Raw genomic sequence first — 72089 nt, 5'->3', positions numbered from 1 at the left:
TCAAAAGCATCAATTTTTCGGCACTCAGCTTTCTTCACAGTCCAACTCTCACATCCATACATGACCACTGGAAAAACCATAGCCTTGACCACACAGACCTTTGTTGGCAAAGTAATGTCTCTGCTTTTTTTTTTTTTTTTTTTGTCTCTGCTTTTTAATATGCTATTTAGGCTAGTCATAACTTTCCTTCCAAGGAGTAAGCGTCTTTTAATTTCATGGCTGCAATCACCATCTGCAATGATTTTGGAGCCCCATAAAATAAAGTCTGACACTGTTACCACTGTCTTCCCATCTATTTCCCATGAAGTGATGGGACCAGATGCCATAATCTTAATTTTCTGAATGTTAAGCTTTAAGCCAACTTTTTCACTCTCCTTTTTCACTTTCATCAAGAGGCTTTTTAGTTCCTCTTCACTTTCTGCCATAAGGGTGGTATCATCTGCATATCTGAGGTTATTGATATTTCTCCCAGCAATCTTGATTCCAGCTTGTGCTTCTTCTAGCCCAGCGTTTCTCATGATGTACTCTGCATAAAGTTAATAAGTAGGGTGACAATATAAAGCCTTGACTCCTTTTCCTATTTGGAACCAGTCTGTTGTTCCATGTCCAGTTCTAATTTGCTTCCTGAGCTACATACAGATTTTTTCAAGAGGCAGGTCAGGTGGTCTGATATTCCCATCTCTTGAAGAATTTTCCACAATTTGTGGTGAGCCACACAGTCAAAGGCTTAGGTGTAATCAATAAAGCAGTAATAGATGTTTTTCTGGAACTGTCTTGCTTTTTTGACGATCCAGCGGATGTGGCAGTTTGATCTCTGGTTGCTCTGCTTTTTCTAAAGCCAGCTTGAACATCTGGAAGTTCATGGTTCACGTATTGTTGAAGATTGGCTTGGAGAATTTTGAGCATTACTTTACTAGTGTGTGAGATGAGTGCAATTGTGTGGTAGTTTACGCTTTCTTTGTCCTTGCTTTTCTTTGGAACACATAGGTATTAGGAAGCATTACTATGAACAAAGCTAGTGGAAACGGTGGAATTCCAGCTGAGGTATTTCTAATTCTAAAACATGATGCTGTGAAAGTACTGCACTCAATATGCCAGCAAATTTAGAAAATTAATCAGAACTGGAGAAGACCGGCTTTCATTCCAATCCCAAAGAAGGACAGCACCAATGAATGTTCAAACTATTTCTTTATTATTGCCCTCATTCACATGTTAGAAAGGTTATGCTCAAAATCCTTCAAGCTAGGCCTGAACCGGGAGCTTTCAAATGTACAAGCTGGATTTAGAGAAGGCAGAGGAACAAGAGGTTGAATTGCCAACATTCATTGTATCATGGAGAAAGCAAGGGGACTCCAGAAAAATATCTAATTCTGCTTTGTTGACTATGCTGAAGTCTTTGACTGTGTGGATCACAACAAACTGTGGAAAATTCTTAAAGAGATTGGAGTACCTGACTATCTTCCCTGTTTTCTGAGAAACAGGTATGTGGGTCAAGAAGCTATAGTTCCATCAGACATGGAACTATGGACTGGTTCCAAACTGGGAAAGGAGTATGACAAGTCTGTCCATTGTCACCTGCTTATTTAAGTTATATGCAGAATATGTAATGGGAAATGTCACACTGGGTGAATCACAACCTGGAAACAAGATTGCTGGGAGATATATCAATAAGAGTAGCATCATCAGATATGCAATTGAGACCACTTTAATGGAAGAAAGTGAAGAGGAACCAAAGAGTCTCTTGATAAATGTGAAAGAGGAGAGTGAAAAAATAAATAAAATAAAAATGTTGGCTTAAAATTCAACATTAAAAAAAACAAAAACAAAAAAACTAAGATAATGCCATCCAGTCTCATCACTTCATGGCAAATAAAACTGGAAAATGTGGAAACAGTGACAGATTTTATTTTCTTGGACTCCAAAATCACTGCAGTAGTTGACTGCAGCCAGGAAATTAAAATACACTTGTTCCTTGGAATTGAAACTGTGACAAACATAGCATATTAAAAAGCAGAGACACCACTTTGCTGACAAAGGTCCATGCATTAAAGATATGATTTTTTTCAATAGTCAGGTATGAGTGTGAGAGTTGGACCATAAAGAAGGCTGAGCACTGAAAAATTGATGCTTTCGAATTGTGGTGCTGGAGAAGACTCTTGAGAGTGCCTTGGACTGCAAGGAGATCAAACTCATCCATCCAAAATGAAATCAATCCTGAATATTCATTGGAAGGATTGTTGCCGATGCTGAAGCTCCAATACTTTGGCTATGTGATGTGAAAAACTGACTTATTGGAAAAGACCCTGATGCTGGGAAAGATCGAAGGCTAAAGAAGGGCATGACAGAGGACGAGATTGTTAGAAAGCATAACTGACTCAATGAACATAAATTTGAGCAAACTCCAGGATGTAGGGGAGGACAGCAGAGCCTTACCTAGCTGCAGTCTATAGGACTGCAAAGAGTCAGACAAGAATTATCAACTGAAAAATAGTAACAGTTATTTTGTGCATTGACACAGGAAATAATAGGGAGTTATGGGTTCAAAGTTCAGGATACTTGTACATTCAGTTGTAGTAGAATCTGAATTGTGATTGATAATGTGTTAATACATTTATTTTCTTTTCCATCTGAGTCTACAGATTACTAAAGTGTGTTGGAGTTTTGCACAGAAAAAGATGCATAGATTACTAGTTTAGAGAAAGTCTGCAGAGGTTATGGCCATATTGTGACTTTGCCAAGAAGCTAACTAAAGATTTATTTATCTTTTTAAATAATTTTAAAGTGAGATTTGTCACATAGTTCTGAATTTTATACTGTCTTATACAAGACAGGCATGTTTTGTTGCTCAATGGATCCTTTGGTATTGATAACATGCTGAGGGTGAGATTTAACCAGGTTAGAGTAAATGCAAAGAGGATGCCATATGGTAGGGAGACATAGACATTAATATAATTACTATAAGAAAAATTATGCACATGTTAATAACTTATCCCATAATCAAAGGCAAAGCAGTGAAATTAATTCATTCAGTTTTATATTTTATTTTATTTTCACCATATATATACATATAATGTGCCATATATATAGTACAATATTATTATATATTAAGTAAAATCTTGCTAAACAATATTCCATGATCTTTGCCCAGGATAAGTGACCCCGTTTCAATACTTTTCTTGGTTATAAATTTGTTAATTGAATGGCGTAATAAATCCTAAAATGTATTGAGGCTTTTCTCTGTGAAAGGTACTGTGTAAACATCTGACATATATTGTTCCATTTTGTTCTTAGAATATTTTTTATAACAACTTTAGAATTCTTAGCAGTAAACTAGACTCTTAAGTAATTTTTCCCAGCCAACTGCTTAACCAGTGGTGGGCCTAGCAGGCTAGATTTTTCTCTGTGTCTAAATGCTTATTGTATTGCACTACCTCTAAGAGTCATCTTTCCACTTCAGTAGAACAGCTGACTGGATTAATATTTTCATGTATCACTTATCTACTCCTCAATGAAAGAAAGTATTTTGACATAGCAAAATTTAATTTAGTCACAATAATTTCCTCTGTTGTTCAGTCACTGAGTTGTGTCTGACTCTGCAGCCGCAAAACTGCCGCACACCAGGCTTCCCTGTTCTCCACTATCTCCCAGAGTTTGCTCAAACAGGCAGGAAACTGTACTTAATACTGTTTCTATTAATCAGCCAAGTAACAGTAAGTACTATCTGCAACTCTTAAGTCTGTAGATTTCCAACTTACAAATTTTTAATATACATGATGTGACATCTCACAGGTATTAAGTCATGTTTTGGAATAATGAAGTTCATCCTTCTTTGGGATTCTGGGAATGCAACATCAATTGAGTTGACTCCTTTTCTCTAGGTACAGAACTGAGTTCATCTTCAAATCAGCAAAGTCAACTAAATTTCCAAGATTTTGGCCACAGTGGACTTGGACATTGGGGATCAATTACAGGAGAGAGAGAAATGTCTAAAGACTTGATGATGTAACAATCTGCATATAAAATGTTACAACTTATCTTTCTGTCTTCCAACAGTAGGACCTGAGGGAACTAGGTATAAAATGTGTTAGTCTCCATTCACTGAAACAGGTAATAGGAAAGTAAGTTGCTTTAACTAACCAATACCTATGCAAATGGAAAAATATTTCGCTAGACAGAGTTAAGTTGTTTTCTAATTCCTAAGTTAAGTTTTCTAATTCCAGTGAGTCTTGGACAAAGGGAAACTAAAAATGGCCATAGTTTTATGCTAAAGAAAATGATATACAGTAGGAGCAATGAGGAATATATATCACAATGTGCTCCCAGAAGTTCCTTTCTCATGAATTTTAGCAAATAAAGCAGAGATTCTTATGTCAGTCAGAGTTTTGATTTGATGTAGACACTTTTGACCAATGACATGAACTTGTAGCCTAGCCCAAGAAGCTATGTCAGTAAAATTTGGTACTTAAATATTTTAAATAATTCAATGTACTGATAGCAAGAAATTGTGCCATTATAAGGCTATATTCTCTCTCAAAATACACAAGAACTTCAGACAAGGTGAGTCATAGTATTTTTATAGAATTGAGTTGATTTGGGTTACTAGGGAGTAACTTTGAAGATATGGTTTTCCTGTCTTGGGAAAATATTTTGTTCTGCACAGAGAATAACGGCTTCAAAGCAAATTGGAAAAGTAAAGTGTGAACATAAAATATAAAAATGTAAAAAGAAGTAATATGTACTGGATAGAATTATATTATGTGTGCTCTGGAGTGATGTGTTACCTTAACTAAGACACTTTATTTCTGTCTATGTGATATTTCTCAATGATTAAGATATAGAATGGACAAAGAAGAATGACATTGACTGAGGACCTCTGTGCTTGCTGAATACAAAGTCTGTTTAGGTCCATTTTCAGAGTTGTCCTATAAAGTTGTGGGAATTGAGTTAGCTGAGGCTCAGGCAATTTGTTTGTTGGCCTTGGGCTGACTGTCTACAAGACTTTTTTTAAGGGTCCCTGATATGTAACTTTTGCAAAAATAAATTCAGGACCCTGACATTGACACATTTACATATAACAGATTCTGTAAGTTGAGATTTTTTTTTCCTTTTAACTCTATGAATGTCATAAATATGATTCTTAGAATGACCAAAAGAAGCGTTCACTGTAGGCCCAATTGTAGTCTCGGGGACAATATTCTGCAAGCCATAATATTACCAAAGGTGTTCTTTCATGTAACTTTGGTGCATTAAGTAAAGTCCATACCCAATAAAGAAATTTGTTGGGTATCAACAAAAAGAGACCCTGAGTTCTAGCTTCTGTGATCCATGTCCTGAAAGCTTCAAGTTCCAGATTTATAGGATATTGAAATTAACTGTTGGTTTCTATTGTCTAGCAAAATGTCAGATTTTAGTTTAGAAAGAAAAACAGGTGTTGCAGCTATCATCAAAATATCTTTATGATACTCTGAGCTCTAATACATACAGCATAGAATCAACATGCTTATGTGTCTCTCTACAAAATTACTGGCCCATACAATACATTAAAAGAGCTAGCTCTGTTTGTATAGCACTTGCTATTGGAAACACAGCTCCTAGGAGGGCTGGTTGGTATTTTTCCTCCCCTGAATTTAGACATAGATTAAATGAAGAAATGAGGAAAGTACCCTATGAGATTCTGTTCTCTTAATTTCCAACCACATATAATAAAGACTGATTTTTGAACTGAACTGGCTACCTTTTATGAACATCATACTAATTTACTTTTCAGGCAATGGTTTCATTCAATTCATCAGGCAGATAAAATGTTGAAAGCCACTATGCAATAGTCACTATGTAAGGGTGCAGAGAAAGGATGGCTCATCAGGTAATGCCCTATCCCTTAATCGGTGAACAACTGTCTTGATTTTCCCAGAGCTTCAGTTCAGTTGCTCAGTCGTGTTCGACTCATAGGGCTTGTGTTTTAAAATAAGGACAATCTCTAGCATAAAATGACAAACTCAAAAGTCAGATGATAAAGCCAGATATAAGCAAATGATAAAATACACAAAACTTTTCTTGTATCAGCACCTTGGTAAAGGTCCAAATAAGTTAGAAAAATAATTGCTAGGCATTCTGCAATCACAGCTATGATTTATACTAGGTTTATACCTGGGGATGTGCACTTATTGTTGAATTCAAGATCAAATATTAACATTAAATGTGCACTGACTCCAAACCCTGGAATAATTCTGATGCTACTACCTAAATGAAGCAGGTTACTTTCTGGGGCTCTTTTGACTTCTTCTTAACTAGTATTCTATTCACACATGCACTCCTCCTTGCACTGTTTACTTACCCAGAGCATCTTGTATGAATTCTAGAAACATACCTAAAATCATGCCATTCTCACTGGCTTGTTTGCCTCACTCAGAACAAAATGCAAGCTCCTATCATAGTATAGTAGTTCCTATACAAATGCCCTAATGTTCTACACAACAAAAACCCTGATACATTGGTATTGTTCTGCGAAGCAAAATAGATATTCCATTTTACCTGTTGTTCACTCTGAGCTGAAAATTCTTTAACCAGACTTTCTTTAATATTGCCTACTGGTAGGTTGTTTTTTTCAGCTCTGTCATACATGTGTTTATTTCTTTACCCTAGTTTATTTTTATTTTTAGTACTAACCATTATATAAAAACAGATAGCAACATTGAGTTTGTTGCTTTATTGTTTTTTCACTTATTAAGGTTTAACTTTTGGTTGTAGAATTGTGTTTTAATTACCAAAGCAGTTCAGTGCCTAGCAGAACTGTTGCAAAATAAAAAGTAACTGAATATTGTTTGAAGGAATGAGTATACTTTAATGATGGTGACTATCCTTTGTTCTTACCTGTTAGGTCATTAGTTTTTATTTCTAGAAATATATAAAAAGCAAAAGATATCTAAGATTGCCTCTCAGTTCAGTTCAATTCAGTTGCTCAGTTGTGTCTTACTCTTTGCGACCCCATGGACTGCAGCACGCCAGACTTCCCTGTGCATCACTAACTCCTGGAGCTTGATCAAACTCACGTCCATTGTGTCGGTGATGCCATCCAACCATCTCATCCTCTGTCATCCCCTTCTCCTCCTGCCTTCAATCTTTCCCAGCATCAAGGTCCTTTACAATGAGTCAACTCTTCACATCAGGTGGCCAAAATATTGGAGTTTCAGCTTAAGCATCAGTCCTTCCAATGAATATTCAGGACCAATTTCCTTGAAGATTGACTGGTTTGATATCCTTGCAGGCCAAGGGACTCTCAACAGTCTTCTCCAACATCACTGTTCAAAAGCATTAATTCTTTGAAGTTCAGCTTTCTTTATAGTCCAACTCTCACATCCATACATGACTACTGGAAAAACCACAGCTCTGACTAGATGGATTTTTGTCTACAAAGTAATGTCTCTGCTTTTTAATATGATGTCTAGGTTGGTTATAGCTTTTCTTCCAAGGAGCAAGCTTCTTTTAATTTCATAGCTGTAATCACCACCTGCAGTGATTTTGGAGCCCAAAATAATAAAGTCTCTCACTGTTTCCATTGTTTCCCCATCTATTTGCCATGAAATGATGGGACCAGATGCCATGATCTTAGTTTCTGATGTTGAGTTTTAGGTCAGATTTTTCACTCTCCTCTTTCATTCTCATCAAGAGACCCTTTAGTTCTCCACCTTCTGCCATAAGGGTGGTGTCATCTGTATATCTGAGGTTATTGATATTTCTCCCGGCAATCTTGACTCCAGCTTGTGCTTCATCCAGTTTGGCATTTTGCATGATGTACTCTGTATTTAAGTTAAATAAGCAGGGTGACAAGATACAGCCTTGATGTACTCCTTTACCAGTTTGGAACCAGTCCTTTGTTCCATGTCTGGTTCTAACTGTTGCTTCTTGCCCTGCATACAGATTTCTCAGGAAGCAGGTAAGGTGGTCTGGTATTCCTATCTCCTGAAGAATTTCCCACAGTTTGTTGTGATCTACACAGTCAAAGGATTTGATGTAATCTTTAAAGCAGAAGTAGATGTTCTTCTGGAATTCTCTTGCTTTTATGATGATTCAATGAATATTGGCAATTTGATTTCTGTTTTTTTTTTCTTTCCTTTTCTAAATCCAGCCTGAGCTTCTGACATTTCATGGTTCACCTACTGTTGAAGCCTGGCCTGGAGAATTTTGAGCATTACTTTGATAGTGTGTGAGATGAGTGTAATTGTGTGGTAGTTTGAACATTCTTTGTCATTGCCCTTCTTTGGGATTAAAATGAAAATTGACCTGTCCCAGTCCTATGGCCACTGCTGAGTTTTCCAAATTTGCTGGCATATTGAGTGCAGTGCTTTCACAGCATCATCTTTAAGCATATGAAATAACTCAACTATAATTTCATCACATCCACTCTGTTTGTAGTGATGCTTCCTGTTATACTTGACTTCACATTCTAGGATGTCTGGTTCTGGGTGAGTGATCCCACCATAATGCTTATCTGGGTCATGAAGATCTTTTTTGTATTGTTCTTCTGTGTATTCTTACCTCCTCTTCTTAATATCTTCTGCTTCTGTTAGGTCCACACTTTTCTGTCCTTTATTGTGCCCATTTTTGCATAAAATGTTCCCTAGATATCTCTAATTTTCTTGAAGAAATATCTAGTCTTTTCCTTTCTATTGTTTTCCTCTATTTCTTTACATTGATCACTGGGGATGGCTTTCTTATCTCTCCTTGCTGTTCTTGGGAACTCTGTATTCAAATGGATATATCTTTCCTTTCTCCTTTGCCTTTTGCTTCTCTTCTTTTCATAGCTATTTGTAAGGTCTCCTCAGACAACCATTTTGCCTTTTGCATTTCTTTTTCTTGAGGATGGTCTTAATCATTGCCTCCTGTACAATGTCATGAACCTCCATCCATAGTTCTTCAGGCACTCTCTCTATCAGATCTAATCCCTTATTTCCACTGTATAATGGTAAGGGATTTGATTTAGGTCATACCTAAATGGTCTAGTGGTTTTCCCTACTTTCTTCAATTTAAGTCTGAATTTGGCAATAAGGAGCTATTTGACAATAAGGATGTCCTCTAGCAACAGTGATATTGTGTACCTCTTTTGTGCCACTATGCATTTTTTTATCACTAGCATTTGCCAACTAAACAGATATAAACATTTTTTTCTCATTTCTCTATGGTAAGTTTTTTTTTTTTTTTTATTCTCTCACAATATTATTCATGCTGCCCAAAGTTACATGAACTAACAGTTGATTTTATGTTATGAAACAGGAATAATTGCAACAAATCATTAATTCTTGTTCCTTAACTGTTTAAAAAAGTAATAGCCCAATCAACATTATCTAAATCTTTGACATAACTTGGCATTAAGAGTCTTCTTCAGATAGAAGAACACAAAAGAAAGCATACAGTCTATCTGTCACTGAAGCTGAGTAAATGATGTATAAAACATACATTAAAAATATAAGAAGTATACTGCCTTCACAGTTATATGTGTTTGAGAAACTGAGGGAAGGAATGTACATACTGGCATAATTAACATGACACATAGAGAAAAAGAAACTATAAAATGTTGGAGGCCTCTGCCTGTCAGCCTCTGCTACTACAGGCATTCCCCACACATCCCAGTGGTGACTGCCACATCTCCCTCTCCCTGGCCTGAATGAACACATGAGTCCTAATCAGAACACGTCTTGTCTGGGTGGGGAACAGATGCCAGAGGGCCCTGTACAAGCAGAGGTAGGGCCTGAACTAAAGTTGAGCTCCAGGAGTTATGTGACCAAAGAAAAAGAAGGAAGTTCTCTGGTGCAGCTGCAGGCCAGGCCAAGGGCATGTGCTCAGTCATGTCTGACTCTTTGTGACCCTGTGGACTGTAGACCATCAAGCTTTTCTGTCCATGGGATTTTCCAGGTAAGAATACAGGAGTCGGTTGCCATTTCCTCCTTCAGGGAATCGTCCCAAAGCAGGGATCGAAATTGTGTCGCCTGTGTTACAAGGAGATTATTTACCCCTTGAGTCATTGGGGAAGCTCATAAAATGTTGTTCTTCAGTCTCTAAGTTGCGTCTGACTTGAATTACACATAAAAATTCCCAAGGAAAAGTGTAGACATAAAAAGTTGGAAACGTTTCCAGAAAGGAAAGTTTACTCATTTTTACCTCTTCTTGATTTTTAAAATTCTAAGTAATATATTACTTTTCTTGCTTTAAACACTTAAGTCTAAAGACGGTAAGCTACAAATCAAAAGCTGGTTTTTGCTCATACCCTCTTTCAAGTGAGACTTCCCAGGTGGCTGTTATGGTAAAAGTGTCTGCCTGCAATGTGGGAGACCCGGGTTCGATCCTGGGTCGGGAAGATCCCTTGAAGAAGGAAATGGTGACCCACTCCAGTACTCTTGCCTGGAGAATCCCATGGAGGGAGGAGCCTGGTAGGCTACAATCCATGGGGTCGCAAAGAGTCCGACATGACCGAGCAACTTCACTTTCTTTCAAGTGAGAGTTTTTCAATTGCTAGGACTCTACTGCCATCTGCTGCGTAGCAAATTAAGTAAAGAAAAATAGTAACTATCTTCTCCAGTTTCAGTAAGCCAAATCTTTTTCAAAGGAGCAATGATTACACTGTTGTGTTGAATAAGGCAGGGTACACAGAGCAACACATTTACCAATTAGGAAACTTGAAATATTTAAACAACTAGAAGTTTGAAGTAGCCACATAGGCTCAAAAACAGGGCTAACAGAAGACCTAGAATATCAATTACTTTGGTGAATATGTTGTAGCAACCTGACAGACACTGGGAAAGCAGGGATTTGTGTGATTTGTTAAATTGTGAGCGATGAGCCTGTCTGGGAGTTATGCAGAAATGAATGCTTTAGTTACCTTGCTTATCTTTGCTGGCTATGAAACTAGATTTTAAACTTAATGTCACTTAATAAGATGCTTACCAGAGAAAATTGGAAGTGAAACATTCAATTCAAATATTGAAATTGATTCAACACAATTTCAGTATTGAAGGAAAAACAATTCATTTAAGTAAACATTATTAAATGTTCCTTTTTATGCTCCTGTTTTTTTTCATTTCATGTTTTATGCTTTTTTTCTTTTTAGTCTTTGTTAGTCTTTCAAGAGAGTTAAAGCAATACATTTTCATGGAGAAATGGAATCAAACTTCCAATGATTTCATTTTGTTGGGGTTGTTCCTCCCAAACCAAACTGGTCGGCTTCTCCTACTTCTTATCATCCTCATATTCTTTCTAGCTTCGTTGGGTAACTCAGCCATGATTTACCTCATACGTTTGGATCCCCGGCTCCACACACCTATGTACTTTCTCCTCAGCCAGCTCTCCCTCATGGATCTAATGTACCTCTCCACTACGGTCCCCAAGATGGTGTTCAACTTTCTCTCTGGCCAGAAAGGCATCTCCTACCTGGGATGTGGAGTGCAATCTTTCTTCTTCCTGACCATGGCGTGTTCTGAAGGCTTACTTCTGGCCTCAATGGCCTACGATCGTTATGTAGCTATCTGCCACCCCCTGCACTATTGTATCCGCATGAGCAAAAGGATGTGTATGAAGATGATTATGGGATCTTGGATCTTGGGGTCTATCAACTCCCTGGCACACACAGTCTATGCCCTCCATATTCCTTACTGCCAGTCCAGGGCTATTGATCACTTCTTCTGTGATGTCCCAGCTATGTTGCCTCTGGCCTGTATGGACACCTGGGTCTATGAGTACATGGTTTTTGTGAGCACAAGCCTCTTTCTCCTCCTTCCTTTCCTAGGCATCACTGCTTCCTATGGCCGAGTTCTTTTTGCTGTCTACCATATGCGTTCAAAAGATGGAAGGAAGAAGGCCTTTACCACCTGTTCAACACATTTAACTGTAGTGACATTTTACTATGCACCTTTTGTCTACACTTATCTTCGGCCCAGGAATCTCCGCTCACCAGCAGAAGATAAAGTTTTGGCAGTCTTTTACACCATCCTCACCCCAATGCTCAATCCCATTATCTACAGTCTGAGGAATAAGGAAGTCCTGGGGGCCATGACAAGAGTTTTTGGGATATTCTCTTCTACAAAGTAATAATTATGGCTCCCCTCACCCTCCTTTATTCCCTCTTTCTATGGTGATTAGAATACCCTAGAACACTACCATCTGATAGAAATATATGAGCTATTCTGTAATCTAAAATTTTCACTTAAAGTATAGCTACTATGCCACATTTAAAAAGTGAAATTAATCTAAATAATGTATTTAGTTAATCCCAAAGTTATGATCAATACTGAGATTAAGAACATTGATATTAATGGTACATTATTATAAAATATTATGCTATATATTTGTCACATATATGTACATATATCACTTATAATAATACACTCATACTGACATTATTATTTCTACCTGCAATTGATACAAACTTATTGAAGCAATCTATTACTTTATTTTCATTCTAAGTCTTTACAGCCCTTATATTTATACTTCTAGGCCATTGCAATTTTTTACTAGACACATTTTAAGTGCCCATTAGCCATATAGGGCCAGTGGTTACTGTGTTGGAAAACACAGGCCTAGAACATGCAAATCAGCTATTTTCAAATGTTTTAAATGTAGTGTATAAACTTATATTTGTGATATATGAAATATGGATAGTGGGACATTAAGTAACAAGCAAAGCAAGCTTACTAGTGTGTTTATGAGGTTTTTTTTTAAAACCTGTTTCAATCCTTTATTTTGTTTGTAATTGACTTCTGGAGTCCATCATAATGTAATATCCTTTATGATACTATTTTGAGGGGGCTTATTTGGCTTAAATTTTTCAGATTTCAATAAATATATAGAGATTAAGTGACTTTTGTAGAATTGTGAGAATAATCAACAGTTTTATTCTACATTCAAATTAAGAAAAGTATGTACTTAAATGACCTTAAAGAAATTTGTATTTGACAAAGTCATTTACTTAATGGCAGGGAAACAAAGGACTGAGGAGCTACAGCATACAACATATAAAATGAAAACAATGTCTCAGATTTCAGTTATAACATGTAAAATATGAATGTGAGCTTACACACATTGAAATTTTATGCTAATATGTCATAATGTTGTGTTTGACAAAAGTTTTACTACTGGTGTTTTACTAAAACACTTAAGTTACTTCACGCCTCTCCATGACTGGGGTTATGCAGGAGTTAGTTTTAATGATTATAGGGGGAAAAAGGCTTAGAGGAGTCCCTCTGCCACAAATTGTCCATATACTGCCCAAGTTTAAGCTCCAAGGATTTTTTCCTGGTCTTTTTAAATTTCTTCTCAAGTGTTTTCATGACTCAAGTCCATTTCAATTAAAAAATATATCCTACAATTTCCCAATCAAGTTAGTTTCCTAAAATATATATATGAAAATGTCATTCCACAATCTTTGATTTACTATTGTATTCACAAAACTTTCTAATCCAAGTTCAAGCTCATGTGCTTTTACAATGCATATCAAGTCTACCTTTACCTGTGTCTAACATCCAGCCTACAGGCTTAGTGCCAGAATTCCTTTAGACCTCCAGTCTGCCCTTGTAGCCCTCTATTCCTCTGCACACCTGAAATTTAGCTTGGGTTATTTCCCACTTCTGGAAAGTTTTTCTTCACATTTTAAAAATATGTTTATTTATTTTTTACTGTACTGGGTCTCCATTGCTGTGAGGTGCTTTTTCTAGTTGCAGCAAGTGGGGGCTACTCTCTAATCTCATTGTGTTGGCTTCTTTTGTTAGAGAGCACAGGCTCTAGAATGCAAGGGCTTCAGTAGTTGTTATGCAAGGGCTTCAGCAGTTTTTGTGCATGGGCTTAGTTGCTCTGCAGCATGTGGTATCTTCCCAGACTAGGGATTGAACCGGTGTTCCCAGCATTGCAAGTCAGATTCTTAAACATTGGACCAGCAGAGAAGCCTTCAGATTTTTTTTGTTTTAAAAAACAAAAGACTGCCAATTTGAGTTATACTTTTATTAATATATAACACAACATTTTCTTCTCATCTTCTTTTCCAGTTAATGTCTTCCTCTCCCACACTTCCACTCCTATAGTGCTATGGAAGTACTTGTCAGTAGTAACTCCATTTTGTATATCAGGACTCTGTCTGTTAAAATATGGAACTGTACCAACCCTGATAAACTGGCAAATTAACATGTTACTTGCTAAGGAAGAGCCTTCTAAGAACTGTTGTTGAGAAAGATATTTCTGAGAACTGTGCAAAAATATGGTTTTCTTAATAATGAGTGAAATGTCTTTGTAAGCGAATAAATTGTAAAAGAAAAAATAATAACCTCCAGTTGTAGCTCTTGGCAAACAACTTGTGAAACCTATTTTACTTCATTTTTCCCTAAAGAAAAATAAATCTTTGACTCCAGAACTGAACCCTGTTTTGTTTACTGCTGAAATCTATAATTCCCCAATTTGTAATTCTAAGACCCCAAATAAATGCATTTGTTTTAGAGACTGTCTTTTTTTCTCTGATGGCAGTGTTTATTATACATATTTTACTGGATCTTATTCTTGTCTATGTCCATATTTGTCTCCTTTTAGGTTTAAGCTCACTGAATATAGTAATATTTAAGAAAATAATGCCAGTTAATATTTAGCAACTATTACTGCTTCTGCAACACTATGATTCTGTTATTTTCTCCACTTTGAGTGAGCACAGGGAGGTTTAGGGCAGCAATAACCCCTTCATCAGGTCATAGAGCTAGGAAGAGTAAGTCTTAATTTAGAAAATTTCTTTCTTTGAATCAGAGCTTAAACCCTTAGCCTCTACATTACCCTGCGTGAATAAGGGTCTTGTCATTTTGATATGGGTTTTGGTAATTTTTTTATTTACAAAAAGATACATATATTTGATCTTCATTTCCTCCATTCCTGGTACAGAGCCCCTAAAACACTTAGAGCTTCTTAAGGGACTAAAAATACAGTTGTCTTCTGTTGTGTAAATAAAGTTATGTAAAATAAAGCTTTATAGAGCTATGTAAATAATGTCCTTGCTAAATAAAGTTTGTTATGTAAATGAGGCAACTTTGAAAAAGGCCCTAAGTATCTGGTTGCAAGGGGAATAAAACTTGTAATTAAAGGGTTGAAACTTTCAGTCTTACTCCCTAAAGCCCCAGAATGAGGAGGTGGACAAGAATTGATTCACCAATGACCAATGATTTCATTAACCATACTGATGAAATGATGAGCTTTCATGATGGCTCAGATGGTACAAAATCTGCTTGCAATGCAGGAGACCTGAGTTTGATCCCTGGGTCTAGAATATCCTCTAGAGAAGAAAATGGCAACCTACTCCAATAATCTTGTCTGAAGAATTCCATGGATAGAGGAGCCTGGTGGGCTACAGTTCATGGGGTTGTAAAGAGTCGTGCATGACTGAGCAACTAATACACACACTGATGAAATAAATATTCACATTTTCAGGCAAGATAAGATAAATTAAAGACAGATTTTTTTTTTCTACACTTTGTCATTCTCTTGCACTCATCTCACATGCTAGCAAAGTAATGCTCAAAATACTCCAAGCCAGGCTTCAACAGTCCATGAACCATGAGCTTCCAGATGTTCAAGCTGGATTTAGAAAAAGCAGAGGAACCAGAGATCAAATTGCCAACATATGTTGGAGCATAGAAATTCCACAAAAATATCTACTTCTGCTTTATTGACTACACCAAAGCCTTTGATTGTGTGACAACAAACTGTGGAAAATTCTTAAAAAGATGGGAATACCAGACCACCTGACCTGCCTCCTGAGAAATCTGTATGCAGGTCAAGAAGCAACAGTTAGAACTGCACAAGGAATAGCAGACTGGTTCCAAATCAGGAAAGGAGTACATCAAGGCTATATATTGTCACCCTGTTTGTTTAACTTATATGCAGAGTACATCACGCAAAATGCCAGGCTGGATGAAGCCCAAGCTGGAATCAAGATTGCTGGGAGAAATATCAATAACCTCAGATATGCAGATGATACCACCCTTATGGCAGAAAGCAAAGAAGAACTAAAGAGCCTCCTGATGAAAATGAAAGAGGAGAGTGAAAAAGTTGGCTTTTTAAAACTCAGCGTTCAGAAAACTAAGATCATGGCATCCAGTCCCATCACTTTTGGCCAATAGATGGGGAAACAATGGAAATAGTGAGGAGCTTCATTTTTGGGGCTCCAAAATCACTGCAGATGGTGACTGCAGCCATGAAATTAAAAGATGCTTGCTCCTTGGAAGAAAAGTTATGACCAACCTAGACAGCATATTGAAAAGCAGAGACATTACTTTGTCAATAAAGGTCCATCTCGTCAAAGCTATGGTTTTTCCAGTAGTCATGTATGAATATGAGAGTTAGACTATAAAGAAAGCTGAGCACTCAAGAATTGATGCTTTTGAACCGTGGTGTTGGAGAAGACTCTTGAGAGTTCCTTAGACAACAAGGTGATCCAACCAGTCCATCCTCAAGGAAATCAGTCCTGAATATTCATTGGAAGGACTGATGCTGAGGCTCCAATATTTTGGCCACCTGATGTGAAAAACTGACTCATTGAAAAAGACCCTGATGCTGGGAAAGATTGAAGGTGGGAGGAGAAGGGGAAGACTGAGGATGAGATGGTTGGATGGCATCACTGACTTGATAGACATAAGTTTGCATAAACCCCGGGAGTTGATGATGGACAGGGAAGCCTGTGTGCTTCCACTGAGGTCAAAAGGTGTTGGACATGACTGAGCGACTGAACTTAACTGAATTTCCTATACTGTGCATAGTGCATCTGCATCATGAGTTAACCAGACCTCTCTAATGGCAGAAAAACCTGCTTAACCATAAAGATAAGATTTTCTCATTCTGGTGCCAGTCATGAAATTTCTTAATAACATTCCTTTCAATATCCTGTAAAGGGTCTTGATGATCTTCACTCACCTTGTGTATGGAGACATCTTTGTTGAACATGTATGTATAATGCCAGTATAGAATTTCACTTAAAGACAGTGATTGATGCAGAACAGACTAGTCAGACAACCTGGAGAGATGCTGAACCACACCCAACAAGTTTCTTAGCTTAAATATTTACTTATTGACCATATTAATGTTACTGTCTATATTATTTGCATTTCTATCTACTGGACATAAATATTGTTTCCTGCATTGGCAAATATGTCACTGAGCCTCAGAGAAAATTAATGATTAAGCAAGCTGAAACAATTAATCAAATGTACTGTTATATAATAGGCTTTCCCCTGTGGCTCAGCTGTAAAGACTCCAACTTCAATGCAGGAGACATAGGAAATGTGAGCTCAAACCCTGGGTTGGGAAGATCCCATGGAAGAGGGCATGGCAACATACTCCACTATTCTTATGAGTAAAATCCAGTGGACAGAGGAACCTGGTAAGTTATAGACCATGAGGTCGCAAAGAATTGGACATGACTGAGTGACTGAACTTAGTTATGTAATATCAGTGGCAGTAACTGTGTAACTCTAGGTCTGGGAAGAAGCAACAAGAGGGAACCGTTTTCTAGATCATAACAGCTAGTAAGTTCCAGGCAGTTTGAAGGCTTTTGGTTACTGTTAACAGGGCCTGGTCCAGTAATAGCACTTTGAGTGGTCTATCTGTGAAATTCTCCCCTCACCTAAGAATGAGCATTCCTAGTGCCATGGAAATATTTAGCACAAAATTCCTCCAAAACTTTGGTCAAAATGAGACTGAAGGGAAGTGAATTGTTAAAAAAAAAAAGGAAAAAGATGTTGTTCACCATTCAGATCTATAAGAATCATGACATTAGCCATTGCGGTTGCTGATCTACAGCATACCCTGGAAAGAATTTAGAGTAAAGATCAGAATGAGGCATTCTGTTCTCCAGGAAAACTGGCAGAACCTATCTTCACATAGTTAGGTATTTTCAAGAGTTGTTTTTTTATTTTTTTTAATGAACCTGGATCCTTGGGTCTTCCCATAATTAGGAAAGCACACCATTAACTAAGCTGTCTGCTCCTCATGACTAGCAGCAACCTTCTATCCAAATGAGTGTTTTTCACTTTTTTTTTTAATTGTAGTGACTTAAAAGGATGTGATTGGAGGAGGGGGTGGGAAGGAGGCTCAAGAGGGAGATGATATATATATATATACATGTGACTGATTCACTTTGCTGTACAGCAGAAATTAACATAGCATTGTAAAGCAATTATACCCCGATTATTAAAAATCAAGCAAACAAACAAACAAACAAAAAACAAAACACACATCTTGATAGAAGATTGCTTCTCCAAGGGATGTTCCTGACCCAGGAATCTAACTGGGGCCTCCAGAACTGCAGGCACATTCTTTCCCAGCTGAACTACTGGGGAAGCCAGACACAGTCCATAGGGTCACACAGAGTCAGACGTGACTGAAGCAACTTAGCAAGCACCTGCACACCTCAGAGATGCAAGAGTTCTATCTGGTGTACTGTGTGAGCTCCAACCAAAACCTTCTCCAATTTCTAAGAAAAAACAAAAAACAAGCAAGCAAAGAGGACAGAGGACTTTTAGAACACAAACTGGTAAAGGGACTCTTTGGCCTAAACTCTAATTAAAGATGGCCTCCATGGGAATTCCCTGGTGGTTCAGTGCTTAGGACACAGCACCCTCACTGGCCTGGCTTCAATCCCAGTTTGGGAACTGAGATCCCTCAAGCCACACAGCATGGGAGGGGATTAAAAAAAAAAAAAAAAAAGCAACATCCTTAAAATTGCTTGCCAAAAGCAAGTGCAGATTTTAAAGTCTTGTCCAAAAATAATAAAAGAATTTGGCCATCTGCAAGTAGACTTAATTGGTTTCAGGTGTTTTGTGTAAACTAGTGAGTGGTGTGTTATACCTGATTCATGACTTAAGATCTCTGTGTGTGTCAGTCTTTCTGTCTGTACATATGTCTATATATGTACATTATAGATATGACATTTATATACCTCCAAAGGCATTGTCCGGAGAAGGCAATGGCACCCCACTCCAATACTTTTGCCTGGAAAATATCATGGACACAGGAGCTTGGTAGGCTGCAATCCATGGGGTCGCCAAGAGTCTGATAAGACTGAGCAACTTCACTTTCACTTTTCACTTTCATGCATTGGAGAAGGAAATGGCAACCCACTCCAGTGTTCTTGCCTGGAGAATCCCAGGGATGGGGGAGCCAGGTGGTCTGCCATCTGTGGGGTCGCACAGAGTCAGACACGACTGAAGCGACTTAGCAGCAGTAGCAGCAGCAAAGGCATTGCCCAAGTTAATTTTTGAAAGAAGTGTATCTAGTTGACTTAAAAAAAATTAAGCACTTGTACAAATTCCCAAAAATATAATAGGAACTGACTCAAATGCTAAGTCCATGTGATCTTTAGTAAATAAAACCTACTTTAAGTCTATTGGTTTAATCAATATGAACATGTCCTTGGAGTTATCAACATTAAATTCAGTTCAGTTGCTCAGTCGCTCAGTCGTGTCCAACTCTTTATGACCACATGGACTGCAGTACGCCAGGCCTCCCTGTCCTTGAGCAACTCATGGAGTTTACTCAAACTCATGTCCATTTAGTCGGTGATGCCATCACTGAGTCAGCTCTTCACATCAGGTGGCCAGAGTATTGGAGTTTCAGCTTCAACATCAGTCCTTCCACTGAATACCCAGGACTGATTTCCTTTAGGGTGGACTGGTGAGATCTCCTTGCAGTCCAAGCGACTCTCAAGAGTCTTCTCCAACACCACAGTTCAAAAGCATCAATTTTTTGGTGCTCAGCTTTCTTCACAGTCCAACTCTCACATCCATACACGACCACTGGGAAAACCATAGCCTTGATTAGACAGACCTTTGTCTGCAAAGTAATGTCTCTGCTTTTTAATATGCTATCTAGGTTGGTCATAACTTTCCTTCCAAGGAGTAAGCATCTTTTTATTTCATGGCTGCAGTCACTATCTGCAGTGATTTTGGAGCCCCCCATAATAAAGTCTGACACTGTTTCTACTGTTTCTCCATCTATTTGCACTGAAGTGATGGGACCAGAAGCCATGATCTTAGTCTTCTGAATGTTGAGCTTTAAGCCACATTTTTCACTCTCCTCTTTCAATTTCATCAAGAGGCCCTTCAGTTCTTCACTTTCTGCCATAAGGGTGGTGTCATCTGCATATCTGAGGTTATTGATATTTCTCCCGGCAATCTTGATTCCAGCCTGAGCTTTGGCTACATCTCTTCATTCTTTCTGAAGTTATTTCTCCACTGATCTCCAGTAGCATATTGGGCACCTGCAGACCTGGGGAGTTCATCTTTCTGTGTCCTATCTTTTTGCCTTTTCATACTGTTCACGGGGTTCTTAAGGCAGGAATACTGAAGTGGTTTGCTGTTCCATTTTCCAGTGGACCACATTTTGCCAGAACTCTCCACCATGACCCATCCATCTTGGGTGGCCCTATACAGCATGGTTCACAGTTTCATTTAGTTAGACAAGGCTGTGGTCCATGTGATTAGATTGGTGAGTTTTCTGTGATTGTGGTTTTCATTCTGTCTGTCCTATGATGGAGAAGGATAAGAGACATATGAAACCTTCCTTGGAATAGACTGACTGAGGGGGAAACTGGGTCTTGTTCTGATGGGCGGGGCCATGCTCAGTAAATCTTTAACCCAACTTTCTCAGTTCTGAATGTTCATTGGAAGGACTGATGTTGAAGCTGAAGCTCAAATACTTGGCCACCTGATAGGAAGAGTTGACTCATTTGAAAAGACCCTGATGCTGGGAAAGATTGATGGCAGGAGGAGAAGCGGATGACAGAGGATGAGATAGTTGGATGGCATCACCAATTTAATAGACATGAGTTTGAGTAAACCCCAGAAGTTGGTGATGGACAGGGAGGCCTGGCGTGCTGCAGTCCATGGGGTTGTAAAGAGACTGACTGAGCAACTGAACTGAACTGAACTGGATCCAATTTTCTGTTGATATTTGGAGCTGTGTTCCCTCCCTTCTATTTACCTGGGGCTAAACTATGGTTGAGATAATGAAGATAATGGTGACCTCCCTCAAAAGACATTAAATATAATACTTAAATGAAAGTTACTAAAACTCAAATAACCTTGTACTCTCTCTTAAAAATTTTGGCAGCCAGAAAAATCACTTAGGATAATGGTTGAGGTTTTCCAATGTCCAGTGAAGAGTTATTGACTTTTGGGGGGAAGATAATCAAACATGGTTTTTAAGAACAAATAATAAAACATAAATAAGAGGTTTTAGTGTAATATTTAGCAGTAATAGTTTTATAGTATATCTAGTGTACTTAATTTCCCAATTATCTCTGGTTAAATTAAACTCTTAAATTTTAGTAAGTTAAGTTAAATATCAGTTAAGTTCCTTGAATATCTAGATTATTTCCTTAAAAGATAAAATAATGAAACATATATTGCTGAACATGGGCTTTCTTTTACAGAGAAACTTAAGCTATTTGGGACTATCAATAGATACTTTTGGTACCACACTGAGAAATTTTCTATAAAAAATCACATTTCTAGAAATTATAAAAAGTACAAGCTTGCCAATCTATAGAATGCTATTTTATATTAGCATTAGAAAGAGAAAATGAAAACAGTTTATATTTCATACATTTTAGTTTTCTCCAGAAATTAAAGTTTTCTTGGGGTTAAAAAAGTCCAAATATATGTGATTAAAGTTACTAGCTAGATAAGAGAAACATCTTCATATGCAAGGAAGGTAGGATGTGTGTTTTCAGTAAAAGAAGATTTATGGAAAAAGAGTCTGGAAAGAAATTTTATGTGTCCAGAAACAGATATGATTGAAATGAATTTAATTAAGTAGGTGACTTTTAATGTCAAAAATAAACTGGTATAAAACTGGAGATTTTTTCTCTCTGTTAAAAGACAAATTTTTTTTTTCCTGTTCACTTGGTCTTAATAATAAGAGATTATGAAAGGTTTTCCTTAACCCAATCTGCCTAGTAATTAATTTACCTAGAAAACAAACAAAACAAATGAAGATCTTCAGTCATAGGAATCCAAGGGACTGGTTGGACTGAAACAGGGGTCAAGGAAGGTGGTGGTGATGAGAACAACTGTAGGTTCAACAACAAGGGTGAAGCAGTTACTGCCTAGGAGACAGAAGGGACTTTGTCTGTTAGGAGCAATTATTTTTCAGTAAATTATTGCAAACTAAGAGTGCACAAATTATCATTCCAATAAAGCATATCAAGGAATTATCAGCATTCATCAAAGAGTAAAGAATATATGGTCTTAAAAACTATTGAAACATTGAAAAGCAAATATCCATAAACTTAGAAGTAGAAATGGTATTTAAACATTATTTAAAGATATAAAATTAATTATAGTGAAAAATCACTGATGGAAAATAACACTTTTTCCTGTAAGGTTTCAGAAAACAATTATTGACAAAAAATTTTTAATATCAACTTAATTTGTAATTAAAGCTATAGTGATAAAATGTGTGATTTGGCATTTGAAACACAAAGCCACTTCTAGTTTCTTATACAAAGTTCACAAATTACCATAGATTTGACAGAAATCAATAAAGAACCCTTGATTAATTTATATTTACGTTAAACTTAGATTTACATTAAATTGACTCGGAATTGATGGGTTGAAAATGCTTCTTGAGATTAATCTTTCTATAAAAAAAAATTCCTCTTGAGAGTTATCAAATCTTTCCATCCAAAAATATATATTTTGATTTAATTTATTAAATTTAGCTCAACGTTTTCACAAACTATTAACATTCCTAATAGCTCTGGTAACATGAGCAGAGTGATTCTTTTAAAACAACAAAAGAAAGAAAATAATAAAAATGTAATCACAAGTGACTGAAATCACTTTCAGTTATGTAGATAGATAATAAAGTTTCTAAATTACAAATTCAGATGAAAATTCAGGAAAAAGTGAACCCCCAAACCTTATAATCAATAAATATATCACATAAATAAATATCTATGTCATTAGATAAAAAATTCTGACACAAATATGTTGCTTACGATTTTTATTGTGTTTTATAACTAATGAAATAAATTTGAGGAAAAAACTATATTTGAGCAGCAATAATGCATCATTTTTTGCTGTTTGAAACAAGAGGCCACATATTTTCACTTTGTACTGTGCCATACAGATTATGTAAAATATGAACCTACCCTCTCCTGCCACATCTTAGAGGTAAAGAGCATTTTTGTACTGATCCTTGATAACAATTTACCCTGGAAGTTCACTTGAGCTGATGGAGTTTTATTTAATGTAGTGGGAAATCTGTTTAGGAAAGTAACCTAATCATAATATGAATGGCTAAATTTGATTCGTGAAAGTTAACTTTCTCCAACCTGGTTTGACAGAATTATGTGACATAGTGAGTGGAGAATAAAATCTCGTTTGAGAAACATTATCTAATATAAGAACAGTAGGAGCAACTTAGGAGGTAAACTGAGTATATTCCAAGTGTGGGGATGCTTGCAAGAAGGACCTTGCTATTTCCAAGTTCCACTAATTAGACTAAATCATTGAAAACATCAATCCTATAATTAACTTCAGTTTCCTCAATCTCTGTTGGTGTATCCTCGTCCTTATTGTTGATCCCCAGATATGCTGGATATTAAACTCACCACCCTAAAAGAAATAGAAACTTGTCATTTTCCACTTAGAGTGATGCAAAGACTTGAGAATCCCTGTTGAAATCTCAGCTAAATCTCAGAAACAAAGTTTCCTCATATTGAAGGAAAAAAATAACTGTTACTGGTAATTACAGGAATACCGTGAAAAGAACAAAAGGTCTTTTAATTTGATCAATACGTCCAGAAAACATGTTTTAAAAATTTAGGAAAATAAATGGTAAATAGAAGTATCTCTGTTGAATAATAACTTCAGTTAATTAAAATCATTTCCATTTTCATTACTTCATTACAAAGAAAAATTTTAATTGAAAACATACGAGGGAAGAAAACCATTTGAAACTGATGGGAAACAACAACATGGAGAATATAAAGATTAAGTCTTGATATTCTATATATGCAAGATAATTTTTTTGAAACATGATTGACTTTCTTCACCTCTATATTAATTTTACACTTGGCATTTAATTGAAAAATTCCCTTTTAAGTTATTGAATTCTGATGATAAATGGATTTATATCCAAGTACTAACATTCATGCCAAAACTTTGTCTATGTTTTTACAGAGCAGATTCTCTGAATTGCTCTTCTCAGCGCTCCCATAACCTCCTTGTTTTTCAGGCTATAGATAACAGGATTGAGCACTGGGGTTAGGATGGTGTAGAAGACAGCCAGAGCCTTGTCCTCTGTTGGAGATCTGAGATATCTTGGGCGTAGATAAGTGTAAACAAAGGGAGCATAGTAGAAAGTCACCACTGTGAGGTGGGTGCTGCAGGTTGAATAGGCCTTCTTCTTCCCTTCTGCTGAGTTCATGTGATGGACCGCAAAGAGGACACGGCCATAGGAACATACAATACCAATGAAAGGGCACAAAAGGAAGAGGATGGTACTCACAAACACCGTGTACTCATAGATCCAAGTGTCCATGCAAGCCAGAGTCAACATGGCTGGGACATCACAGAAGAAATGATTGATGGCCCTGGATCTGCAATAAGGGATATGGAGGGCATATGTGGTGTGGGCACAGGAATTGATAGATCCCATTACCCAAGATCCTATTATCATCAACACACACACTCGCCTGCTGATTTTGATGGGATAGTGAAGAGGAAAGCAAATGGCCACATACCGATCATAAGCCATAGAGGCCAAAAGCAATGCTTCTGCACCTGCTAAAGTCAAGAAAAAGAAGCTCTGTACCCCACATCCAATGAATGAGATTGATTTATTTCCAAACAGATAATTGTAAGCCATTTTGGGGACAATGGTTGAGATGTAATTTAGGTCAATTAAGGATAGTTGACTAAGTAAAAAATACATGGGTTTGTGAAGATGGACATCCAGAAAGATAAGAAGGATCATGGAAAGATTGCCAAATAAAGCCAATAGGAAAATGAGAACAATGAGAATAAAAAGAAACAGGCCAAATCTTGATGAGGGAAACAATCCCAATAAGACAAAATCAGTTGATGTTTGATTACGGTTTTCCATGAGTCATTCATATAATTTTTCCTAAGGGCAGACAGAAGAATAAGCTAAGTTTGAAACAAAAAGGTATTTTTAATTTATTATTTTAATAAAAACATATTATTTAACATTTTTTACCTCTTAAATTAAGAACTGAACTTATCAATTTTAGAAAAAAAATAGTCTTATTTTTGAGCCAAAGATTAAAATATAAAGATACAAACATTTTTGAACAAAATGTTTTCCAATAAATTTTTATTGTTAGAAAACCATTTAATTATGAGATCATTAGAATACACATGTTGTAGTGCCCTATCCATTCTCAAGTAACAACAATCTCAGATTCTATATTCAGAATATATTCATAGGAAATCAATGTAAATTCACACATTATATAATATTATTAGTGATAACTGTTTACTATTATCAAGATATGATTTCCCTTTCATAGTTCATTTCTAAGTCTTACCTCTAAAACCAGCAACATATCAAATATGCTGAGGAGCATATATATATATATATATATATATATATATATATATATATATTAGTTCTCTTCAAATAGAAGTGTCAAACCAAGGTTCTTAGAAGGCAAACATTATTTTGATCTATCTTTTGTAAAATCTAAAATGAACCTTATTGTCAGGTATAATTTACAAGGAGTCACTCTGTTCTGCCTTTGCAGTGAGTTCCTCAATGCTGTGATTAAAGTAAGCCTTTACCTGAATATGTACACATTGCACTCCTTGTATATTTGTTAAATCTATGCAAGCACTTTTAAAAAGCATGTGTAATATCTCTCTGCTTCCCTGATATTTATATGATAAGTATTTGTTAATATCTGTTACAGTCTGAATGAGGTTTTTTTTTTTTTCATAGAAATATAAAAACATATCCTAAAATTCTTTTGAAATCCTAAGGTATTTAATATAACAAAAAGCATCTCATAAAATAATTGGATAACTGCCGCTGCTACGTCGCTTCAGTCGTGTCTGACTCTGTGTGACCCCATAGACAGCAGCCCACCAGGCTCCTCTGTCCCGGGGATTCTCCAGGCAAGAATACTGGAGTGGGTTGCCATTTCCTTCTCCGATGCATGCATGCATGCTAAGTCGCTTCAGTCGTATCTGACTCTGTGCAACCCCATAGACAGCAGCCCACCAGGCTCCTCTGTTCACAGGATTTTCTAGGCAAGAGTACTGGGGTGGGTTACCATTTCCCTCTCCGATTTGAATAACTAGCTGTTTCTTATTTAAATTTTGCTATAAAACTATGATGATTTTAAGATAGTAGTACTGACATGAAGATAGACATAAACCAACAAAATAAAAGAGAACCATAAAAATGCATAAATTTGAGAAGAGATTTTTCATAAGTGTCTGAAAGCCATTCACTAGAGATCTTTTCACCAAAAGTTGCTTGGAAAACTGGATTTACTGGTCCAGTTGATAAAATTTGGGTGATTGCCTTAAATCATATATGAAAATTAACTAAAATCAAAGAACTAAATATAGAGCTAATGACAGAGAAACTTTAAAGACATTGAATTTAACTGTGCTTTCTTGGATATGAAAAGCATATGTGACCAAAAGCATATATATATTGATATATTGGACTTTATTAAAATTAAAAACTCCTGTTCATGGAAGACATTTGTCTGGAGAGTGAATAAGCAAGTCACAAAATGGAAAGTTATTTGCAAAATATATATCAGATGATGGATTTATATAGGGAATAGATAGAGAACTGCACAACTCAGTAACAACCAATAAACTAATTTAAAATAGGGAAAACTCTTGAATAAACATTTCTGCAAAGAAGATATTCAAATGGCCAATAAACACAAGAAAAGATGTTCCACATCACTAATTATTAGGAAAATTCAAATCAATACTATAATGAGATAGCACATCTCATAAAAGTGAGATGTGCTATCTTCTTTTTTATTTTTAAAATATTATCTTTTAAGAATCTTCTACTTTTTAAAAGGGAAAGTGTTGACAAACATGTGAGAAAAACTAGAACTGTGTAAATGTAATGCTGGTGGGAGTGCAAAATGGTATAACCATTTAGGAAAATGTTATGGCAATATCTAAAAAAGTAACAGAATCACCATATGATTCAACAGCTGCCCTTCTGAATATATGTCCAAAATAACTGAAAGCGGAGTCTCTAAGAGCTATGTTTATACCTATGTTCCTAGAAGCCTTCTTCACCATGACTGAAAAGTTGAAACAATACTAAAAAATTGGTTGATGGGTTAATAGATAATCAGAACATATATAATTCAATCTTAAAAAAGAAGAAAATTCTACTCCATGCTACAACATGGAAGAAGCTTGGAGATTCTATGCTAAATAAAGTACGTCAGGCATGAAAAACCAGATGCATGATTCCACATATATTAGTTATCCAGGGTAGTCAAATTCATAGAGATGAAAATGGAATGGTAGTTGTTAAGGACTGTGATGTGTGAGAAATGGAGAGTTAGCGTTTGATGAATACACAGTCTCAGTTGAACAATATAACAATATTCTGGGGTGATGTTGGTAATGACTGTACAAACTGTCAATATACTTAATGTCAACAATAATTACACTTAAAATGGGTAAAATGGTACCTTTTATAGCATATAAATTTGCCCCAATAAAGAAGCAAAAAATATAGCATAAATGTAACTGCAATTATTTCATATTTCTATTCCAAATATATTGTGCAAACCTATGGAAAGATCTTTAACATTTACAGAGGAATGGATCTTCAGTAATATGTGGTCTATTAAAACTTTCCATGGAAAAATTCTTTTTATATATATCGTTTGGATTCAAAATTAAATAGGATATTAGATTGCACCATAGTATGCAATTTATATTGGTCATTTAATTATTGATAGATTAAAAACTTAGTATTTGAAAATATAAAAGAAATTATTGTGATTCTTATCATATGTCTTTTATATAGGGATATCTATTAAAAAAGTGTCTTTTGGGTAATTTCATCACACTCTAAACATGAAAAAATGAGCAACAAATGGAAATAATTGATAGTGCATCATATCTTGAGATTTGAATTCATGTATTCTAACTGACAATGGAGCGTTTTTCTTTGGTTATTCATGGTGCACTGTTCTATACTATAATATTCTCACATGGTATTATATAAAAGACCTCTGTGTCTCAGAGGTAAGCAAAATCAATTGTTGAATATATCAGCCTTGAAAATTACAAAGTCCAATGTAAAGAGGATATTTTTTTTTCTTGAGGTAAAAATAAAACCAAATAACTTATTTTTCTATTTAGTTTTGCTTTTATCTAATGGAAGAACAATAATCTATTTCAATTTATAAAGCATTTTCAATCTCTTTATATTTTAAACTTCTTGAAAAGATTCTAATTACTGCAGATTATGATTGCAGCCATTAAATTAAAAGACACTTACTCCTTGAAGTAAAGTTATGACCAACCTAGATAGCATATTAAAGAGCAGAGACATTACTTTGCCAACAGAGGTCCATCTAGTCAAGGCTATGGTTTTTCCAGTAGTCATATATGGATGTGAGAGTTGGACTGTGAAGAAAGCTGAGTGCAGAAGAATTGATGCTTTTGAACTGTGATGTTGGAGAAGACTCTTGAGAGTCCCTTGGACTGCAAGGAAATCCAACCAGTCCATCCTAAAGGAGATCAGTCCTGGGTGATCATTGGAAGGACTGATGCTGAAGCTGAAGCTCCATTACTTTGGCCACCTCATGTGAAGAGTTGACTCATTTGAAAAGACCCTGATGCTGGGAGGGATTGGGGGCAGGAGGAAAAGGGGACGACAGAGGATGAGATGGCTGGATGGCGTCACCGACTCGATGGACATGAGTTTGAGTAAATTCTGGGAGTTGTTGATGGACAGGGAGGCCTGGCGTGCTGCGATTCATGGGGTCACAAAGAGTCGGACACGACTGAGCGACTGAAATGAACTGAACTGAACTGAACTGAACTGATGCATTAGTATTAATGATGTCAACATAAGAGGAAAGAGCTAGCAGGAAAAAAAAAAAGTCTTATGATGGTTTTCTGCTGGGGAGAAAAAACAAGCCTTTATCTAGAAGAGAAAATGGAGAGACAAACTTTTTTGACTACCTCCATATGTTGTCATGTAAAGTGTGTCAGGATATGTTTTAGAATTAAATTATATTTAATCTTTACCACTCTCTATTGAGTTTGAAATCACAACTGATGTTTTTTAAATAATAAAATTGCGATTCAGAGATTTAAAGTGACCTTATCTTAAAGTACATAATAGTTGGATAGCTAGATTCCAGATTGTTCTATCATGTATCTATCTCCATCTATCTCAAAAATGTACCCTTCATCTATTATATCTTATCTTATAATATTAAATATTTTAAAGTAATGCATCAAAGGTGGGTCACTTTTTACTCTCCAACACAAAAAATAAATAAAATGTGAGAAAGAAAAAAACAGAAATGGTTATTAAAATAAAAAATCTATAGTTTGTAGAAGGACAAGAATGTATGTGAAAATTTTTTTAGAACAAATAATTATTTCAATGTTCACTCATCTTGACATATTCTTCTGTATTCTCATATATACTGACTTAAATGTATTTTCACTTTGCCCAGCAACTACAGATATTATCTTGCAAAAATGATATCCCAAAATCTCTAAATAGAATCCAGTTCACGTCTAGCCTTCATTACAAAATTTCCCCTACCTAGGAGAATTCACTTGCAAAGGATCATCCATATTAACTGCTGTCCATTCAGATTTCAGATTTATGTATTCTGTATGATGATAAAATCGTTCAAATACTTCCCACATGTCAAAATGAATTATGTAAGGCCATCTCTTGGAGTCAATATGCATCAATTTAATTGCAGATATTATTCCTGTGTTTATAGTTAAATATAAAATACTGAAAAACACCTCACTTTAATGATTCTTTAATATATCTATACATATTATAGAACAAATAATTTTTAGATCTATAGTTAAACTATTAAAATGATTTTTAAAAACCTGAATTATAGATATGAAGTGAGTCATTCAAGGCTGTGTAGTGACTTAGTGATCAAATTAGAAAACATGGGAGAGTATCCTATAGATTCTGATAATGCAGAATTTTCCAAGATGCACACTTTTTATATTCTACACTTTCCTCAGTATTTCTCAAACTCCATCTCAAAAATCATTCTTGATTACAAAATAAAGCTGGTATGTGAATTTGCAGAGGAATAGCAAGACTGTAGATTCACCAAAGAAGTCTCCTTGAATTGGCCCTGCTATAGTGTTATAGAAAATCTCAGATTAGACTTGTTAAAATTTCTAAAGCATAAAATTCTCTCCAACAAGTTTTCAGAAAAGTAGATCACTTCATATCTTCCTAGATCCCTAAAATTTCCTGATATGTTGGACTTCTCCGAACTGATTTTCCTTACCCATATTTAGGGTTGAGAAAACAGTAAACCAGGTGACCAGTTCAATTATAATGGGAGTCTTCTAACACATTAGTTTCATGAAGTAAATTCTAGTTTTTAAAGATTGACTAGGTTTGCCTGGTAGGCCAGCTGGTAAAGAATCTGCCTGCAAAGCAGGAGACCCCAGTTCGATTCCTGAGTTGAGACGATCCCCTGGAGAAGGGATAGGCTACCCACTCCAGTATTCTTGGACTTCCCTGGTGGCTCAGACTGTAAAGAATCCATCTGCAATGTGGGAGACCTGGGTTAGATCCCTGGGTTGGGAATATCCCCTGGAGAAGGGAACAGCTGTCCACTCCAGTATTCTTGCCTGGAGAATTCCATGGACAGAGGAGCCTGTCAGTGTTGTAAACATCAGTGTTGTAAAATGACTTACATAGAGTCAGAATCACATTATCCAGAAATGTGTTTTCTAGTATCTAGACAAACATACTAGTCTACAGTATCCATACAGGGAAGCCCATTAGAAACATAATATATCCATTAGAAACACACATAAAGAGATATAAAGGATAGTGATTATTTCTGTGTTATATATGTGTGTGTTTTTTTTTCCTGATATTACTTTTCACAACTGCAAAGTTATTGATGTATACAGGAAGTAAAAAACAAAATGCAAATATTAACAGCACAACATACTTCAATTCACAAGATTTCTGTTTTAAAATAAAAATGGTTAGCTATACCTAAACATAGAGATTTCCCTGGTGGCTCAGATGGTAAAGTGTCTGCCTACAATGCAGGAGACCCAGGTTCAATCCGTGGGTCCAGAAGATTTCCTGGAGAAGGAAATGGCAACCCACTCCAATATTCTTGCCTGGAAAATCCCATGGATGAAGGAACCTGGTGTGCTACAGTCCATGGGGTCGCAAAGAATAGGACACGATGGAGCAACTTCACTAGAACTAGAAATATACCTAAACATATGATTTGTTACCTGAAACATTTCTAGAAGTTATCCCTCAAATTATATGTATATGCATACAAAGTGATAATAGCCATTTTAAACTTCACAATATACTCCATTTAATATTTTTATATTAAATCCATACAAATAATTTCTAGATCTTTATTAGAAAGAGTGGATTCATGGAGGATAAAAGAACAAGTAATGAAGCAACATTAAGATTATCATGAAGATTTGAAGCTATTAAACTGTGGTATTGGAGAAGACTCTTGAGGGTCCCTTAGACAGCAAGGAGATCAAACTAGTCAATCCTAAAGGAAACCAGTCCTACATATTCAGTTGGAAGGACTGATTACTGAAGCCAAAACTCCAATACTTTGGCCACCTGATGCAAAGAACTGACTCACTGGAAGAGACCCTGATACTAGGAATGATTGAAGGTGAGAGGAGAAGGGAATGACAGAGGATGAGATGGTTGGATAGCATCACCAACTCAATGGACATGAGTTTGAGTAAGCTCTAGGATTGGTGATGGACAGGGAAGCCTGGTGTACTGAAGTCCATGGGGTTGCAAAGAGTCCGACATGACTGAGCGACTAAACTGAACTGATTGTGTAACTACTCTTCATTCATTAAAAACAAAAATTATAATAAATTGAAAATAAGAAATAAAGTTTTCCATATTTCTTAGGGCTGACATCCTTAAGTGTTAGATTTATTCTTTAATTATCACTTGAACACATCCAAAGTATTTTCCAAGACCCTCATCTCATTTCTCATCAAGAAAATCACATTTATGAATCAACTCCAAAACCACTTTCTTTTGTCCATTTCACATGCCACAATTACTACTGAACTGTATAGTAAGAAATGGAGCTGTTCCTGGACCTCAAACTTCTCTTAAAATTCTTTGCTTCTAACTATGTCTTACATAGAACACATTAAACATTTCCTAAACTGACTATCTTAAATCCTGAATAATTTCAATATGTATAAAAGCCAAACTTCCAAAAGGGCTAATACAATATTAATAGAATCTGTACCTGTGCCATTACACATGAAAAGTTCTCTACCCCAAAGACTGGGTAACTATGTTGCTTATGAACTTTCTCTACTTTGCTACAGTTTTTCCCTTTTCTAGAGGACATACAACAGACTGTAGTGTACACACAATAATGAATCGTCCCATCTTTAATAAATGTTGTTTATCCTTTAACTTCCTTTTCTCCTATAAATGTCTTTTTTTGATTAGGGTCAAATAAATTCTTCTAATAGTTGAAATGCCATTTTAATGAATGTAACATCTTATTACATACTGCATAATAGAATATCATAATTATATTCAGCAATCTTTCAGGAATTGGTGACTATAGTTAAGGGTAAGGCCATTCACCATAAGTCCAAAACAGTAGTCAAGCAATAGCAACAATTGCCTTTATTACTGATTTTGCTAGGTTTTGCTATCATTTCACAATCATTTTCAATCAGATCAGTTCTTGGAATTGTAGAACATGTTTCAGGTTTAAAAGAGCTTTACATCTTAAAACACATGAATATGTGTTTGAGCAGTTCACTTATTTTTTTTTTTGTTTGTTTTTAAGGATACATGTTCTAGTATATGTATTATTTTAACCAGTTTCAGTCAAATACAGCTTTCTTTTTTGAATTCTCTGGCTAATGAGATATCTGAATGGATTTATAACTTATTATAAATGTAAGTTGCGGAAAGGAATGGCATCCCACTCCAGAATTCTTGCCTGGAAAATCCTATGGAAAGAGGATCATGACAGGCTATAGTCCACGGGATCGCAGAGAGTCAGACATGACTGAGAGACTAACCCACATAAACATAAGTATTTAATTCTGAATAAATCTCTAAGTACTTGCTGAAGAGCTCATCTTACTGTAGAGTGAATAAAAATAAAAATACAATGAGTATTAGTACCTTTAATTACATCTGCATTTTCATTCAATCACTGGCTTGATTAGCTGCCAGAGCTCCAAGGGTCATCATATAAACAAAGTCATTTCCTCAGTAAAATATTTGAAAACTTTCTAAATGAATATATTTATATATACATTAATATTTTATCTCTCTATAGTTGGCATTTTAAACACTTCCATGGAAACTTAGGAGCACCAGTGATTCTAGGACTTTGTTACCTGAAAGTTTATTCTAATACTTTTTTTTTTTTTTTTTTTTGCTATTGACTTAGGAATGTCCATTGAGATTTAGCAATCATAGATTAAGTTACTAATAGCCCAGGTTGGCTAGATGCCAAAGCTGGGAAAGACGTTTTAAGGGTCACTTCAATGGGGAAATAAAAGACTTATTTATTCAGATGATTCCAATATTATTGTGACTCTAAACACTTTGGATCATATACTTTATATATTGCTTTTCAGTAAGTCACATTAATGATATGACTGCAAGTTGTTGTTCAGTCGCCAAGCTACGTCTGACTCTTTGCAACCCCTTGGACTGCAGCATGCCAGGCTCCCTGTCCCTCACCATCTCCCAGGGTTTGCCCAAGTTCATGTCCGTTGACTGAATTGGTGCTGTCATCCAAGCATCTCATGCTTTGTCACTCTCTTTCCTTCTGCCTTCATTCTTTCCCAACATCTCAATCTTTTCTAATGAGTTAGCTGTTCGCGTCAGGTGGCCAAAGTATTGGAGCTTTAGCTTCAGCATCAGTCCTCCCAAAGAGTATTCAGGGTTGATTTGCTTTACGATTGATTGGTTTGATCTCCTTGATTTCCAAGGGACTCTTCAAGAATCTTCTCCAGCACCCCAGTTCAAAAGCATCAATTCTTTCATGCTCTGCCTTCTTAACAAAAGCATGCCAGTCAAACTCTTAAAATATCAAATATATGGGAGTTATCTTTACTTGAAGTAATAAGTATTTTCAGTGGTTTCCATTTGGATAGAAATACATATTCTGGAGAATTCTATGAACAGAGGAGCCTGGCAGGTTACAGTCCATAGGGTCACAAAGAGTCAGACATGACTACATGACTAACACCTTCACTTTTTCACTTAACATATTAAAATATAAAATGATTTTCACTTATTAATCAAATAAAGAAAATGATATTACTGTGATTCAATATTCAGAAAATACAGTAAAGTAATTTTATTGCAGATTATACATTAAATATTATTACATTTATCATAGTTACAATTAATTATACCTTTTACTTATGAATATATAATATTGGAGTTCTTCAATTTTTTAAATATAATTTTCAAAATATTTAAATTTTTATACAATATGTCTCAGTAAAGACATTTTAACATTTAAATTATCTGCAGTTGCTTGCTTCATGGATATGAATGTTTATTTCCCTCTTCACATTTGGGACATTCATGTCATTGTTTTAAATAAGTTTCTTCTCCCCTTTCTTTTTGTCTGCTCCTTGTGGGATAATGTTTATATCGTTTGTTTATAAAACTTCATAAATTATATTAGATTTTTCACTTCTTTATATTCTGTTTTTTTTTTTTTTTTAACCTTCTACCCAGATAAGTTCAAATAATCTTTTTCAGTCTGTCTTTGGCTTGATTACATCCACTGTTCAGCCCTGATTTTTTTTTTTTTTTCTAGTTCAGTCACTACATTCTTCAGTTCTCAAATTTTGGTTTGGTTCTTTCAAATGCATCCATTTTTTGTGTCTTTAACTTCTTATTTAATTCAGATATTGATTCTCTGATATTGTTTAATTGTCTGTGTTCTGTTTAGTTCACTAAACTTCTTTATGATAAATATTCTGAAATTTTTTAGGTAGTTTTAAGCTCTTCAATTCTATTTTGTCACTATTTTGTCATTTGATAGTACCCTGTTCCAAACATGTGAAACTTTTGTTCTTGAATTTTTCTGTTTTCACATTTGAAAAAGTCACAATGTCCAGTCTTATTAGACTAGATTGGAGAGAGACAGCCTTTATTTAGGTCAGGCCAGGACAGATAACAAGGGCGTGATTGCTCATAGGGTCCATGGGTGAGTGGGCTTGATGTTTGTGTCTATATTAAAATTGCATGTTCACTTGACTTTCTTCCCCCCATGAGAGAACTCTAAAGGAGAAATCTCTCTGCCCTGTACTTCATGGTATTAGGGAACAAGTGACTCAGACGAAAACTGTCTTTTCTATCCTCTTCAATGTGTCTTTCCCATTTCTGTGCTCCATCTGAGGGCTATAATCTCTCATCTGGGATCCAGAGCTCTAGTGACATTATGTTTGTGCATGGATAGTTACTTATGTTCATGTTTCCATGAAGGATGAAGTTTATAATCTAATCCACCATCTTTCTGACACAATAACCATGTGTGAACACCATAGCCATGTGTTTAGTCAAAGAAGTACTAACATAGACACACACAGAACATTCTATTCCCCAGCAAGCCCACTGAATAATTTGATTCTAAAATAGTCATTTTAATTCCAAGAGTACAGGGAAAGTGGGGAGTTCTGAGTGTCACTTATCTCCCTTGGAGATGTTACAAAACCAAGCAGAGCATGGAATCATGGATTTCCTTTACCCTAAGATAAGAAAGAAGAGTATGGAAGTTAAATAATATCCTGAGTAGTGTATTTTTTTAAAAAGATTGTAAAAGTTTCTCTGCTCAGTCAAATTATTCATTAAATCACACAATTATAAGGAAATATCACATTTATTTATTTTGAAAAAGAGGTACCATTCTCTGTCCCCAAATAGCAAAATTCAAGTGATAAATATTTTCATAAAAAATTCTTGAAAAAAATAACACGAGCTCATAAAGTAAAATATCCATGAAAAATAAATTATATGATTGATGGATGTCTTCATAGTCTTTCTAAACTGACATACATATGATGAAATATGATTTGCTAATGAATTGATCAAAATGAAAATGAGTTCTTTCTCCACAAATTATTATCCAAATCACACTCAAAATCTCACATATTGGTGAAAACTTTTACAAGCTAATTCTAATAATTATATGGAAATTCAATGGGCTGGAAATAACCAAGACATGCTTTGAAATGTATATATTTGAAGGCAGAACAAATGTTCAATAAATAGAATCTGGGCATATGAAGGAGAAAAGAACAAACCAGTGATGGTTAACAGTGTGTATATATATATATATAATATAAAATTATATAATTTTACCACCTGTACTTATTTATTCAAGCAACTGTAGGCATTGCTTACATTTTAGAGATATAATAAGTTTTATAGTTTTAAATGACAAAAAAAGAATGTAAATTTTCTTCTAGTAGTTTTGGGGAATATTTATTATTGGAAGTTGATAGTAATTACTGTTTTAAAATGTTCTGTGTATTAGTGATGAAATGGCATGGGATCTTCCACTCATCCATTTTATTGTCAATAACCACAACATGCTTCCCTTTACTCTCCTCTTTTTTCCAGGAATTTTACCTCTCAGTGGACTAATCGGCATTGTGACAAGTGCTTGAATCTTACTCCGTCACAGCTTGAGCCCTCCTAGCTTGGTAAAATGGCATGCTAAGGTCTCTAAATTTTTGTGCTGCTCTCCTATCTTCATAGTTTGTCAGCTGCAAAGCTATCAGTGGTGATGTGATTTAGTCACTAAGTCATGTCTGACTCTTGCCACCCCATGGACTGTAACCCACTAGGTTCTTCTGTCCATGGGGTTCCTCAGGCAAGCACACTGGAATGAGTTGCCATTTCCTTCTCCAGGTGACCTTCTTGACACAGGGATTGAGCCCAGGTCTCCTGGATTGCAGGTGGATTCTTTACTGATTGAGCGACAAAGGAAGTCCAGAGCTATCAGAGAAGTGGACAACTGCACATCCTTCTCTGAACTCAGTTCTTCTTTTAACATTCTAACTCAACCTTCAGGCTCTAATTGGGTCTCAGCAGTCAGCCAAACTGCCCAAACTAGGGACTAGAACACTCTGGCACTTGTTAGTTTTTCTTTTCTTATAGTTTGTTACATGAACAAAAACCAGTAGGAAAAGAAAGTCTGGCATAAGGGAGCAACCCCATTACTCACCCAGGCTTCCAAAAAAATCTGACATATGAGCTATTCTTCACCACACAGAAGTTGTTGGTCAACTTGAAATTTCCATCATGGATACTTTTCTTTCCAAGATTCATTAATGTGATCTCCCAGCTACCTCATTAATTGTTGGTTCATAATTTTCCTCTGTATATTCAGGGCAAGGAGAGGTTAACAAAAGAGAATGACCCCTTAGAGGGAGAGAGCAAATTAGCCAAGATGGCACATTCAAGCTCTCTTACCCCACGTTTTATAAATAATGACTATGTAACAGCTGAGATCGCTTATAGCACTGTGCATGCATGTCATGAGGTACTCACTTTGCCATGGGTTGTTTGCTGTAGGGATATACAAACTCCACCTAGAAGCAGCAGGGTTACTGCTGCATCACAGCTGTGTCCATGGGGTCAGCTACGAGAGGAAAGAATATAGAGTGTCTACTGCTATGGCTGCTGCATCAGCTAGGAGAGAGCAGATGTGCTTGCAGTTCATATGGCTCCTCAGTCTTCTTCCAGCATTTTAGCTTGTACCTTGCCTACCATGGGTTCAATGAACAGTGCATACAGTGAGATACAGCTAGACAGTTGGCATCATGAACAGGATCAGCAATACTTCCCTCCAGATTGGTTGGTGATCATCTTGACAATCTTGTCTCAGGAAGATTTACCTTGTCTGATAACAATTATGTTCCATCAAAACCTCCTTGGTCTCAGAGTTTATGTATCCTGCTTTTCAAATATCATTTGAGTTTATTATCAAAAGCCTCACCTATAGAATAATGGTTTACTTACTATTAAACTCTCAGCTTTTCTAATGTGTTTGCCTCTGGTCAGTTTTGAGCCACCAGCCACATGCTGACTTTCTTTCAGGCAGTGTTTTGGCCTGAATCTATGGAGTCTATGGTTAGGTTAATGGAGACCTCCAAGAGGATTTATGCCAAAGGGGAACTTGCCAGACAGTTGTTTCCAGTCCCCAAACCCCATCCCTGTTGTAAGCCCCTGCTGACCCATGCCTCCACAGGAGACCCTCCAACTCTAGCAGGTAGTTTTAGTTGAGTTTCCTGTGGAATCACTGCTCCTTTCTTCTGAGTCTTTGTGCACACAAGGTTTTGTTTGTGCCCTCGAAGACTGGAGTCTGTTTCCTGCAGCCCTGTCGAAGACACAGAGACCCCACAGAGACTGAGACAGAACTGTGTTTGAGTGTTTCCTGTGGAAGTACGGGTCAGCAGTGGACTGCCACAGAAGTAGGCACTCTGGGTGCAGCAGACTTGGGTATGGCATAAGCTCTCTTGGAAGAGGTTGCCAATAACCCCACCATTGAGCTGCCAGAACTTATATAGGACTGGAGAAATAGACTCTTGAAGGGGACAGACAGAACCTTGTGTGCACCAGGACCCAGGAGAAAGGAGCAGTGACCCCACAAGAGACTGACCAGACTTGCCGGTGATTGTCCAGGAGTCCCTGGCAGAGAAGTAGGTCAGCGGTGGTCTGCTGCAGGGTCGGGGGCACTGAGTGTAGCAGTGCATGCATGGGACCTTTTGAAGGAGGTCCCATTATCCTTAACCATTATCTTCATTACCTCTACCACAGTTTGCCCACAGGTAAATAAAAGGGAGGAAACACAGTTCCACCCATTAACAGAGAATTGGATTAAAGATTTACTGAGCATGGCCCAATCCATCAGAACAAGACCCAGTTTCCCCCTCAGTCTGTCTTTCCAATCAGGAAGCTTCCATAAGCCTCTTACCATTCTCCATCAGAGGGCAGAAAGACTGAAAACCACAATCACAAAAAACTAACCAATCTAATCTCATGGACCACCGCCATGTCTAACTCAAAGAAACTATGAGCAATGCCGTGTAGGGCTACCCAAGACAGACGAGTCATGGTGGAGAGTTCCGACAAAATGTGGCCCACTGAAGAAGGGAATGGCAAACCACTTCAGTATTCTTGCCTTAAGAATCCCATGAACAGTATGAAAAGGCAAAAAAAGATAAGACACAGAAAGATGAACTCCCCAGGTCTGTAGGTGCCCAATATGCTACTGGAGATCAGTGAAGAAATAACTCCAGAAAGAATGAAGATACAGAGCCAAAGCAAAAAGGACTCTCAGTCGTGGATGTGACTGGTGACAGAAGTAGTGTCCAATGCTGTAAAGAACAATATTGCATAGGAAACTGGAATGTTAGGTCCATGAATCAAGGCAAATTGGAAGTGATCAAACAGAAGATGGCAAGAGTGAACGTCAACATTTTAGGAATCAGTGAACTAAAATGGACTGGAATGGGTGAATTTAACTAGATGACTCAGATATCTACTACTGTGGGCAAGAATACCTTAGAAGAAATGGAGTAGCCATCATAGTCAACAAGAGTTCAAAATGCAGTACTTGGATGCAATCTCAAAAATAACAGAATGATCTCTATTCGTTTCCAAGGCAAACCAATCAATATCACAGTAATCCAAGTCTATGACGTGACCAGTAATGCTAAAGAAGTTAAGCTGAATGGTTCTAAGAATACCAACAAGACCTTCTAGAACTAACACCCCCAAAAGATGTCCTCTTCATTATAGGGGACTGGAATGCAAAAGCAGGAAGTCAAGAAATACCTGGAGTAACAGACAAATTTGACCTTGGAGTACAGAATGAAGCAGGGCAAAGGCAAATAGTGTTTTGCCAAGAGAACGCACTGGTCATAGCAAGCAACCTCTTCCAACAACACAAGAGATGACTGTAGGCATGGACATCACCAGATGGTCAATACTGAAATCATATTGATTATATTCTTTGCAGCCAAAGATGGAGACGCTCTATACAATCAGTAAAAAGAAGACTGGGAGCTGGCTGTGGCTCAGATCATGAACTGTTTATTGCCAAATTCAGACTTAAAATGAAGAAAGTAGGGAAAACCACTAGACCATTCATGTATGACATAAATCAAATCCCTTACCATTATACAGTGGAAGTGAGAAATAGAGTCAAGGGATTAGATCTGATAGGCAGAGTGCCTGAAGAACTATGGACAGAGGTTCATGACATCGTACAAGAGGAAGGGATCAAGATTATCCCCAAGAAAAATAAATGCAAAAAGGCAAAATGGCTGACTGAGGAGGCCTTACAAATAGCTATGAAAAGAAGAGAACCAAAAGTCAAAGGAGAAAAGGAAAGACATACCCACTTGAATGCAGAGTTCCAAAGAATAGCAAGGAGGGATAAGAAAGCTTTCCTCAGTGATCAATGCAAAGAAATAGAGGAAAACAGTAGAATGGGAAAGACTAGAGATGTCTTCAAGAAAATTACAGATACCAAGGGAACATTCATGCAAAGATGGGCTCAATAAAGGACAGAAATGGTATGGACCTAACAAAAGCAGAAGATATTGAAAAGAGGTGGCAAGAATACACAGAACTATACAAAAAAGTTCTTCATGACCCAGATAACCATGACGGTGGGATCACTCACCTAGAGCCAGACATTCTGGAGTGTGAAGTCAAGTGGGACTTAGGAAGCATCGCTACGAACAAAGCTAGTGGAGGTGATGGAATTCCAGTTGAGCTATTTCAAATCCTAAAAGATGATGCTGTGAAAGTGCTGCACTCAATATGCCAGCAAGTTTGGAAAACTCAGCAGTGGCCACAGGACTGGAAAAGGTCAGTTTTCATTCCAATCCCAAGAAAGGCAACGCCAAAGAATGCTCAAACTACCACACAATTGCACTCATCTCACATGCTAGTAAATATTCAATATTCTCCAAGCCAAACTTCAACAGTACCATGAACTTCCAGATGTTCAAGCTGGATTGAGAAAAAGCAGACAAACTAGAGATCAAATTGCCAACATCTGTTGGATCACCAAAAAAACAAGAAAGTTCCTGAAAAAGATCTACTGGGAAGACCCAGAGGGATCGGACGGGGAGGGAGGCAGGAGGGGGGATCGGGATGGGGAACACATGTAAATCCATGGCTGATTCATGTCAATGTATGGCAAAAACCACTACAATATTGTAAAGTAATTAGCCTCCAACTAATAAAAACAAACAAACAAACAAACAAAAGATCTACTTCTGCTTTATTGACTATGCCAAAGCCTTTGCCAGTGTGGATCACAACAAACTGCAGAAAATTTTGAAAGGGATGGGAATACCAGGCCACATGACCTGCCTCTTGAGAAATCTGTATGTAGGTTAGGAAGCAACAGTTAGAAATGGACATGGAACAACACACTGGTTCCAAAAAGGGAAAGGAGTATGTCAAGGCTGTATATAGTCACCCTGCTTATTTAACTTATATGCAGAGTACATCATGAGAAATGCTGGGCTGGATGAAGCACAAGCTGGAATCAAGAGGGCCAGCACAAATATCAAAACCTCAGATATGCAGATTGCACCACTGTTATGGCAGAAAGTGGCGGAGAACTAAAGAGCCTCTTGATGAGAGTGAAAGAGGACAGTGAAAATTTTGGCTTAAAACTCAACATTCAGAAAACTAACATCATGGCATCTAGTCCCATCACTTCAATGCAAATAGATGGGGAAACTGGAAATAGTAATAGACTTTATTTATTTCTGCTTCAAAATCACAGCAGATGGTGACTGCAGCCATGAAATTAAAAGATGCTTGCTGCTTGGAAGAAATGTTATGATTAACCTAGACATCATAATAGAAAGGAGAGACATTATTTCACCAATAAAGGTCCATGTAGTCAAAGCTATGAATTTTCTAGTAGTCTTGTATGGATGTGAGAGTTGCACTATAAAGAATGCTGAGCACCAAAGAATTGATGCTTTTGAACTGTGGTGTTGGAGAAGACTCTTGAGAGTCCCTTGGACTGCCAGGAGTTCCAATCAGCCCATCCTATAGGAAGTCAGTCCTGAATGTTCATTGGAAGGACTGATGTTGAAGCTGAAACTCCAATACTTTGGCCATCTGATGCAAAAAGCTGACTCATTTGAAAAGACCCTGATGCTGGGAAAGATTGAAGGTGGGAGAAGGGTCAATAGAGAATGAGATGGTTAGATGGCATCACTGACTCAATGGACATGAGTCTGAGTAAACCCCTGGAGTTGCTGATGGACAGGGAGGCCTGGCATGCTGCAGTCGATGGAGTCTCAAAGAGTCAGATAGATCTGAATGACTGAATTGACTGATTGATCTGTGGAAGTCTTGTAATCTAATCCCTCTGGCTTTCAAGGTCAGATTCCCTGGGAATTCCCAGCCCCTTTGTCAGGTCTCAAGACTGGGAAGCCTGATTTGGGTTTTAGAAGGTTCACAATAGTGGGAGAACTTCTTTGGCATTATTGTTCTCCAGTTTGTGAGTCACCCACCTGGCAGGGGGATTTGATTCTATCATGGTTCTGCCCCACCTACCATCTCACTGTGGCTTCTTCTTTGCCTTTGGACATTGTGTATCTTTTTTTTTCTGTTTGTATGTTTTTTGGTAGGTTTCATAATCCTCTTGTTGATGGTTGTTCATCAGCTAGTTGTGATTTTGGTGCTCGTGTCACAGAAGATGAGTGCATGTCTTACTCCACCTTCTTGAACCAGAAACTATCCTCATTTTTTAAACTAAAAATAATCACAGTAAAACAAATCTGTTGTTATTTATTTTGGCCTTATTATTTACATCAAGAGTGCATCAAGAGTACTGATTATCCATATAATTTATTTTTAAAATTACTTTGCTATAATCCTGTAATCATAGTACTAGTCTGATTATTTCAAAGGCCTTTATTGGCTACATAAAGTCAATGTTAGTTTCTTAAAATACTTTCTTGAAGATGCCTGATCATATCTGAGTCTATACATATGACATTCCAGTCAAAACTTTGATGGTATAGCCAAAGGTTCCAGTTGTTTCCTGTTAGAAAGAGAACTGGCCACTTCCTAGGTGGTGCTAGAGGTAAAGGAACCTGCCTGCCAATGGAGGAGTCATTAAAGATGCGGGTTTCATCGCTGGGTTAGGAAGATCCCCTGGAGGAGGGCATGGCAATCTACTCCAGTATTCTTGCCTGTAGAATGCCATGGACAGAGGAGCCTGGCGGAATATAGTCCATAGTGTCACAGAAAGTCAGACATGACTGAAGCCACTTAGCACTCATGTATGCACAGAAAGAGAACAGATTGTTATTGAACTTATGCAAATAACTAATTATATTTGCATGAAACTGATACTCAAGAATTTCCAAATTCCTGAGAGATCATTTAGGTAGAAAAAATATCTTTGTTTAGGAAAATATACTGTACCAAATTTTAGTAAGTCACAGATAGCTTCAGTGAAAAGGTTTTCTAAACTTTAAAAAACAAATCTTTAAGGAACCAGCAATGTCTTTGAATAAAACAGTATAAAAAATTTCAATTGTCCCCCCAGTTCATTCAATCCCATGCAATGAATAATTTTTCTGTTTGAATCCAGTTTTACCATTTTTTTTTTTCATGAATCTCTTTAAGGACAGAGCAGTTTTGCAGGAAAACTTTTTCAAAACCACCCAAGTAAAACAATAACTCCCTGTAAATGACAAGTACTTAAAACACCTGACCATTCTTCCCATGTAAATATACCTAATAAGTTTAATATTTCTAGGTGAGAGAAAAAATATTTTGAGATTTTACAGAGGTCTTATGGAAAATCTCAAAGTTAATTTGAGATCAAAACATATTTATTTAGTATTTGATATTGGGAATTTTACAGAAAATATTAACAATTTTAAAATACTTGTTCAAATATAGGTCACTATAAAAATTCTTAGGTATCAATTTAACCATATGACAAAGACATTTGCAGGCAAATGCAGAACGTTAAATATTTGTTTAAAAAATTTAACTCTTCTTTGCAGATGTCTCAGTTTTCTTAAGGAATCAAAGATGATGAAAACAACACAGGAAATTGATTTCATGTAATTTCAAACCTTAAATTTTTAAGCAGATTGCTTAAAACATAGAAAAAACCTTTGCGATTTCTTATTAAGGAAAGACAAACAATTAATGAAAATGGTGTATCAGGGCCAACAATAGATCCATATTTCCTGATTCCTTCTATTACTCACTGCTTGAAATGAGTAAGTCTGGAATGGAAGTAGATGCTGAATGTTGAGCATCTCTGCTCAATTCCACACTTCCTTGAACTATAGCCAATGATCAGTCAGTCAGTTCAGTCGCTCAGTTGTGTCCGACTCTTTGAGATCCCATGGACTGCAGCACGCTAGGCTTCCCTGTCCATCACCAATTCCTAGTCTTTACCCAAACTCATGTCCATTGAGTCAGTGATGCCATCCAACCATCTCATCCTTTATTGTCCCCTTCTCCCGCCTTCAATCTTCCCCAACATCAGGGTCTTTACCAATGAGTCAGCTCTTTGCATCAGGTGGCCAAAGTATTGGAATTTCAGCTTCAATGTCGTTTCAATGAACATCCAGGACTGATCTCGTTTAGGATGGACTGGTTGGATTTCCTTGCAGTCTAAGGGACTCTCAAGCATCTTCCCCAACACCACAATTCAAAAACATCAATTCTTCTGTGCTCAGCTTTCTAACAACTGACAAAAACAGCAGATATTCCCATCATTTTCCTCATTTTGTGTGAAGTCATTCCCTTTGTGTTCATTCATTCTATCTTCTCAGAGTTAAATAGCATTTGTGCTTTCAGTACTCTTGTCTGGCTTAATGCTCTCTTGAAATTCTTAACAGTTTTATCTCTGTGTATATACATACAGAGGAGCTAGACTCAGTGCAAGCAGTAGCATACAATACAGTTTTAGTCTGTCTGCAGGAACTGTACGTGTCCTCTAGTCAGAATGCACAGAGATCAGTTGGCCTGGCTTCTCAATATACACACAGACATTAGTGTTCAAGGCACTCGAGGACACCAAGGGAGTGATATAGTGGCGCCTAGGGGAGAGAAGGGATTCTAGCAGCAGAAATGACCCATATTGGAACTGGGATCTGACTTACTTTTTCATCCAGACCCCTTCCCTGTGTCATTTACAAAACTACTATATATCTCACATGAGTGTTAGATCAGGAAATGTTAGAAAGCTTGGGTAGTGAGCTCTTTCAGTAAATTACTACAGAGGAAGAGAGTGTACAAATGACCATTGTGATATGGCATATCTAGTTATATGGCATAACTAGGGAATTGCTAGTTTTCATTAAAGAATACAGAATATGTGGTTTGAAAAAACTATTTCAGTATTTGCAAAGCAAATATCCAAAAGATCAGAAATAGAAATACATTTTTTAAAGATTTAAAATAATTTAAAACATCACAGGGGAAAAAATACATTCTTTTCCTATAAGTCTCAGAAAATGACTATTAATAAAAAAAAAGTTAATTTACATTGTAATTGAAGATATGGTGATAAAGTGAAGGAGCAGACTTTTGAAACATAAAGACAGTTCTGTTTCTTACACACAGCTGGCAAATCACCACAAATTTGAGAGAAATCATTAAAACGTCTGATTAAATTCATATTTAAAATTAAACTAAACCTTAAATGAAATGAATCTGTATAAGTTGATGATTTGAAATGAATTCATAAGATATTTCTTTTTAGAAAACAATATTCTTCTTGAGAATCATCAGATTTTTGTGTACTAAAATTTATATTTTGATATAATTTTTCAGAAATTTAACCCAATGTTTTCACAACCTGCAAACATTCCTAAGAGTTCCAGTAATGTAAGCACAACGATCTTTTAAAGTGCAAAAATAAAAGTCATTGAAATATAATTTTACCTAATATTTATCACCAGTGACTGAAACTATTTTCTACTACATTAATGAAGTTTCCAAATAACAAGTTTTGATAAAAATAAATTTGAAGAAAGAGGATCACTTGAAATCTTATAATTGATAAAGATATCACATGAGGAAGTATTTCTTTTCAACATATACAACATTCTGACACAAAACATCCTTTGTATTTTTTTTTATTGCATCTCTTATTTATTCTGCTCAGTAGTTTAGTCGTGTCCAACTCTTTCAGACCCCATGGACTCTAGCCTATCAGGTTCCTCTGTCCATGGGATTCTCCAGGCAAGAATACTGGAATGGGTTGCTATTTCCTTCTCCATTCTTTTTAACTAACAAATTAATTTTGAGGAAAAAGTATATTTGAGCACAAAAAGTTGCACCTTTATCTGATTATTGAACAAAATGCCTCATGTTTTCATTTTGTGCTTTGCCCTGAAAATAATGGAGGATTTGAACTTTCTCTTCCTTACCATGCTTGAGAGGAAAAGAGCATTTATGCACTGATCATTGATAGACAGTCATAACAATTTACCCATCACTTGAGCTGATGGGCTTTTATTGTATGAACTAGCCAGACTTGTTTAGCAGGGTGTTTAAGCCATTATATTAATGGCTATAATTGGTTCATAAAAGTTGACTTTCCCAACCTGTTTCAGTAGAAATATGGAATTCAGTGAGGGGAGAACAAATTATCTTTTGAGAGACACGATCTAAAACAAAAGTTGTTATTACTGCTTAAGAAGGTAAACTAAGTATGTTCTGAGTTTTGGAAATTCTGATAAGGACATCCTTGATATTTCTAATATCCACCAGCTAGACTAAACACTGACAAACTAGTCCTATAATTAACTTAACAAGTTCCTTGATCTCTTGGCACCTCCAGGTCCTTATTGATGATCCTCAGGTATACCTGATAGTAAATCATATCCCAAAGATGCACCACTTTACAAGAAAGGTAAATTTGTCATTTTCCTTTCACAGTGATATAAGAAATTGAGAATCCTTGGTAAAGCCTAGCTAATCTCTGAAGTGAAGTTTGCTGATGTAGAAATAAATAATAACTGTTATTTGTAATTATTGTCCTATTATGAGAAGAATAAGAAGTCTTTTGACTTTTAATTTTATCTAACCATTCAGAAAACATGTTTTAGGCATATCACAAAATTGTTAGCTAACAATTGTACAATTGTTACTAATTGACAACTTTAACTAGGCAATTTTCATTTTCATTACTACATGATAAAGATAATTTTTATTAACCTTATTTTAGCAATAAATAAAAACACTTAAAACTTATGGTAAAAACACTATAAATAATCTAAATACATGATAATTTGTCCAGACCAATGAGTAATAGTCTGCTCCTTTAGATTAATTACAGGCCTTGCATTTGAATATGATAATATTTTAATTAACATATACCAATGAATGTATTTGCATGCAACTCTTGATATTCATGTAAAAATGTCTACATTTTCACAAAGCAGGTTCTCTGAATTACTCTTTTCAAGGCCCCCATCACTTCCTTGTTTCTTAAGCTATAGATAATAGGATTGAACATTGGGGTCAGGATGGTGTAGAAGACAGCCAGAACCTTGTCTTCTGTTGGAGATCGAAGGGATCTTGGGCGTAGATAAGTATAAACAAAGGGTGCATAGTAAAAAGTCACCACAGTAAGGTGGGTGCTGCAAGTTGAATAGGCCTTCTTCTTCCCTTCTGCTGAGTTCATGCGATAGACAGCATGGAGAACACGGCCATAAGAAAGTGCAATACCAATGAAAGGCAACAAAAGGAAAACGGTAGTGCTCACAAACACTGTGTACTCATAGATCCAAGTGTCCATGCTGGCCAGAGTCAACATGGCTGGAACATCACAGAAGAAATGATTGATGGCCCTAGATTTGCAATAAGGGATTTGGAGGGCATATGCGGTGTGGGCACAGGAGTTGATAGAGCCCATTATCCAAGATCCTATTATCATCAACACACACACTTGTCTGGTGATTTTGATGGGATAGTGAAGAGGAAAGCAAATGGCCACATACCGATCATAAGCCATAGAGGCCAAAAGCAATCCTTCTGTACCTGCTATAGTCAAGAAGAAAAAGCTCTGAATCCCACACCCAATGAAGGAGATAGACTTTTTTCCACACAGAAAATTGTAGGCCATTTTGGGCACAATGGTGGAGATGTAGGTCAAGTCCATGAGGGAGAGTTGACTGAGTAGAAAATACATTGGTGTATGGAGATGGGTGTCCAGAAAGATGAGAAGGATCATGGAGAGGTTACCAAATAGAGCCATTAGGAAAATGAGAACAATAAGAGTAAAAAGAAACAGGCCAATTCTTGAGGAAGGGAACAGCCCTAGTAAGATGAAATCAGTGGATGTTTGATTATAATTTTCCATGGGAAATTCATATAATTTTTCCTAAAGGTAGAAACAAGATTAAGTCAAGTTTAAAACATTAAGCTATTCCAGATTATTTTAGTCAGACTATGGATTATTTAAAAATTTTAAGTTTTTAAATAAAGAACTGGTTTATCATTTTTGGAAAAAAAATAAATTTTAGCTTTTCATTTAAACAGGGGCTCTGTAACAACCTAGAGGGATGGGGTGGGGTGGGGAGGTAGGTGGGAGGGAGGTTCAAGAAGGAGGGGATATATAGATATACCTACAGCTGATTCATGTTGATGTTTGGCAGAAGCTAACACAATTATGTAAAACAGTTATCCTTCAATTAAAAAATAAATAAATATTTTTAAAAATTGAAAACACAAACATTTTGGCTCAAGTGTTTTCCAGAATTGTTATAGTTGTAAAAAAATTTATTATGGCAATATTAGGATAAGTATGCTTTACTAATCTATACAAATGCAGGTCACATCAAAATCAAATGTCATAATCAAAATATATTCATAGGAAATCAATGTAAATTCATACTTTATACAATTCCATTGTTAATAAATATTGCTTACAGTTAAGGAATGACTTATCTTTCATTTTTAAATCCTAAGGTTTTGCCTCTAAACTGTTGTACCCTATCATCTTGTGGTGAGAAGCTTCTTTTCTTTCTTAGCCTACTTTGTTCTGAGATGTCAAAAACAAATTTCCTTGAAATTAGGTACTAATCAATTTATCTTTCATGAAATCTATAATGAATCCTTATTGTCAAATAATATCTGCAAAGCTGTCACTCTCCTCCCTCTTCAATAAGTTTCTCAATATGTAGTTAAAACAGAGCCTTTGCCTATATATCTAAAACAACAATTCTCATAGCTCTGATGTCTCATAGCTTTTATGTCTGCTTGTTTCTCTGACAGTTGTGAAAGTTGCTCAGTCATGTCCAACTCCTTGTGACACCGTGGACTATACAGTCCGTGGAATTCTCCAGGCAAGAATACTGGAGTGGGTAACCTTTCCCTTCTCCAGGAGATCATCCCAACCCAGGGATCAAACCCAGGTCTCCCTCATTGCAGGTGGATTCTTTACCAGCTGAGCCACAAGGGAAGCCCAAGAATACTGGAGTGGGTAGCCTATCCCTTCTCCAGTGGATGTTCCCGACCCAGGAATCAAACAGGGGTCTCCTGAATCTCAGGTGGATTTTTTTTACCAGCTGAGCGAGCTATCAGGTTCTGACAATTACATAATATAAATTGCTTAAAAATGGAAGTTTGCCTTACACATTTAATATTTACCTTTTAGTTTCTTATAATTAAGGTTTTTTTTTCCTCCAATTTAGTGTGTAAATTTAAGTACATATATTTATAATCACTCCTTTTAAAAGTCAACTGTTATGATGATAAAAATAGATTAAGCTATAATTAAAAGTGAGGACATCAACGTATACCATAATAAGAGATGAAATTGTTTAAGAAAATTTGAAGGAAGAAATGGATAAAAGAGTGATCAATCTCTTAAACAGAAAAGAGAAAATGGCAACTTACAAATCTTTTTCATGGAGATGGGAAGAGAAATTTTACAAAGACATTGTAAGTGAACAAACTCTACAAAATATATAGTGTTTTAGTTGTAAATATTTTAATATAAAAATATGAGCAGACTTTTAAGGAAGTCTACAACATGAAAGAAGAAGATCCACACATGTGCACTCACACAAAAACACAAATACACATTCACACACACTCAAACAGTAGGATTAAAATGATTGGGAGATATAGAAAAGAATGCATTACAAAAAATAAGATTTGTTTGAGACATTACCATTCCACAAAATAAACATCATTAGATATACATAAAATAGTCTGGCAAAAGTGACTGGCAAAAAAATAAAATTGATAAAAAAAAAACAAGTGAAACTTAGGAAAACAAAAAAAAAAAAACCTACCACAATTAAAAGAAATAGTTAAAAAATTGACATTTTCAAGGGGTAAGAGAGTTAGAGAATTAATATAAGACAACAACATATGCTTATAAATATTTTCACTCCTGGGAATGCATATAGCAAAATAATAATGAAGCTAATAAAATCACTTTTTTTTTAGTATTGGCATATATGAAACATATATTCAAACAGCACAAACAGAACACAGAAAAATAAAATAGAAATATTGTCTTGAAAAAAAATTTCTTGAAATTTCTAGTTTTCTGGAGAGCACTTTTGAAAAATGTCAAAATTGCCCATAAATGTGTGATCTTAAAAATGTCCTGATGAAAATAACAATAATGAGAACTTTTACATTACTACAATATATTACATTACATAACTAAAATATATTCAGATTTTACAATAAATGATATGTTTGTATTTTAGCAATATATACTAGAAGATGAAAAAAAAAATGTGCCAACCTAGACAACCCAGACACAAACTAGGATGTAATTATGCCAAAAGGATGGGGAAAGAGAAAAAGAGGTAGAGATGGTGGCATGAGGAGGAGGAATGTCTCCATCCACTGTGGCTAGAGATGGTACTTGAATATTTAATGCTTAGTTGTGTCTGACTCTGTGCAACCCCATCTCCAGAATAATGGAGTAGGTAGCCTTTCATTCTCCAGGGGATCTTCCCAACCCAGGAATTGAATCTAGATCTCCCACATTGCAGGTGGATTCCTTACCAGCTGAGCCACAAGGGAAGCCCAAGAATACTGCAGTGGGTAGCCTATCCCTTCTCCAGTGGATCTTCCTGACCCAGGAATTGAAACAAGGTTTCCTGCATTGCAGGTGGATTCCTTACCAACTGAGCTATGAGGGAAGCCTGAAAAGATAGCATATTGGTGAAAAATATAAATAGAAGAAAAATGGTAAAATATTATAAAATATTTGCCTTGCTAATCAGGAGTAGTGAACTATGAAACCAATGATTTGTACTGTGGGCTGTTGAGATTATGTTCAACTCTATTGGAATAAATTATACTGAGGTAGAACTGAAGTCAGAGTTACAGAACTCACATCTAACATTATACTCAATTGTGAAGACTGAAAGCTTTTCCTTTAAGAGGGGGTAAAAACAAAGATTTCCACTTTTGTCACTTCTAAATGACATAATACAGGAAGCAAAATTATCTTAGTTCACAGATGACATGATTTTATAGATATAATATGTAGAGTCTACCAAAAATTTGTTAAAACTAATAAATATATTTGGCAAATTTGCAGGGTACGAAATCAGTTACATTTCTGTACCCTAATAATATATGATACTAAGAAAAATTTAAGAAATTACATTTCCAATATCAAGAAAAATAATAAAATCTCTGGGAATGAACTTAACAAGAAGACTAGTTCTTCAATAAAAATCTCAAAGCATTGCTGAAATAAATTGAAAAGATAAACAAATGAAAAAGTGTTCTGTGCTCTTGGGCTGAGAAACTGATATTGTTAAGATGTCAGTACTGCCATAAGCGAAAAAACAGGTACAATGAAATATCTGTCATAATTCCCATGAGTTTTAGGCAGAGGAAAAATAAATCCTAGAATTCTGATGAAATTTCAAAGTCATGAGAATAGTAAAAAAAAAAGATTTTACAAACTAATTGAACTTAACTGTTTTTCTGATTCAAAACTCACTACAAAACTGTGATAATATAAAGAGTATAGCGTTGGCATAAAAAACAGACAAAAATCAACAAAATAAAACAGAGAACAAAAAATACCACACTTTGACAATGATTTTTTATATGTGACTCTTAATTTTTAAAAAGTCTAGTTCATATACATATAGATAGATAGATAGATAAAAACATTGGCCAGAGGGAGAGAATTTCATGAGAGTTTGGAACAGGTATTTTATACACCTCTATTCCTAGAAGCAACAAAAATATTCACTGATAGATTAAGGTATAAGAAGAATATCATACATATATATAATCAAGGTAGTCAATGGGGATATCTTTTCAACAAATATTGCGGGGAAAATTGGATATTCTGGTCCAATTAATGAAATTGAGACATTGTCTTACATTATACACAAGAATTAACTTAAATAGATCAAAGTGTTAAATATGAGCTAAAAGTAAAACACTGGGAGAGGGAAGGAATTTCATGACATTTAATTTGGCTGTGCTTTCTCAGATATACCACCAAAATCATGTGCAACAACAATGTATATATATTTATATATATATATGTGCATATATAGATATATGAATTGGACTTTTTAAAAATTAAAAACTTCTCTTCCTGAAAGAACTTGAACAATACAATGAGGAAGAAACCCACAGAATGGGAAAAAAAATTGTAAAATATGTGTCAGATCATAAATTGATATAAGGAATATATAAAGAACTATACTACTCAACAACAACAGAAAAAATAATTGAAAAACATGCCATGGGGCAGCTAAGCCCATGTGCTACAAACTACTGAGCCTGCATGCCCTAGAGCCTGTGCTACGCAACAAGAGAATCCACTGCAATGAGAAGCCCATGCACCATTAGAGATTAGCCCAGCAAGGAAGACCCAGTCCAGCCAAAAATAAATAAATAAATAAATATTAAAAATAAATAAATGTGGGGGAGTATTTGATTAAATACGGGCTTCCCTGGTGGTTCAATGATAAAGAATCCACCTACCAATGCAAAAAGATGTGAATTTGATCCCTGGGTTGGGAAGCTCCCCTGGAGAAGGAAATGGCCACTCACTCCAGTATTCTTGACTGGGAAATCCCATGGACAGAGGAGCTTGGTGGGGTACAGTCCATGTGGTTGCAGAAGAACCTGAGTAAACTGAGTGACTAAAAAACAACAACAATACACACACACATTCATATATGTAAGAAGTTTCAGTCTTAAAAAAGATAGAAATTGTACTACATACTGAAAGGTTGGTGCTGAGTCGCAAACAATGCTGGGATTCGTGGCCTCCAGAGGAGAGGAATTTGATCCTGGGCTAGTGATGAGGCTTGATTATTCAGAGCTTTTTGTGTAATAACATTTTTTTTTATGTGTAATAACATTTTATTAAAGTATAAGAGACAAAGAAAGCTTCTGCATTGACATCAGAGGGGGACAGAAAGGGTGTCCTCTTGCTAGTTTTGAGCAAGGAGTTATATACCTTGAGCAAGATGCTAATTAGAGAAAGGAAATGTCTCACAAAATTGTGAGAGTTACACCAGGTCCCTCACCCACAGCAGGCATTTTGAGATAGCATTGGCCCAAGGTGAGTCATCCTTGGCCATAAAACAATTGACATGAATCTTGAAGAAAAGCAGATTTCCAAGCAAATACATAGTTCCTTAACATAGCTTAAGAAAGCATTTCCATAAGAAAAATGCCATGGTTAAACTCAAGGTTTAAGATTAAAGTTAAATCCAGGTGGAATCAGGTGTTGCCATGGCAACATAGGATTAGAACAGAAAGCAAAAGAAAATGTTTGCCACTTGCAGTTTATTTCTTCCTGCCATTGGGGACATCCTGCCTCCCTGCCGAGGCTGTTAACGCTATCAATACTACAATATGGATGAAACCTATAAATAGACTATGTAAAATAAATAAATCACACATGATGAACAATCCACAAGATTCTATACATCTGAGTTATTCAGGGTAGTCAAATTCATAGAGATGAAAGTGGAATGATGGTTCCCAGGAACGTGGAATTGGGACCAATAGTGGGTACAGAGTTTTAGCTGAGTAAGATAAAAATGTTCTGGGGTAATGTCAGTGATGATTGCACAATTCTATCAAGGCACCTAATGTCATTGATCTGTAAACTTAAAAGTAGATAAAATAGTAAATTTTATAGCATGCATATATACCATAATAGGAAAGTCAAAATATTTAAATGAAATTATTTTCTATTTGAAGCTCCAAATGTAGAAAAATCTATGGCCAGATCCTGAACATGTGCAGAGAAATTGATCTTTTAATAATACGAAAACTTGGTTTCTCTGGTGGCCTGGTGGCTCAATAGTAAATAACTTGTTTGTGAATGCAGGAGATGCAGGTTCGATCCCTGGGCTGGAGAGATCCCCTGGAAAAAGAAATGATGTCCCACTCCATATTCTTGCCTAGGAAATTCCACAGACCAAACCTGGTGGGCTATGGTCCATAGGGTCACAAGAGTAAGATGCAATTTAGCAATTAAAATAAAATGATAACTTGCTAAAAAAAAATGGCAGAGCATTTTTTGCAATAAACGTCATTTGGATTCAACATGATATATCATATTAGACTTTCTCACCTTGTACAGTTAGTATCAGTTATTTAGTTATTGACAAGTGAAAATGTAGTATTTCAAATTCCAATGAAACTACTAATATTTCTTTCACATGTATTTTATTATATTGGACTTTCTATGGAACAATGTTCCCATGAGTTACGTAATTCAATCACACTCTGAAGGTGAAATAATAAACACCAAATGAAAAAAATGAATTTCACATTATATCTGATATTTAATTCCCTGTATCAGGACTGCCAGTGAAACATTCAGTTGTTGCTGTTATTCATGTTACACTGTTCAAATCTTTTGTCATTTGATGTTACTTAAAGGATCCCTGAATCTGACAGGGGAACAACCTCAACTATTGAATATCAATTTTGATTGCTTCAAGATCTAAATTGAATAAGACATCTTTTCTTAATTAAAAATAAATCCAGATTGTTTACTATTGTCTTTTATTTTGACTTTATCCACTGAAGGAAAAATAACTTATTTAAATTTATGAAGCATTTTCAATTTATTGGATTTTAAATATTTCTTTAAAAGTATTGCCACTGATGTGTGAGCAGTAATGACATTATACCTAAGAAGAAAAGAATTAGCACAAAAAGTTCTGATGTTGGATTTTTGGGGAGCAAACAAATAAATAAACAAGCCTTGAATCTGCAATATATCTTACATGGAATAGAAAATGAGGGTGTAAACTTATGTTGACTCTAACTATAGGTTTTTATTCACCAACATACACAAGAAGTGAAATGAAAGTTGCTCAATCATGTCCAACTCTTTGCAACACCATGCCAGGCTCCTCTGTCCATTGAATTCTCCAGGCAAGAATACTAGACTGGGTAGCTATTCCCTTCTCCACGGTATCTTCCCAACCCAGGGATTGAACCCAGGTATCCCATATTGCCTGTGGATTCTTCACCATCTGAGCCACCAGGTAAGCCCAACATACACAAAAATGAAATAAAAAGTAAGAAATGAAAGAGAATAGAAAATTAGTTACTAAAATAAAAATATTACACAGGTGTAAAAGAATATATGTGAAAAATTTCTTAAATGCAAATAAAGTTCAGTGTTTATAGTTTACTAATTTGGCAAATTCTTCTATTTTCTCATATATATATTGGCTTTAACATGCTCTTTGTGGTGGTGGTGGTTTAATTGCTAAGTAGTGTCATACTCTGGTGACTTCATGACTATAGACCTTCAGGCTCCTCTATCCATGGGATTTCCCAGGCAAAAATACTGGAGTGGGTTGCCACTTCCTTCTCCAGAGGATCTTTCTGACCTAGAGATTGACCTCTGGTCTCCTGCATTGCAGGTGGATTCTGTTCCAACTGAGCCACCAGGGAAGCTTTCAGTTGACCTCAAAACAAAGAAGTCCAGTAGGCTCTCTGTGATGACCTGTGGGAGGGGGATAATGAGGGATGAGAAGGAGACTCCAGAGAGAGACTTAAGAGGGAGGGGCTATATATATCCTTATGGCTGATTCATGCTGTTGTATGGCAGAAAGCAACATAAGGTTGTAAAACAATTATCCTCCAATTAAAAAAAAAAGCACTCATGTTATCTTATAAAAATGGTCTCTCTGAGACACGTGCACCCCAATTTCATTGCAGCACTGTTTATAATAGCCAGGACATGGAAGCAACCTAGATGCCCATCAGCAGATGAATGGATAAGGAAGCTGTGGCACATATACACCATGGAATATTACTCAGCCATTAAAAAGAATTCATTTGAACCAGTCCTAATGAGATGGATGAAGCTGGAGCCCCTTATACAGAGTGAAGTAAGCCAGAAAGACAAAGAACATTACAGCATACTAACACATATATATGGAATTTAGAAAGATGGTAACGATAACCCTATATGCAAAACAGAAAAAAGAGACACAGAAATACAGAACAGACTTTTGAACTCTGTGGGAGAAGGCGAGGGTGGGATGTTTCGAGAGGAATCGGGTGGAGAGGGAGGTGGGAGCGGGGATTGGGATGGGGAAGACGTGTAAATCCATGGCTGATTCATATCAATGTATGACAAAACCCACTGAAATGTTGTGAAGAAATTAGCCTCCAACTAATAAAAAAATTAAAAAAAAAAAAAAAAAGAATGTAACATCACCTCTCATGAAACCATTTGGATTATTAAAAGTGTTTTCTTCCCAAATTTCAAAATCTAAAAAAAAAAAAAATGGTCTCTCTGTATCTAAATAAAAGTCAATTGATGTCTAGCTCTCAATACAAAGTTGTCCCTATCAGAATTCACTTATTAAAAAAAAAAACAAAAAAACCCCATATTATCTGTCTAATCCATACTTTAGATACATTGATACATATTCTATATGAAGAATAAAACTGTTCAAATGCCACCCAGGTTACCGAATGAATTACATATGACCATCTTGAAGTCAATATGGATCAATTTCATTGCAGATCTATATTGTATTTAGATTTTAACATATTTGTCATAAATTCTCATTTTGGTGATTTATATATTTTACAGAACATGATTTTTAAAACTAGAATTTATTTTAAAAAATATACATAAAAAACTGATATATGAAGTGAGTCATTTAAGACTGTAATCTGGTCATTGAGTTGGAAAGCATGGAAGATTATCTTCTAGTGCCTAAATAATAAAAATTTTACCAGTGAAGCACAAATTTTTGTACCTTATACTCTCCACACCTTTGATCAAAACTATTCTCAAAGAAGCATCATTATTGATTAAAAAATAAACCTGGTGTGACAACTTACAGAGGTACGATAGGACTGGATTCACCAAAGAAACTTCTTTAAATTGGATTTTCTGGCTGTGTTATAAGAAATCTCAGATTCGACTTTTAAAAGCTGCTAGACACTTTTAAAAGCTTGTGCTAGAGCACAAGACACCCTCCAACAGTTTTTCAGAAATTTGGATCACTTCCTATCTTCTTAGACTCCCAAGACATCCTAAAATGTTAGATTCATAAGCACACATACTTTCCTATGAATATGTAAGGCTGGAAAACCAGTAAAACAGGCTACTAGGTCAATTTCACCAAGTTACTACGTCTTTAAATTCATTAACTATAGAAAGTCAAACCTCATTTCTAAAAATCGATTGACCATCAGTTGAATCGCTCAGTCGTGTCCGAATCTTTGTGATCCCATGGACTGCAGCATGCCAGGCTTCCCTGTCCATCACCTTATCCCAGAGTTTGCTCAAATTCATGTCCATTGAGTCAGTGATGCCATCCAACCATCTCATCCTCTGCCATCCCCTTCTCCTCCTGCCTTCAATCTTTCCCAGCATCAGGATCTTTTCCAATGAGTCAGTTTTTCACAGCAGGTGTTCAAAGTATTGGAGCATCAGCTTCAACATCAGTCCTTTCAATGAATATTCAGGACTGATATCCTTTAGGATTGACTAGTTTTATCTCCTTGCAGTCCAAGGGACTCTCAAGTCTTCTCCAACATCACAGTTCAAAAGCATCAGTTCTTCAATGCTCAGCTTTCTTTACAGTCCCACTCTCATATCCATACATGACTACTGGAAAAACCATAGCTTTGACTAGATGGACCTTTATTGGCAAAGTAATTTCTCTGCTTTTCAATATGCCATCTATGTTGGCCATAGCTTTTCTTTCAAGAGCAAACATCTTTCAATTTCATAGCTGCAGTCTTCATCTAAAGTGATTTGGGAGCCCAGGAAAATAAAGTCTGTCACTGTTTCCATTGTTTCTCCATCTGTTTGCCTTGAAGAGATGGGACTGGATGCCACGATCTTAGTTTTTTGAATGTTGAGTTTTAAGCCAGCTTAACTATACATCAGTCTAAACATCTGCAATGATTATTTTGCATTGCCATTAATTATCTCAGCAGTGACAGTATTGTAAAATAGCTATCATAGAATCTGAATCATATTACCTAGATGTGTGTTTTCTGGGGTCTAGACAAACTTATTAGTCTACCATTACCTTACATGGAATTCTTCATGAGAATCCACATTTCTTTAAATGTTTCCACATCATGTTCTACTAAAGAAAAGACAGAGATTGCATAATAGTCTATATTAATTTACTGACTAGACCTTTTACTGATAGTATTTAATAGTCAAGAATTGTGTATTTTTCAATTTTGAAGCTATATAATTTGAGAACCATACTTTAAAAAAGCATAGAAAACCTAGAATACACAGTGATTATTTGCCTGGGTATGTTTCTATGCTTCTAATTGTTAGGTAGTTAGAATAGGAAACAGGAGTCCAGAATGGTGGTGGCTGGCTAAAAGACAAGGAAGGGGAAAGCCTGCGAAAATAGAACAAAGGAAGGTCTGAGGACTGAGTGAGGACCTCAGGTAGAACGAACAGCACTCCTGGCTAGCCCAGTTTACACAGGGCAGGCCCAGGGGGAGGATAAAACTTATAAAAAGAGGAGCCAAAGGGCCAGGGGTCTCTCTCTCTCCCGCGCGCTTGCAGTCTCTGTCTCTCTCTGTCTTCTCTTCACATCTTTTGGGTCAAAATGCCCTCATGCCTCGAGGATATATTTTCCTTTATTTTCTAAATAAAACTGATCTGTCTGAGAACTATAACACGGGCTGTCCAAGAGCTGTGATGCCCCGAGGGCTTTAATGCTCGTCGCTTCAAGTTTTTTTTGAGATGAGACAGAACTGTGAAGAATACACTCGCCTGACATAATTAATATAAAATTAATGAAATTTTACAATGGTGAATCAGTGTTAATAAATCGGTAATTACGAGGGCAGATTTTTCAGAGACAGAAACTGATTATCAGAATATGTTCTTCAAACTGTTTGTTGTTCCTGTTTCATTATATAGGTACAGCAGAGAGATTTTAGGTTTAAACCTCTGTATAATTCTAGCTCACCTACTTGTAAGAATTGTAAAGTTACATGAAAGAATTTAACCATCTGAACCTGTATCATTTATGTAGAATAGATACAAAAAATATGGAATATTAAAATTATCAATTAGATAAAATATAAGAAAAACACATGCCTGGGTATAAACTATCATTGAAGAGTGGCTGTAAGTTTTGGTATCTTTGTTAATACCACTCCCATCACCATCATTTACATTCACCTCTTTTGTCATTTGCTAAAACTGAATGATGATATAGTTTCCAATTGTCTTTTTAAGCTCTGCCTATTTGATTCTCACAAAACATCTACAAGCTTATTTATTCAAATATCATTAATTTTCACTGGGAATTTATTAATGTGTTAAGGAAAAGAGTGAAAAAGTAAAAAGCTTCTAATATTTCAATTTCACAAAGTTTGTGCTTAAAAACAACAAAAAATGTTAGCTGTTAGTATGACTAAACATAAGACATGTGGTTTATTGTCTTCTGGATTATTTCTAGAAGTTATTCAAGGAAAAACTCTATCTACATATACAGGTAATATAAGCCATTTTAAAACTTTACTATATATTCCATTTTATGGTTTCATAAGAGACACGTGCACCCTAATGTTCATTGCAGCACTGTTTATAATAGCCAGGACATGGAAGCAACCTAGATGCCCATCAGCAGACGAATGGATAAGGAAGCTGTGGTACATATACACAATGGAATATTACTCAGCTGTTAAAAAGAATTCATTTGGATCAGTTCTAATGAGATGGATGAAACTGGAGCCCATTATACAGAGTGAAGTAAGCCAGAAAGATAAAGAACATTACAGCATACTAACACATATATATGGAATTTAGAAAGATGATAATGATAACCCTATATGCAAAACAGAAAAAGAGACACAGAAGTACAGAACAAACTTTTGGACTCTGTGGGAGAAGGTGAGGGTGGGATGTTTCGAGAGAACAGCATGTATATTATCTATAGTGAAACAGATCACCAGCCCAGGTGGGAAGCATGAGACAAGTGCTCGGGCCTGGTGCACTGGGAGGACCCAGAGGAATCGGGTGGAGAGGGAGGTGGGAGGGGGGATCAGGATGGGGAATACATGTAACTCCATGGTTGATTCATGTCAATGTATGACAAAACCCACTGCAATGTTGTGAAGTAATTAGCCTCCAACTAATAAAAATAAATGAAAAAAATAAAAAAATAAATTCTAGACAAGTTCTAGGCTTTGATTAGAAATTTATGCAGGGTATTTATGTATTAGTAGATTTATGTGGGTTAAAAGAACAAGTAGGAAGCAGCATTGAGATTACCAATGGTGCCTTTGGACCATACTTCATTAATGAAACCATGTATATAATAAACAGGAAATGAGATACACTGTCTTTCACAATCCTTATTTAGGACTGATGTTCTTAAGTACTAGGTTTATTCTTCAAATATAACTTGAGCACATCCAAAGCATCTTTCAGGATCCTTATTTCAGTTCACAATCAGAAAGCACATTTATGTATCAGCTCCCCAAACACTATCTCTATTTTATTTCTTGCTCTAAATTTTCTGCTGAACAGTATGGTATGGTGCAGCCACTCCCGAACCTCAAACTTCAAAAATTCTCTATTTCTTAACCAAGTCTTACATAGAACACATCAAATACTTCCTAAATGGAATGTATTAAATCCTGAGTGATTTTGATCCAAACAATAACCAAAACTGCCAAAACATTAATATACTAGAATCAGTAGCTAAGTGATTTTAGACTGTGGTTGCTTGAAAGCAACTTCACTCCTAAGGAATATTATTTATGTTTTAAAGCATCTCTACTGGCTGCAATGTTTACCATTCACAAAGAATACATCACAGACTAGGGATAAAATGAAACATCCCTTCTTAATAATTACAAAAATATATGCTTAGTTCATATAAACTCTATCATATACTTTATAATAGGGTATCATACTTATATTCAAATATATCTCAGAATAGTTGAGGGTAGGCCCATTCACCATAAGTCTAGAACAGTAGTACATAATATCAGCAGTTTCCTAGGTAAATAATTTTGCTGTTTTCCTATCACTTTACAATATTTGCAATCAGATCAATTTTCTGAATTGTATACTAATTTGTTTCAGGTTTAAAAGAGCTTCATGTCTTAAAATGCATGGATATGTGTTTGAACTGTCCATCTACTTTTAAGGATACATATTTTAGGGTGAATTATTTATATTTCATGTTTAAAGCAGCTTCTATCAATAAAGTTTTCTTTTCATCATTCTCTGGCTAATAAGATGCCCAGATCTATTTGCTGCTTATTGTAAACAGAAGTACTTAATTCCAAATCAATTTCTCTTAAGCATTTGTTGAAGAGTCCCTCCTCTTCTGTGGAATAACAATAAAATTGCAGTTAAGATACATAAGTATCTTCTATTGTATCTGCAGTTTTACACACTCATTGGTTTGGTTAACTGAGAAAGATTCAATGGGCATAATGGAACTGAATCATTTTCTGATTAAATTTCTTTGAAAATTTTCTAAACGGATGTGCATATTAATTTTTTATCTCCACAATTTACATTTTAAATACCTTTAGGGAAACAATGATTCTTGGACTTATTTACCTGAAGTTTTATTCTACTGCATGATTTCTTTTTTTTGATTTTCACATAGGAATGTCCACTGAGGTTTAGCAAATGTTGGTTAAGTTACAAATGGCCCCAGGATGGCCAGAAGCCAAAGCTGGGGTAGAAATTTTAACAACACATACAGACACTTTCATAGGTGTGTTAAGGGTCAATTTAGTGGGGGAAAGAAACATATTTATTCAGATTTATCCAATAATACGTCTCTAAACTTTCTGTGTCATATATTTCGTATATTGTTCAATAAGTACATATTGTCTGCAAATATCAATTTATTTCTTAATTTTGATTATATTGGCCAAAAGTTTAATAAGCTAAATGGAATATGGTTAGTTTAATAAAAACATACAAGCAAAAATTCTTAAAATATCAAATTGTTGCTGTCTTTAGATATTTGCTTTGCAATATTGAAACAGTTTTTAAAACCACATATTTTGCACTCTTTTATAAATGTTAATAATTCCTTAATATACTCCTTTTCTTAGAGACAATTAAATTGAGCTTTTTATTTTAATTTTCACAATACCCTCCAAAGACATAAAATAATTATACACACATACCATCTATCCATAAACACACACACACACACACACACACACACACATATATATATATATATATATATATATATATATATACACATACATACATACAGTGATTCCATAGATTTCATTCCAAAACCTTAGCCCTTGACAGGAAAATTTGGACTAGATTTTTGGCAAGGGATTCTTTTCAGCAGTATATATTTTTAAACAGCTTTGTATTAACCCTTTTCTTTCTAATCTCAAGGAATTATAGGTGATGTTTGTATTGTACAGTCATGAAAAAATTTGACAATTTAAGAGACAGAAAATAATACAAGTTTTCTCCTAGCAGTTTGGGGGTATATATCTTTATTATCAGCAATCTATTGTTTTTGCTATTTCCAAAATTCCTTTGTATTAGGGATCTAATTGCCTGTTTCATTCCATTTATCAATTTTACTTTTAATTACTACAATATACTCCTTTTTATTTTTCTCACTTTCCCAGGGATCTTACCTCTTGGGAATGGGGTTCCTAATCAGGAATTGTAACAAGTATTCGGATCTTAATCTATGACAACTTGAGCTCTTCAGTATTATAAAATGATGCGCTGAGATCTCAAAAATGTTATCCTGCTCTCCTAATTTGTCTGCCATTCCCATACTTAAAAGAGTAGGGGACAACTGCACATTCTTCTCTAACCTCAGGCCTTTTTTCAACTTTCTAACTCAATCTCCAGCCTCTAGGTGAATGTCAGTGGCCAACAAAACTGTTCATGTTAGAAGCAAACATACTATGACCCCCATTACCTTTTCCACTGTGATACAGTGTGGGTAGTTGTGCTGGTCTGTGCTTAGTTGTTCAGTCGTGTCCAATTCTTTGTGACCGCATGGACGGTAGCCTGCCAGGCACGTCTGTCTGTCCATGGGAATTCTCCAGTTAATAATGGGATGGGTTGCAACGCCCTCCTCCAGGAGATCTTCCCAACCCAGGGATCAAACCCAGGTTTCTCGCATTGTAGGCAGATTCTTTACCATCCGAGCCAGCAGGGTAGCCCATGGGTAGCTAAACAAGCACATAAAAACTGGAGTCTTGGGGGCATCCCATTCATACTCATGGAGGATTCCAGGAGATCTAACAAGTTCACCATACCATCCTTTACCACATTGAAGTTGATGGCCAACTTGCGATTTCTCTCATGGATTTGTTTATCCCAACGTTAATTTATGTTGTTTCCCAGCTTCCTCACCAATTTTTAGTTTACAAACTGGCAAACACGCAAAGAAAGGGGAGACAGAAAAACAGGTAGGCCATTCCAGGTTGGTGTGTTAGAATATAATAAGCAAGGAAACTTATTTATGAGGCTTGTTTTAGTCAGAAATATGACAAATAGATACCTATTTTTACATATCTATCTTTTCTAGCATAGTCTTAGAAGCTTATATAGATAAATGGATTCAATCAAAAAACAACTGAGTTTTAGTCTCTAAAACACTTTATCTGCCAAGGCTATGCCCATAGTGCTCCCAATGTATGAAAAGTACAAAAAGTGTACATTCCAAGAAGAGAAGAGAACATGCAGAGATGCTGATTGTTCAAATCCAATTTTAGGTTCAACCTGTGGCCATATCCTTTTGATGATCTCTTCCAGAATTCTGTCAGTTCCAAGCCATCTCCTACATGCCTAGTTCTTTTTATTACAGAATTCCAAGCTGAGAACATAGAAGGGTAGCAGAAAAATGTTTTTAGTTTAGAGGGAAATCTAGTTAAAACAAAAATTTATTCACTATGCTTATATTTATTGTCATACACCATTTACAACTAATGAACTAATTAATTGAAACATAGACATAAGAAAAACCTATATCTCAAAAAAAAAACCTAAGAAAATCAAGTTATATTCCAAAAGAATATTTTTTCAAACACCCTAGAGAATTATGACATAAACTTTTATAAGTTCAGAATTATTAACATATTCCCCCTTTTGATTGTCTACTAGATACTCAAAATTATTTGAAAGAACAAATATTCAATTTAGAAATTAGAATATGAGTGTATACAAAGAGTACTATAAACAGGATATTGCATTAATTTTCCACGAGGCTTGTGGATTATTTTATAAAATTTTAAAAAAGTAACCATCTCTCTAGAAATACCCAAATTCAGTAATTCAGAGGCAGCCAAATAACTATAAATTATAACATAGTGCATATTTCAGTTACAACAGTTTATTAGTCAAGAGGTAAGGTTAATAATACATAGGAATAAACATGCTTGGAGAATCCCATGGACAGAGGAGCCTGGCAGGACACAGTGCATGGGGTGCAAGGGTTGGACAGACTTAGGTTAAAAATGATGACAATGAAGGTTAATAATACATAGGAATAGACAGTCTGCTATAACACAATATATACATTAAAAACATTGTTATAAAATGTACATTAGTAAAAGGCAGAATAAGGAATATAGTGATAGACCATTTCAAAATCATGAGATGTTTATTCAGAGCATAAAATTCAAATAGCTATACATTATGAGCATAGTTAATTTATTGCTTGCACTTCGATCAGCAGTACAGAGTTGTGCTCATGCTCAGTCGCTTCAGACCTGTCCGACTCTTCGTGACGCCACGACTGCAGCTTGCCAGGCTCCTCCGTCCTTGGAGTTTTTCAGACAAGAATACTGGAGAGGGTTGCAATGCCCTCCTCCAGGGGATCTTCCCGACCCAGGGATCAAACCCACATCTGTGTCTCCTGCATTACAGCTGAGCCACCAGGGAAGCCCCACATAATGGTGTTACCTCTGTGTCTTATTAAGCACTTCCTGTTCTCCACACATAATGCTTTTTCTTTAAAATGATAGGGACTTGTATTAATATTCATTCATAGAATACTATTTAAATAATATTTGGTGACATTGGCTTAGCACAAATTACTACATTTGAGATCTGTTGTCTCTTTTTAAACAAGTTCATCTTTTTGAACAGACTCTTAGTCTAACTCAATATGAATTTATTCTCCTTGTAGAAGGGCACAGGAAAAGGAAATGGCAACCCACTCCAGTGTTCTTGCCTGGAGAATCCCAGGGATGGAGGAGCCTGGTGGGCTGCCGTCTATGAGGTCGCACAGAGTTGTACACGGCTGAAGCGACTTAGCAGCAGCAGCAGCAGAAGGGCACCAGTGGAAACGTTGGCTATAATACTAAGGCTTTGACTCAAGGCTTTCCAAATTCCTGAGGGATCAGAATGGGATTAAAATAAATGCTGCATCTTTGTTTAAGGTGTCATAGTTTTTTAAATTGTTGTGAGTCACAGGTAAAAGTTTTCTTCAGTCTGGGAAAATAAAACATTAAGGAACCAGCAATGCTTCAAATGAAATGTAATAAAAAATTGCAATCATCATCTTTAGATCATTCAGTCCCATGTAATGAGTACTTGTTACTAAATCTAGTTTTTCCATTAGTCCCTTTCATTAATGTCTTTGAAAATAGAGCATTTGTGTAGAAACATTTCTGAAAATATCTAAATTAAGCAATAATTATAAATGACAAAGACAAAAGATATGGAAATTTATTTCATAAGAAAATGTAGTAATTTTTGTGATATGTAACATTTTAAGATGATAGTTTGCATTATGACTGATAACATTGTGCCAGAACATATCAGATGTCTAAAAATATCATATAACTTCTGGAATATATACCATTTATATATATATATATATATATATATGTATATACACACACACAAATACAACATAAGAAATGTAAACAACTCTTAGTATTGCATCTTATTTGACAATTCTTTCCATGTAATTTCACATATTAGTATAATTAGTTTAGCATCTCTATTTTTATAAGGTGAGATAATTTTTTTTTTTTTGGCAATTTTACAGGAGTTTAATGAAAATTACCAAAGTTATTTGAGTTCAACAGAACTTTGCTTGTCATTTGAGTTTGGAAAATTGATCAAGAATTGTTGAAAGGTTTTAAAACACTTGGTCAAGTAGAATTATAGGTCACTGTGAAAAAAATTCTTATCTCTCATTTTAACCATAAAGAAAATTAAATATTTTGTAGGCAAATACAAACTATTAAATTTTAGTTTTTTTTTTTAAACATAGCTCTTTCAACAAAGATAGCTTTTTTAATTTTTTTTAAAATTACTCAAAGACCTACTAAGGACAACATAGGAAATTAATTTGATATAATGCTAAATCCTCATTTTCTAGGCAGTTACTTAAAAAGTAAACAAAATTGTTTCCAGTTTCTTTTAAAGAGTAGAACAAAATATATTGTGTCAGAACAGCAATAGATTGATGTCTTCTGGTTCCTTCTATTACTCACTACCCAAAATGGGAAGGAGTCTGGAATGAGCATGCCTGCTTGCTTCCACACTTCCTTAGGATATTTCCAATGACAAAAACTGACATCTCCATCATTATGCTGGTTTTACATGATACCATCCCCTTTGTATTTGTTCAATCTACATTTCTCAAAGCATAGAGCATGTGTGCTTACATAGGTTCTCATACTCAGATAGTAACCTTGCTTAATTATTGCTCTGTTGCCATCTTGAAATTCTTAATTTGATCACTGAGTACCCACATGAGCATAGGATCTATACTGAGTGGTGGCATTAATATGCAGTTTCAGTCCAGCAGCAGGACTTGTACACAGAAAGGCAAGCAACATGGACATGAGGCAATATGCCTGGCCTCCCCATGTCCACACATGCATTAGTGTCCAGGGCACTACAGGACCCCAGGGGAGTGGCTGGGTGGAGCTTGAACCCAGATTGGTGGTAGTGGTGAGAGCAGCAAATACAGAGACAACAACAATGGTGACTAGGCCACTGCCTAGGAGAGAGAAGATTTGCTTGGCAGGAGAAATGTCTCTTATGGAGATGGGGGCTGATTTAGCTTTCCTTTCAGTGTTAATCCCTGTGTCATCTACTAAATTATTAACATCTCACCCAAGTGTTTGAACAGGAAATGATAGTTTTAGGGAGTAAACTTTTCCAATAAATACTTACAAAAGTGTACAAGTAATCATTACAAAAGATCATATCATGGAACTATTATCAGAGTATAAAATATATGGTTTTAAAAATTGTTGAAATATTGTAAAACAAATATCCACAGTCTTAGAAATAATATTTAAAGTTTACTTAAAGATTTAAAATTAATTTGAAAGATCAGAGATGGAAAAGTATACCATTTTCATGTAAACTTTCAGAAAACAATTATTAAAACTTTTTTAAAAATTAATTTTCTTATAATTGAATGTGTAGTGATAAAATGAGTGAGCAGATAATTGAAACATCATTTTTATACAAAGTGAACTATTTGTCAGAAATTGAAGATGAATCATTAATATGCCATTGACTAAATTTATATGTAAAGTTAAATTTAGACATATAAAATAGATTTGTATTATTTGATAGCTTGAAGCTTCTTCATAATATAAATACTTTTAGAAAACATTTCTTCTCCTTGTGAATCATCAGATATGTGTGTACTAGAATGTATATTTAATATAATTTATCAAAAATTCAGTCTGATATTCTCCTAGACTATAAGCATTTCTAATAACTCCAGTAACATAAGCAGAAAGAATCCTTTAAAATTTAGCCATCTGTATGTCTTCTTTGGAGAAATGTCTGTTTAGTTCTTTGCCCCATTTTTTGATTGGGTCATTTATTTTTCTGGAATTGAGCTGCAGGAGTTGCTTGTATATTTTTGAGATTAATCCTTTGTCTGTTTCTTCATTTGCTATTATTTTCTCCCAATCTGAGGGCTGTCTTTTCACCTTACTTATAGTTTCCTTTGTAGTGCAAAAGCTTTTAAGTTTCATTAGGTCCCATTTGTTTAGTTTTGCTTTTATTTCCAATATTCTGGGAGGTGGGTCATAGAGGATCTTGCTTTGATTTATGTCGGAGAGTGTTTTGCCTATGTTCTCCTCTAGGAGTTTTATAGTTTCTGGTCTTACATTTAGATCTTTAATCCATTTTGAGTTTATTTTTGTGTATGGTGTTAGAAAGTGTTCTAGTTTCATTCTTTTACAAGTGGTTGACCAGTTTTCCCAGCACCACTTGTTAAAGAGGTTGTCTTTTTTCCATTGTATATCCTTGCCTCCTTTGTCAAAGATAAGGTGTCCATAGGTTCGTGGATTTATCTCTGGGCTTTCTATTCTGTTCCATTGATCTATATTTCTGTCTTTGTGCCAGTACCATACTGTCTTGATGACTGTGGCTTTGTAGTAGAGTCTGAAGTCAGGCAGGTTGATTCCTCCAGCTCCATTCTTCTTTCTCAAGATTACTTTGGCTATTCGAGGTTTTTTGTATTTCCATACAAATTGTGAAATTCTTTGGTCTAGTTCTGTGAAAAATACCGTTGGTAGCTTGATAGGGATTGCATTGAATCTATAGACTGCTTTGGGTAGAATAGCCATTTTGACAATATTAATTCTTCCAATCCATGAACACGGTATGTTTCTCCATCTGTTTGTGTCCTCTTTGATTTCTTTCATCAGTGTTTTATAGTTTTCTATGTATAGGTCCTTTGTTTCTTTAGGTAGATATACTCCTAAGTATTTTATTCTTTTTGTTGCAATGGTGAATGGTATTGTTTCCTTAATTTCTCTGTCTGTTTTTTCATTGTTAGTATATAGGAATGCAAGGGATTTCTGTGTGTTAATTTTATATCCTGCAACTTTACTATATTCATTGATTAGCTCTAGTAATTTTCTGTTAGAGTCTTTAGGGTTTTCTATGTAGAGGATCATGTCATCTGCAAACAGTGAGAGTTTTACTTCTTCTTTTCGTATCTGGATTCCTTTTACTTCTTTTTCTGCTCTGATTGCTGTGGCCAGAACTTCCAACACTATGTTGAATAGTAGTGGTGAGAGTGGGCACCCTTGTCTTGTTCCTGATTTCAGGGGAAATGCCTTCAGTTTTTCACCATTGAGGGTGATGCTTGCTGTGGGTTTGTCATATATAGCTTTTATTATGTTGAGGTATGTTCCTTCTATTCCTGCTTTTTGGAGAGTTTTAATCATAAATGAGTGTTGAATTTTGTCAAAGGCTTTCTCTGCATCTATTGAGATAATCATATGGTTTTTATCTTTCAATTTGTTAATGTGGTGAATTACATTGATTGATTTGCGGATATTAAAGAATCCTTGCATTCCTGGGATAAAGCCCACTTGGTCATGGTGTATGATTTTTTTAATATGTTGTTGGATTCTGTTTGCTAGAATTTTGTTAAGGATTTTTGCATCTATGTTCATCAGTGATATTGGCCTGTAGTTTTCTTTCTTTGTGGCATCTTTGTCTGGTTTTGGAATTTAAATATTAAAAACTATTAAAAATTCATTGAAACAGCATTTATCACCAAATGCTGAAAACACTTTAATTATATTAACAGAGAATAAAGTTCTAAAGCTTTAAATTTAGTGGAAATAAAGTGAAAAGGATTGATCTCCCAAATCTGATAATGAAGCATTATGTTTATTTGCAATATATATATAATTTTGATACACAATATTTTTGGAATGTGTAATTTCATTTCACAACTAAAGAATTAATTTTGAAGAAAAAAACTACATTTGAGCAGCAATGATCTAACATTTTTTTCTGATTTTTGAGCAAGAGTCCTCATATGTTCATTTTGGGATTTGCCCTGCATATTATGTAGAGTATGAACCTCCCCTTCTCTGCCACATGTGAGAGGTTAAGTGCATTTCTGCATTAATTATTAATGGGTAACAATTTATATAGGAAATTTACTTGAACTGATGAATTTTTGTTGATACAGTGGTGAGATCTGTTTAAGAAAGTGATCAAGCCATCATATGAATTAAGAAAATTAGTTTACAAAGTTAACTTTCTCAGTAAAACTATGGGATGCAGTGAGTGGAGAATAAAACCTCATTTGAGAGAAATCATCTAATACAAAAGTTGTAATGGCAACTTAGCGGGTACACAGTATGTTTTAAGAGTAGTTGTTTGCATGGATTTCCTCAACAGTCCTTTTTTTTTTTTCCTCAACAGTTCTAATTTCCACTAGTAAGACTAAATACTGACCCACTTGTATAATTGCTTTAGCAATCTCTTGTGGCATTTTCAAGGCCTACTGTTGATCTCCAGGTATACTTGATATGGTGGATGCATTATCGTATAATTAAAGTAAGCTTCTCATTTTCCTTTCAGAGTGGTTTAAGGACTTCAGAATCCTCAGCTAAATCTTTAACAAGAAGTTTCCCTATATTGAAATTTTAAAGAAAGTGTTACTGGTAATTATGGTTATACTATAAGAAGAACAAAAAGTATTCTGTCTTTTAATTTTATCTAAACATTCAGAAAATGTGTTTCAGACCTATTGAAAAATGTATTGAAAACAGCGGAACTGTTATGGTGAATGATATTCTGTTATTCAGTTAATGTCCATGTTCACTACTAAATGACAGAGAATCTTTCTGGTTGACAGTCTATCAACAAAAATGCATTTGAAATTGATTAAAAAAAAAGAAACAAGAAGAAATAAGATTGAGGTTTTTCAAGATACGAACTATTTTCTTGTCCTCTAGATCAGTTTTACTCCTTTCATTTAATAAAAATGATATTTTTAATGACTATACAGTTAAAAATAGATTTATATCCAACTCCTGATATTAATGCAAAAATTTTGTCTACATTTTCACAGGGGAAATTCTCTGAGTTACTCTTCTTAGGGCCCCAATCACCTCCTTGTTTCTCAGGCTGTAGATAATAGGATTGAGCATCGGGGTAAGGATGATGTAAAAGACAGCCAGAACTTTGTCCTCTGTTGGAGTACGCAGAAATCTTGGGCGTAGATATGTGTAAACAAAGGGTGCATAGTAGAAAGAAACCACAGTGAGGTGGGTGCTGCAGGTTGAATAAGCCTTCTTCTTCCCTTCTGCTGAGTTCATATGACAGACAGCAAGGAGAACACGGCCATAGGAAAATGCAATACCAATGAAGGGCAACAAAAGAAAAAGTGTGGTGCTCAGAAACACTGTGTATTCATAAACCGTTGTATCAATGCAGGCTATTGTCAACATGACTGTGACATCACAGAAGAAATGATTGATGGACCTGGATTGGCAATAAGGGATGGAGAGAATATATGTGGTGTGGGCACAGGAGT

At 35.7% G+C, this 72089-nt stretch overlaps 4 protein-coding genes across 4 annotated transcripts in view; 1 reads left to right on the top strand and 3 right to left on the bottom strand.

Annotated features, from left to right (window-relative positions):
- The first annotated feature begins 11142 nt into the window (after positions 1 to 11142).
- LOC133061359 (olfactory receptor 2L13) lies at positions 11143 to 12078 on the top strand. The gene has a single exon (XM_061149369.1). The coding sequence runs from the start codon at positions 11143 to 11145 to the stop codon at positions 12076 to 12078; it is 936 nt and encodes a 311-aa protein (XP_061005352.1).
- A 12105-nt stretch (positions 12079 to 24183) lies between these two features.
- Positions 24184 to 25122, bottom strand: LOC133062857 (olfactory receptor 2L8-like). The gene has a single exon (XM_061152216.1). The coding sequence runs from the start codon at positions 25120 to 25122 to the stop codon at positions 24184 to 24186; it is 939 nt and encodes a 312-aa protein (XP_061008199.1).
- Positions 25123 to 47731: 22609 nt separating this feature from the next.
- LOC133061358 (olfactory receptor 2L2-like) lies at positions 47732 to 48670 on the bottom strand. Its single transcript, XM_061149368.1, has one exon. The coding sequence runs from the start codon at positions 48668 to 48670 to the stop codon at positions 47732 to 47734; it is 939 nt and encodes a 312-aa protein (XP_061005351.1).
- Positions 48671 to 71610: 22940 nt separating this feature from the next.
- The window catches only part of LOC133061357 (olfactory receptor 2L2-like), a 939-nt gene continuing 460 nt past the window's right edge, over positions 71611 to 72089 (bottom strand). The window contains exon 1 of the mRNA XM_061149367.1: positions 71611 to 72089. This exon is cut by the window's right edge and continues 460 nt beyond it. Within this exon, the coding sequence (XP_061005350.1) occupies positions 71611 to 72089 (479 nt within the window).

Source organism: Dama dama, chromosome 9, assembly GCF_033118175.1.
Source record: "Dama dama isolate Ldn47 chromosome 9, ASM3311817v1, whole genome shotgun sequence".
In the NCBI taxonomy this organism is placed as follows: Eukaryota; Metazoa; Chordata; class Mammalia; order Artiodactyla; family Cervidae; genus Dama; species Dama dama.
Note: the sequence above shows the minus strand (reverse complement) of the source record. Positions and strands in the feature narration are given on the sequence as shown.

Bases quoted from the DNA above. Each gene is read 5' to 3' on its own strand.
- LOC133061359 (XM_061149369.1), top strand. From the start codon at position 11,143: ATGGAGAAATGGAATCAAACTTCCAATGATTTCATTTTGTTGGGGTTG.
- LOC133061358 (XM_061149368.1), bottom strand. From the start codon at position 48,670: ATGGAAAATTATAATCAAACATCCACTGATTTCATCTTACTAGGGCTG.
- LOC133062857 (XM_061152216.1), bottom strand. From the start codon at position 25,122: ATGGAAAACCGTAATCAAACATCAACTGATTTTGTCTTATTGGGATTG.